Here is a 71,518-nt window from a genome sequence, read left to right as displayed (position 1 = left end):
ATCCTGAAACAACAAAGAAGTGACTTAGAGTAATGCAACAAACAGAGGAAAAAAAACTAGATTTCCAGTTGTCAAAACCTGTGTATTGAAGAAAATAGTAGCAAGATCGTTGTATTCGTTGTCTTTGCTACAAAAGAACTGAAAAAGGAACAAATATACAAAAGAATAAGTAAATACAACCAAAAGTGAATTGTCATTAAGTAGCATAAAACACATGAATACAGGACAAAGATGATTGAAATTCAGTAGAAAGATAAAAAATAAAAAAATAAAAAAAAAATAAAAAAATAAAAAAAACGAAGAAATGAAGTACAGGAAGGAAACAATATAAAACAAAACTGTTGGTCTTACATTAACATAATTCCCATACATTCCAGGAGGTCGTGGACACTCAATACCAGATGCAGGATCAGGTTCAGGGCATGGACTGCATTTTCGTAGAAGCGGCAAGCCAAATGAAATAACTGATGTTAGAACGGAGACAAGGCATGCTTCAATAATCTGCAGTACAGTGGAGGGGTAAAATGTACAGAAAATAAACAAGTGCGCAAGGAAAAAGAAGAAATAGAATAAACAATAATATAATCAAGGGTTAATAGGTCTTTACCCCCCTGTAATATAGGTCATTTTCAGTTTTTCCCCCAGTAAAATATTTTTTTTTATTTACCCCCCTGTAAAAAAAAATTGTTTTGATTTACCCCCTAAACCAATTTCTTTTTTTTTTTAAGAAATTTTCGTTTTTGTTTGGCCTATTAGAGGGGTAAATCAAAACAAAAATATTTCACAAGGGGGTAAATCAAAAAAAAATATTTTACAGGGGGAAAACCATAAATGACCTATATTACAGGGGGGTAAAGACCTATTAACCCTATAATCAACAACACTAACTTTCTTCACTTAGTTTGGTTCTTTAATCTTGTGTCTTTTTTCTTCCTTAGTTTCTTTTCCACACTGTTGATTTTTTTTTCATTTAACATAAATAGAGGCAGAAAACAATAGGATCAAAATCAACAATATACCTTGACTCGGTTCCCTTTCTTGTGAAGATGATTTCGACGCCAAGTAGTAATATAAAGTGTAAGCTGGTTAAATAAAGCTCCTGCAAATTATTAACACAAAATTAACAAATGAAAAAAAACCAACTAAAATCCATGGCACAAACTAAGTGTGAGATAAAAGACAAAATTACTACCTAATAGACCTCCAATAACCCCAATAATAGCCATTGGCAATAGCTCTGCAAACGAGTAATCCTCCTGACCACTAAAAATAAAACCAGTCAAGAGGAATAGAAGAAAACAAAAACCTTGATACTGAACTGATAGTAAAAAAGGTGATAGCTCTGATCTTAACTCTGATACATCCCATATTATGAATCCGCCTGATCCAAAATGTCCACATTTTCCACTCTTACACCACCCCATCGCAGTTCGCACCACAACAGCCACAATAGCAGAAGTGAAAAACACACGCCACATTAGTTGACTCCTCCACCTTTAAAAGCACAGTAATCATAAACATAAACAATATTGCACATACAACAGCAATAAATAAATAAAAGTTAATAGAAGTAGAACAGACACACATTCTTTACTGCACAGGCTTCTAAGCAAACAGAGTCATTTCGTCAAGAATTAAAAAATCTTACCACGATGTAACCTCTTCCAATGCAAACAATACGCCACCAACTGGAGCTCTAAATGCAGCAGCAACTCCAGCTGCACACCCACAAGTTACCTTTTCAAGACATCAATAGAATAAAAAATGAGCATTTTCTTAATCCTCGTTTAGGGTTGGAGAGGAACATTGAAAAATGTAAAAAGTACATTATTTTCCCTACTTTGGTAACCAGTAAATTAAAAGGCAGAATTGGGGTGGCTTACAAGATCACGGCGATCCCGGTCACTTTTGAATACATTAAACCACCTTGAATTTAGATGATACTTAGTGGATCCACCCTGCTCAAGACATGGATCAAATATTACTCTGTTTCTAGCATACACGCATATACAATAAAAATTACACAGTGATCAACTTAAGAAACAAATTTGGGATGATAAATGTTATCACCGCCATATCAAAAAATTGAAATTTTATAAACATACAGATGCAGACAACACAGAACTCAGTACCTCGCCTGTGCAAGTATAATTATTAAACTGGATGATGAACCTAGACATGGAAAAGGTGCATTAAATATTTAAAAATTTCTCACACAAATGAAGCATATTATGAAGAATCAAACTACTTCCGATGTGGGATAACTTGGGCTGGCCCGCTTGTTAATTTTGGGCTGGAATCAGGCCAACCATTTACTAATTTCAAGATGATATTGGGACAGTCCAGTCACTACTTGGATGAAATCAGGTCGATTCAACCACTAAATTCAGGTTGAAATCAGGCCAGGCCAGCTGGATGTGTTTATCGTTTCACGGAATAAAGGGATAGTCGATGGTAATGCACCAAATTAGCAGCAGCAACCAAGCCTTATTCTCTATAGACGATGCTCTAATTCATTATGTATAGATTTTTATCTTTAAATCTCTCAAAATGGTTTGGTGTAGTTTCTCTTGGTCTCCCTAGTCTACTTCTAACTGTGTGACTATCCTTCACTGCTAACCTCTCTTTACCGATGCTTCTATGATCTTATTCACACATATCCAAACCATCTAAAACGAGATTACCATCTTTTTCTGCAACGGAGAGTACACCGGTTTTCTCTCTAATAATTAGTCTTGATCTCATCTTATCTTGTGTAACAACTTCTCCATCATAGCACTTCCATCTCAACGAGAGTCATTGTGTTCTATGTTCTTTGATTTTCATGTCTAAGTTAGGATTTGTGTTCCTCTTACTCAATTAGAGTTCATTTACTCTATTTAATCTTACTTAGGCAACAGTAATGTGTTTCTAGGGTTTCATCTATATCTCTAACTTTCCATGTACTTCTTTTATGGGTCATGCTAACATGGGCCCTAGAGGCACAAGTTCAGGAAACTAACAACAGAAGTTTTATATTGGAAATGACGAGTTTTAAACTTTTAAAGAATTGAATGAACCACTTTCCAACGAAACATTTCTATATGTCAGCATTTTCCTTCTTCTATACACTCTCCAAGACAACATCATCCACAAAAAACGCAATCCACACACCATCCCTTAGATATACCAGTAAGCGCATCTACAACGGATCCCGTTGGTGGACATTTATAATTATAGGGAAATCTAACTCATTTTCACCTTAATTTCTCACACTACATGGTAATGCACCAAGGAAGGAAGTGCAAATACCAAGTAAAAAAAAATCATATAAATAGTCGACTCAAATATATAAGACAACTCAGATGGTAGTGATAAAGGTATTTGGACTGATTTGATTTGATTTGATATTTGTACGGTTTCAATTTCATGCATCTGTTATCTGAATAGACAACTTAAACTTACTATACATGCACTAATAATATATACCGTGTATTAAATCCTTACTTGTCCGAGCAAAGAGGCAATACAAGCACCAGTATGGACTAGAGGACCTTCTTTACCCAAAGCGAGGCCTCCCCCCACTGAACCAATGCTTCCAAATACCTGTAACACATAAGAAGATCGTGCAATTAAGAGACACACATATTCTAAAATTACACACATCCCAACCAGCTTTTAAAAATATGCAACCCATCATACCTTTCCAATCAAAGTTCTGAAAAGAAGGATGCCGTGAGTATCAACTCCTGAACACAAATGAGAATCAGCACTCTTGGTGAACATGGGACTTTTGGATAAGCTGGATCAGCATTCAACATAAACCCAGAAACACTGAAGAGTTTATCTCACCGTTTAAGTAACCCTTGATTTCAGGAATACCAGATCCAGCAGCTGCTGGTGAAAATTGTGTGATGATATATACGGAGGAATAAACTAAAACCAAGTTGATCAAAATATATACAATAAAGCCAGCGACGTATGATTTCTGGATTATACTAAATGTCACCGAGTACTTCCAACCAGCAAAATTTTCAACAGAAATATTGATGAAAACAGCAGCAAGTCCGGTACCTGTAAACAATCCAAGCAGGGACGGAACCAGAAAAAATTCGTGAGGAGGGCGGGCAGAAATAATAAGGCGTCAAAATAGAGTAATACATCATTTTGCAGCGTAATTCATTCACGGATAAAAAATAATATTAAAGTAATTCCTTAAAAAGTTAAAATTTTAACAGACAAATTTGTATCTATGTTATAATGAGTCAAAATTAACAGATGAACTAATTTATCCTTCATATAAAAATGTCAGGGACTAAATTGAGTATTATTTTTCTCAAAGACTGAGTTGAGTCACGAGGAAGTTTTGGAAGACCAAATTGAATCTTTTTAGTCTGATTTAGTATGTGTTTGGTTATCCCGTGATAAAAATTGATTTTGCGTGAATTGATTATGTAAGATTGATTCCAACTAAAAATGAATTATTGATGTAGAAATCAATTCTACACCTTTAGAATCAACTTTAGCTCCTTCAAAAAATGGAACAAAACACACACTTAAATAAAGTGAAAACAAGAAGAAGCAAGAAGTGCTCGTGATCTAGCTAGTTGGTCTTCTCTTAGTAGAATTGTAAGAAATAAAAAATTTAATATTAGTATTGCATTAATTATATAATATATACTACTATTATTTTATAAAAAAAATGTGATGCATAATCAGATAAATCTTTTATGGATTACACAATGCGTGGGGTGGCGAACACTAATTACACAAATAGGATACAATAGTATTATGCATTGTTGAGGGTGGTGACAGGCAACAGCCCATATTGCATAATCCTAGGTCCGTCCCTGAATCCAAGGGAAAATGTGTATAAACAAACAATTTTTGAATTGTAAAGAGCTACTACGGATGATGATACTGTAAAAGACACATATGATGGAAGTGTGAATCAAACTTGTGTTTCGTAAAATCAAAATCTTCAAACCAAAAACTACTACTATATTTGCAGTCATGAAAATTTAATAAAGGAAACAAGCCTCAATAGATAACTAAATAAACAATAATGCAATAAAGTAAACTAGCCTCAGGGTATGTTTTGATGAAATGTTGTAGACGGGAGAGTTTTGAAGGATAAGTCTATAATTTGGTATAAATTTAGAGATTGTAAAAAATTGAAAGAATACTGTGACAGATGATCATAAAACATTTCAATCATAGTCCACTTTTAGAAACATTTCATATTTTCCTTTATTTAGAAAAGAAAAATAAGCTCTCTCATCATCTCCCACCAAAATCCTCCATTCAATCATACCCTCAATTAATAATCAAAAGTAAGAATAGCCGCTTAAATCATTCTATGAACTCACTATTAATTCTGCTACATGTCTATATATACAAAACCGCCAACCAATATACCCAATAAGTAACGATTGAATGAGATGACACATGTCATGTCTCTTCTAGCTTAACCAAGGTCCCAGGTTGAAACTCAAACTTGGGCATACAGCTGCGTTAAAACTCTTATTTTGAGTTTATCTACGGACATAAGCATTATGAGACTGGGTTGGAAGAACTTATGAAAATAGTTTATGACATTGTTCATAAGCTATTTTCAGCTTATTTTGATAGGATCACCAATATAACTTATAAAAACTGATTATATCTTAAACAAGAATAATTTAACTATATTTTATCTTTTACTATAGAAATAGCTTATACATAAGCGCTTATAGTGATAAGCATTTGTACTGTAATTCAAAAAACTTACAAATGCCGATGAGCAATGCAAAGAACCATTTCACCACCAGCAAGTAACTCACATACAGCTTCCTTCTTCTATGCGCCTAAAAATAACAGAACAAACTCGAAGATCATTGAACAAAAATAATTACTGCGAAATTAATTAAGTAATCACTTGCTTACAAAAACAAAAACAAAATTAACCAAAAAAACTAAACCTGTTCTTCTCGATAAGCAAAATTCTCTATGACTTCATAGTCAAGACTCTCAACAGCGCTTCCATCGTTCTTCTTAAGAATCCCAACGCCGTCATCATCAAGGACGAACGGTGATTCATCGGAGTTCGGAATCCGTGACCAAGCGAGTCTCGCCGATTCGATGCCGTTTTGAATATGATTCGACAGCATCGTCGTTGGTCGATCGGATCCAAAACTCAAAATGAGAATCTCAAAAAGTGCGTTTGGATTAAGTTGTGTTTGGTAGAATTAATCGCGTTTTGTTGTTAAAAGTATCCACCACAGCTAACAGTGTCGTTCGTTCACGACTCTATTCCTCTTTTGTGATTGTGCGTTCTTCTTTATTACTCAGAAAGAAAGAAAGAAAGAAAGAATTGAGGTTCCAAACATGTATGTGCGGGTGAAGAATCGTTTTTCTTGTTGACGTGGCGCATTTAAGAGTTTCCAATCTTATGTGCTGCTGGTCTAGTGTACTGGATTATCGCTAATCTTAAAATTCAAAATGTGACTAAATGAAAATTGATTGCCTTTTGTAAATTGTTTTATTTACAGTTATCCTACTTTATAAGCTTGTTCCCTTAAAAATTTCATGCATTTCTAAAAGGACAAATTTCTTTGCTTCTTGTGTTTTTTTTTTTTTTTTTAAGGATTTACTTCTTGTGTTTTAGTTTTAAATTTAAGTTTATGCAATTTAAGCAGACAAAATATATTGGTAAGTGCATCGAGTCTTTTTTGCAGGGCACCTATGTGCTATTCAATGCCCAACTTACCTTGTTGCATCCATGGAGACCACTGAGTTAGATTTCAAGAGTACGTTGAAGGAGCTTTTAATTTTCTCATTTTTTTTTGTTAATTTTTGTTAAGATTTTTCTAAGAAGAAGCTCGTGTAATGGCTTACAATTTAACGTGTGTGTCTGGTTTTCAGTTTGTAACACATAAAAATACCTGGATGTTTAGATTGATGGGGCGGAATTTAAGGTCAGGTTTAGCAGGTTATATGATTTATCGTTGTTTAGGGGGATGTCAGTGTTTGATATGGATGAGAGATGGCTTTGATCGTTGGAATCATCTAATGTTTTCACCGTTCGTAGTGCTTATAAATTTCTCTCTTTTCAACTTCCGTTGGAATCTTCGGTGGCTGTTTCATCTTTGTGTGTCCCTTTGAAGGTTGTGCTCTTTGCTTGGCGGTTGTTCCGTAATAGGTTGTCTACTAAAGACAACATGTATCGTCGTGGGGTTATTGATCAGGCTTCCACGTTGTACGTGGTTGGGTGTGATTCTTTGGAATCATCAAATCATTTATTCTTACATTGTCATGTTTTTGGGTCCATTTGGCATTTAATCTATAGATGGCTAGGCATTTCAGCGGCTGTCTCGTTTTATGTACCGGACCATTTTAATCAATTCAGTTATAGTAGTGGTATCTCAAAGGTCTGTCGCTCTATACTACATGTCATTTGGTTTGCTACAGTTTGAGAAATATGGAAGGAAAGAAATAACAGATTGTTTAACGTTAAAGATTGTTCGGTTATTCGGGTGATAGATAAGATTAAGTTTCTTACTTTTGCTTGGTTGAAGGCAAAGTTTGCTTTTCTTCCATTCAATTATCATGGGTGGTGACTTAGTCCGTTTACCATACTGGGCATTGGCTAAAAGTTTTTCTTTTCTTGTTTTTGCTTTGTACAGGTTCTCTCTGTAAATATTGTTTGACTTTAGTGTTCTTCCCTCTGTACTAGGAATGACTCTTTTAAGTTGGTAATATATTTCATTTTAACCTCTTAAAAAAAACACATAAAAAAACATTTTCATGTTTTCTGATACGTTTTTATCTTGATTTTTAGGAGGCTCAAAATTCCAGTTTCTTCACTAAAATAATTTTTTGTTGTGATTTTCATCAAACTCCCTCTACCAAATAGACACTAGGCAGGGGTGGGTGCATACATATATGACTAACCTTCAAAATTGCGATGAAGACACCAATTTTCTTGATTTTATTATTAATGAAACAATGTAACTTTTATTTCGTCAAAAAAATCTACAGCTGAATTTTTTATAATCAATTTTGAACCACCATTATCTTCTTACTCCATCCACCTACTTTTACACAAAACAATGCCATATTAGAAGTAGGCATCCTTACACTATATGGTTTCTTCCATGAGCCTCTTGGTAGCTATTGAGGGGTGCGGTTATGATGTATAAGGAAATCCTTATACCCCCTGCATAAATCTAAAAATAGTTTTGGAATACAACTCACAAAAACCATTTCCACAGTAAAATGGTTTTGGTATATTGGGTTGGAATTTATGCAAGGTGCTGGAAACCATTAAGTACATCTAATGATTTTGGAGTACAACTCACAAAAACCATTTCTAAATTTATGCAGGATGCATAAGGATTTCCTTATGCACCATAACTGCAGCCGCTATTGAGGACCCCGTCATGAAAGGCCTGTTGGTTTTTTTGAAGGAATAAAAGACCTGTTGGTTGTCTAAGCATGAACCTAAAATTTTAACTTTAAGTATATAAAAAATTTGAATTCTAAATAGTGAAAATAATTTACTTTAAGATCATAATTTTTATTACGTTAATAAGTAATTTTTTATATTGAAATGCTCGTACAAAACAATTCTCACGAGTATTTCTAGATGTACAGTTACTAGTAGTTGTGTCTACGTCGATATGTTTTATCGTATCTTTCTCAATATATAAAATTGTTAGATCATTCAATATTTTTTGAAACATTGATGATCTCAAGTAGTTTTTCTATATTAGTGATATGTTCAGCATTATTCTCATGTTATTTGAGTTTATCACTTAAATATTTTCAATAATTCACTCCATCATTTGCTAAAAGACTCACGTGACTGCTATTTTGAGAAGTGAACAATTTACACAAATATAGGATACTTTATCCACATATTTAGAGTAAAACAACCATTTTCTTTCAAAAGTTCATCCATTACTCAACTTTCTAGAAAAATAAGAATATGAAAAATGCCTATAAAATACGTTTATAGAAAATGTGGTATTCAATTCTCAAATAGGCCTTTTTTTTCCAACTAAAATGCCTTCAGTTTTAGCAACAAGAATACCTCAATTTCTAAAATCATGGTTATCCAAAGAATGAATGAAGTGATCATTGATATCTACATCAACATTTGACGCATCATGGAGCATTATCATTGTCATTGATGAGATTGTCATCATTCGAATTTTCATTAGATTGTTCAAGATTATTTTCTTCTATGGTCAATCCATCATTATTCGAAGACTCTTTTACTCGTTTACAAACAAATTTATCTACTACTCATTTTTGTGACGGTGTTAATTCTAACGATCATTGTTCTCTTTCCTTTTTTTCTCTCCACCAGATGCATGTTTTCGCGGCAACATTATACGATCAAATAGAACAATATTGCACGAATCGTGCTCATCGTTGAAGCAACCGCTGAAAATCTTTTTCCTCTTTCTCTTTATGTTGTCGCTTCAACTTTGTCTTTCTCTCGTGTGTGCCTTTCTATTTTGTTATATGCCGCTACATTGTTCTTATTGTAAATTAGGGGTTTGAACCCCTTTGAGTAACATCACGTGATTACTTCTAAATGGGCCAACAAAGGTACTAAGCCTTTCTTTACTTAATAAATCCTTAATTTTTATTTTTATTGAAAATTTTGAATCTCAAATTTTAAACTTATTGTAGGGCCTAGGACGGCTGTCATATCTCAAGTACAATCCTTAACAAGGTAACTTCTAAAAATTATAGATCTTCTTTCATTTTCTTTCTAATTAAGGAACTTCTACGGTACACTCACAAAATGAGGTGTACCGGTACTCTTGCTTCATAATTTTATAAAATTTTTTTTTAACAAATCATAATTTTATAAGTTAACGATCATTTTTTATGTAATAAATAACTATTTGTCAATATTTATATTTTATAGAACATCATTTCATTGTTTATAAGAATCATAGTAATTTTTTTACATATCGTAAAAAATAATCAATGTTCTCAATTATGAGTGATAAAAAATTTAAAAAAATTAATTTTATTTCGTTGACACTTTTGATGAATAAGATTTAGTTATTATAATTATAAATGATAAATAAATAATATTTTTCTTCAAGAATCAACTCATTTAACTATTAATTTAAAGAGTGAGTGTACGAGTGCACTCATATATATTAGGTGTACCATAGAATTTGTCTTCTAATTATAATTTACCGTAAAAACAACATACATAGACAAATTTTTATCATTGATCAATCCGTTAAAAAAATAAATGTTTATTTTATTAGTATAATATTGTGTGTCTTAAATATTTTCTAGAATTTTTTTAAGGAAATTATATTATAATTTAATGTCCAGGCGAGGCAAATATTTGTCATTGAAGCTAGGGGTGTTCAAAACCGAACCAACCCAATAGAAAAACCGCAAACCGAACCAACCCAAACCGAAACCGCAAAAAACCGCACTTGGTTCGGATGAGTTTGGATGACTTTTAGACTAAACCGCACGGTTCGGTTCGGTTTGCGGTTTGCATCTCAGCAACCGAACCAAACCAAACCAAACCGCAAAAATACTCAATGTTATTAAACTAAGTAAGTACTGTACTAGCCCAATACCAAAGTGAACCCAAGCCCAAGCCCAACACTATCCAGCTATTATTTTGGTACTGTAATGTTATTTTAGATAAATAACTTTTATTGGTATTGCAATGCTATTTTGGAACTTCAAGTTCTTTTTTTGAATAATTAAAATTGCTTGGTACTAGTTGGCAATATTAAGTTAATGTAATTTTTTTATTTATCTCGCGATTAACCGCATCAACTGAACCAATCCAAACCGCATTGATTTGGTTTGGTTTGGTTTGGATGACTTTTTAAAAAATCAACCGAACCAAACCAAACCACATGTTTTTTTCTCTCGCGGTTTGGATGATTATTATGCTTGAAACCGAACCAAACCGCACCGCAAACACCCCTAATTGAAGCATATTATAGACGTGCTTCCATGAATCAATTAGTTAAAAGAAAAATATGTATTATATTATGTCTCTCGAGTATCATCTTGATAAGGTTTTGATTAAAATTATAAATACAATGATTATAAGTTACCATATAATCATTCCAAAAAAAAAAAAAATTACTATATAAAGTGTACACGAGACAAAAATTCACAGTCTGTTGGTTAAAAGATCGTCTTTCACGAATCAAACAGGTTAAAAAAGATATATGGATCCCTTAAAAAAAAAAAAATATATATATATATATATATATATATATATATACATTTCATTAGTAATGTGTATTTCAAATACTTTCTACATACTAAAAGTTTTGCAGCAAATACTGGACATAACAGTACAAGACAAAATAATACAACACAAGGTAGAACAGCACATGACAAAATTTTTATGGCAATGAGTAATTTTTTGTTTTATATGATTTTCGGGGGACAAAATAATATTTTGGTATTTTAGATAACTTGTACGTGAGACAAAAAGTTGTGTTGTGGTTTGGTGAGGAACAAAAATATGAATTTTTGTTTTGTCCCTTGTCTCTTGTTTGTCTTGTACCTGAAACAGTTTTACAAATCAATCATTGAACAACTAGAGTTGTTTTGTCATGTCCTTATTTTTTTTAGCAAAAACTAAGTTGACGAAAATTACAATACATTAATCATAGTTTACAATATAAACTATACATGTGACAAACATTTGATATTTATAAACGTTCTTACTTATCTTTACCTAGAAAAAAAGAGTCTTAGATTCAGTTTCATATCGATCAAACGACTAAAAAAGAAAAATTAGTCACAAAAAAAAAGTCTCAAATTCCATCGTGAGCAAATTCCTTGCAAACAAAGCATCACACCACCTTCCCACATGTAATGCCATGAACCATGCTTTGAAAGCATATGCACCGTTGAGATTGGGTCCAAATATCTGACAAGTAACCGGACACAATAACAAAACACAAATTAGAAAAAGAAAAGAACAATATGGTTTCTGCTGGAAAAAGAAGAGTACTGTAATTTTCAATAACTAAATGCCACCAAATCTATTGCTGTTCAGTAATCATTAATGACAAAAATATGCTGTGAAAGTGTTTCAGGATGTACAACTAACTACTTAGCACTAATCAATTGCAATGTTTAGCCTCTATTAATTTCTATATTAAGAAAGTATTAATAAACCCTCAAGTAAAATATGAGAATGAGACCGACACATTTTCTCACACATGTTTGGGCTTCCTTATTTTACGTATAGAGCACGTGACAGCTTTAAACTCATTCAGATAAAAAAAAACGTTTCATAAACTCCACCTATATCCCTCCCATGTGAAACTGAAAGCCCCTCAGTTTCACAAGGCATAGTACACTACATACAAAATTATTTTGCCCAAACTACTCATTTACGATCTAGTACACAAGACACATTAATAGTGTATAATATTATTGGTGAAAGTAGCATAACAAAATAAATTATTGGTAAAAGTTGTTCAGCTTTTTTATAAGGAATAATTAGCAAAAATATGATTTATGCTTTATAACGTTAAAAAAGTACACCAATTATAATAAGGGGTGCAGTCAGGAAACTGACTTTTTTGGAAAAGTTAATTTTGATCTTAATGTTTGATTCATTTTTAAATTGTTAATTACTGATTAATAATCAATAGTAATTCATCTAGTAATGCTTGCAACATCTTGGACTTACAGATACTATTTTATCGTTGGCATCTTTAACATGCAAACATAGTTGATGATATTATGTGATAGTCTTAAGTATTACACTTTGTGGAGTGTTACACTTAAAATAAGGTATGATAAAATTAGATTAAGTGTAGTCTTGTTAATCTGATGAATTGATGATATTATGATGACTGAACTTTTGATGTCACTGTACAAACAGTGGGGTGTTACTCACTAGATTTTTTATGCTATAGTGTTAACTTCATCAGAAAAGTCATTCTCATAACTTCACCATAAAATTTTTCATTTGTGTTATTATTATGTTTTATTTTTCTTTAGTAGTTGTTTGTAATAGAGTACTGGAGTTGCCTCTTAAAAAAAAATAGCGTACTGGAGTTTTTTTTTTTTTTTTTAAACAAATAGAATACTTAAGTTAGTATCCATTGATATTGCATTGAAAATTGACAAATTTTAAAAGGATTTGGGTACTTTACACCGGTGCACTCCAGTACTCAACTATGTGTTTTTAAACATAATTATGTACACCGATAACTAATAACCAATTTGATTTATTTTATATTAATAATATAATTACATATTTATGTCATTTATCACGTTGGTTATAAATTGTAGGTTTAAGTTACTTTTTTTTTTTAATCAGCAAATATTATTAAACGACATCTCTGCAAGACGTAAGGTATGGATGAAATATGATACAAATGGTGCCGCATATAGACGGTACACTATAACCACCTAAAAACACCCTTGAAGATAAACCTACCAAACCACATCACCACATCACCACTTAAAACAAACTCCAAAAAAACCAACACTGTAAATCGGTATCCACCATCGCCGATCGTCACTACTCACCCACAAAGAACACCCTCCAAATAAAACTCTCAGACCCCAACACCCAAGCTGAGCCACATTTCAAAGAGCACCTAACCGAAGGATTATGCAGCTATCACAAACCTCGCAACCTCTGAACCACAGAAAGAGTACAACACAAAGCCCAAAAACCAACTTGAGTCAAAGAGTTGACTCCCGATCTCGAATCAAAAGAGATCGGTCCACCAGACTATAGCACCAAATTAGCAGGGCACCCCTCGCCCCCGGTACACCAGAGAAAAACCAAATCAAGTCAAACAAAGATTGCAACTAGACCCTGACTCCCGATCTCGAAGCCAAATGAACCGGCCCACTAAAAACCAGCACACAATATGTAAGACGAAAGACATGGCATGCGAAGTTTGAACAACAAACATATCAAAAAGAAAAGGCTCAACATAACGTGACACACACCCTCCAAACTCCGTAAACACCTAAAACACCCGAAGAGCACAAACAAGAGCTAGTAACGACGAACATGTACATGTGTAACAAATTTTGCTTCTAAAGAAAATCACCCCGACAAACACCCACCTCCTCACTTAAAACACCAACCACCGCCACACATCATCACCCCCACCACACTAACCAACACCACGGTTTAGCAGACACAAGCGCAAGACAGCAAGGTTGAAAGTCTCCAAGAAAAGTAGCAAGCCTCCCCATAACTTTCCGAAGAAGCAACCACAAAGAATAACCCATAAACCAACAAAAGAGACAAGGACAGCGCCTCCAAACCACCTCGTCAAGAAACAAGCATTGACCTAAACACATACCAAAAGGAGATGAAACCTAACAACAGCACACGGGCAGCGACGCCGGTCTGAAGCGGAAACTCAACCTAGATCGTAAACAGGCACATGCCAGTGACAAGGAGAAGGCTTCCGGCACCGAAGTAAACAACAACCAAACAAAAAAGCGACAAGAGCCCACCAACACGACCCAAAAAAGGACCTTAAAATATCTGAAGGTACACGAACGACTACTACCGCCAACACGGTGCGTCTACACACCTAACCTTTTCAGGTAATATCTGGCGACTCGATATCACACAGATAAAACAGAGCAATTAAGGAACCACACCAAAGTTAACACCATATTGAACAAAAGAGGGAGAAAAACATCAACACTACACAAACGGCACAACAACACAAACGACACCAACAACACAACATGACCAACAACAAACCCAACCACACCACCGGCGAGGTAGAGGCACCCACGACACAACCACCACAACAGGGAAAATAACAAACACCATAGATGACTCCACACAACCCACCAACATCACACCCAGCGACAATGTTATCCCAACAAAACAAAACAACCAAAAGAAAAAGATGCAAACACGAACAAGACAAACGCAGAAGAAAAGCACTAAGAAAAGAGGCTTCGACGAGAACACCGCCGCAAGGACAGCGACGCGAGGCGATGCGATGCGGGTGGTCAACCACCGTCGCACCACCACCACCACTAACAACTACTAGTCGGACCAACACGACAGAACCACCACCAGCAGAAAATAACAAACCAGCACTGCAACACAACACACACCAACAGCCACACACAAACACAACTGGATAACACAAACCTATCAGAAGCATATCCAACAGAATAGAACAAAAAAAATCGACAAAACAACTACCCACAAGGAAGAAGCAGGAAAACATACGGCAAAAGAAAAAAGAAAGAAAAAACGCAGGAAGAGAACGACCAAATCACGACACAAACCTACCTCCGGCGAGGCACAACGACGAAACTGAGAACCAAAACTACAAACCCGACGAAGCACGAACCAAAACCGGATCTTGCAACGGTTGGAACTTGCTGACGAAGAGACGACGAACAAAGACCAGATCCGAAACAACAAGATCTGAACGAAAACGGAAAATGACGGGAAAGAAAACGTCAACGGGCTAAAAACGGAATACCGGAGGGAGGAGGAGGCGGCGGTGGTGCGGAGAAAAGATCTTGTCGCACCACCGGAGGATGGGTCTACATGGTGGCGGCTGGTTTGGAAAAGGGAAGTGAGGTCATGGTTTTTGGTTCTGTAGAGAGAGGTGAGAGAACGTTTTTTTATTATTTACTTATTTACGTGTTATTGCTTAAGTTACTCTTTGAATTTGGACGTGAAGCCATAAGACTTAACAGACAGAATAAAAACTTTGATCCTTGTGGGATTTAAGTTTAAATTGTTTGATCCTTATTGATCCATACCTGACCTAAAATTTGCAGCCTAGTAATTGAGCAAGGTGTTGTGAATTCGATGAGAAAATCATACCAATAACAGACTTGATGTGTGGAGCAAGAGATAATCAAGAAAACCAAAATAAAGTGTATGGAACAGTTATAAACACAAACAAAAGTAGAAAACAACAGAGAAAGAAAGAGAGAACACAAAATAATTTGTTGACCCAGTTCGGTCCAAATTGACCTTGTCTGGGGGAGAGAGCAGCCCTCCGTTTCACTATAATGATGAATAACTTTACAAAAGAGATATCAATGGGTTACAAGAATAAGTCTCCCGCCTAATTCTACCCAAAGTCTCAATCTCTTCCCGTAACCAAGAGACTCAATCCTAATAGTGTTTCCAAGGTGAATCAACCCTCAAACCCTAGTGTTTGTTCCAAAGATACAAACCCTAGTTTTGTTGTTGCCTTTCTAAACCCTTGTTTCATCCCCCTTTATCTCAAGGTTTACACTCATACAATGTCTATATTCATAGTAAAAGAATTCTCAATAAAACTGGAACAAATCTAGGCTTGAAATACGTTTATGTTATATTTTCTGTTGGCAAAATCGGCCATCGTGCTCACCAAATCAGCCACCGATAAATGTTGAACCTGAAGCTCAAATAAAACAGGTCAAAATCGGCCACCAATTTTCAGCTTCCAGAATTTCAATTTCTTCAATTTTGAGGCACTTTCACAACACAAGGGTTGGAGACGAAGGCGGCAGGCTGACACTTCCACAACGAAATGTAGTGTACATGTAAACACTCCGACGATAAAATTAGCGTCAAAGGTGTGAGGTATTTAGGATTATGAATCTCTCAAATTTGAGCCATGAGTTAGACTTTACAAAAGTAGGATAATGTTTTTAAGAAAAAAACTCCATGGAAAATGCTAAGCAATTCCCCTGAATACTAATTAAGGAAACAAGTATGGTAAAAACTTGATTAAAAGTCGTATAGTCAAACTCTTAAAAGTATAAAAAAGTGTTTATTTTAAAAGCAATGCTAAAGAACCCGAATGAATATGTCGTGAAAATTCAAGAATGCCTATGTGTTAGTATAGCATGTATTGGTGAACAGTCCGGATTTGGTGGAATAAAGGAGGTAGTGGTGTCAATTTTTTTTTAATCAACTAGCCACAGTTATCGGGAAAAATTCTCTATAATTTTTTCGGGAACTTTATCATTTCCGTTATTTTAATGTAAAATTTTTATTTGTTATTTTTTTAATTAGGATCTTGGACACATCAGTTAGCATAACCTCTCTAATTTAACAATTCTCTACGAGAACCACGGTATACCACTCATGATTATGAGTGAATTAGATGATCCAAATTTGATCAAAGACCTTGATACAATGTGCGTGCCTCTTCAGCAAGTCCATCCTCTGATCTGCTCCGAAGCTAAAGACTTTGAATGATCTAGTTTGTTAGTAGATTGGGCATACTATGAACAATTATGATTTGAATTCAAGTGCAAAGTTTTGTTATTATTATTAGATTAGATTAGTTTTTTTTTCCTCCTAAATATACCTCTAAATATAATTTCTTCAATTTGTATCTACATATAAGACAATTTATATCAAGAGCATTTTAATAAGATGGTAAGGACTCTGTTTCAGTTCAACGAAGGATCCTAAGTTCGAATCATCCTTTAAAATATAAAAATGTTAAAACTCTTAAGAGATAACTTTACTCTCTATTATTGTCATAGATGACTTGAGAGACTAATCTCTACACTTTAGGTAGAGAATATCTGATTCAAAATAAAATAATATTTATAACAAAATATTTTTTTTAAGGAATTTATAACAAAATATTTATCAACGTTACATTATAGAATAGACATTTATTTTGACATATTTTACACAACAAACAAGGACATTGTCCAACGTGCAGAAAACAAAATAGTCTTTCACCATGCTAGTGTCGATTTCAGTTTCACCATTGTTAAACAAATAAATCACAATTATCATATACGCCTACCATTTGATCACTCTTATAAACAAAAATCAACATTTTAGGTTTATTTAATAAATTATGTATGTGGTCTATAATAAAGATCATATACATAATTAATTGAATAAATTTAAAATTTATATTTTTGTTTATAATAGTGACCGAAAAATGTATCTATTAATTTATAGGTGAAATTTATTGATTAGATGATCAAAATTATTTTGTGTAAGATATGATTCAAAACTTATAAATGGTATTTTTTAAAAGCAATTACTATTTAAAAATACTTATAGGGTCAAAGAGTACTGATGACACAGTAACCAATTAGAAGAATCTTTTAAATACATCTCCTATTCATTTGGTCCTAAAAGCCATGAGAGTATAGCACATTATTGTGCAACCATGTATGATGTAGTAGAGAAGAAAAGAGCTGAGATGGGGAAGAAAAGAACCAAAAACAGAGCAAAATCATACACACTCCCTTCATCACCATCACATGACTCATTCTCATCATCTTCTTCCTCAGATTTTGAGTTCACAATCTCCATTTCACCTCGCAAATCCTCCAACACACTCTGTCCTGCAGATGAACTCTTCTACAAAGGCCAACTCTTACCTCTTCATCTCTCCCCTCGTATCTCCATGGTACGTACTCTCCTTCTCTCTTCCTCCTCCACCTCCTCCGCCACTTCCTCCTCCACTGCTCCCCGTGATTCCACCGGTAGCAGCGCCTCCAATGATTCCACCACTTCTTTCATCAGTGATCTTGCTCTTTTTCCTGATTCTTGTAATTCTTCTTCACGACCAAGTTCTGTAACAGAAGAAGATGAGTTAAAACGTCTTCACAATTCCTCCAACAGTACTAGATCCAATTCACAGTTGAAGAAAACAAACAAGTATTTCTCTTTGTCTAGATTCTCCTCTGTTTTTCGTAAAGAAACCGTTGCTAAAACCCAAGAAGGTGAAACTGTTGCTAATAGTATTAACAACAGTTCAGTGAAAATGAAGAGAATGAGTGTTACTGCTAAAGAGGTGATACGAAAATATTTCAAGAAAGTGAAACCATTGTACGAGAAACTTTCACAAAAACAACAAACAGTTGAGGAAGGTGCAAATAGTAATACAAATACAACAACGTTAACGGTTATGTCTTTGTTAACAAAAACAGAGAGATCTGAGAAGAAAGAGAATGTGGCGAGTACTATGTTATCTCATTCATTTTCGGGGAATTTAAGGTATTCAAGAAAGAGAAGCTGTGTTTCAAGTTGTCCTTCTTCGATGAGATCTTCACCAAGTCATTCTGGTGTTCTTTCACAAAAGGGTGTTCTTCTTCGTGGTGATCGAGATGCTTCTTCCATGGAAGAGTTGCAGAGTGCTATTCAAGGTGCTATTACTCATTGCAAAAACTCTTTGATTACGAATAAACATGGGGTTAGTAGTAATCATGAAATTAATCTCATCTAACTGTTGTAATTTGTTCAATTGGTGTTTCATTTACTCTTTAGTATAATGTAGCATCCCGTCTATGAAGCACCGACACCCACATATCAATGCCGATAATAATAATTTGAGAAAACAAAGTTACGTTATTGAATGTAATCGCATATATCTGACATGTCTTCGATGAAAGGTGTCGATGCTACAAAGACCATGCGTTAGTTTCTTAATCTATGTTTTTTGTTTTCGTTAATTAACCAACAATCATGTTAATGTTAAAAAAAAGGAGAATATTTTTCTTTTGCTTTTAAATTTTTTGTATTGTAGAATCTGACGTGGAATTGTTAGAACGTTGCATTTGCATGTGACTGAGTAGTTAGATTTGTAACGTGCTTTTGGATTTTTGCTCGGGAAAGTGGAAAAACTTTTTCTGACTGTTTTTTTATTGCATTGGAAAATTTGAAATCTTGTTGTGTCTGTGTAATAATATTTTAGAATTTAGTTTGTAATATTAAGAGTGACGTTGATGTGGTACAGTACAGTGGTGGTAGTAATTGCTCTGCAAAGCAAAATTGGCATCATATGAATTGGAATTTTCTGTTAATTATGGTTCCATTTGTAACGTTAAAGCGAGCTTCTGAAAATCTGAAGCATATAGTATCGCATAAAATAATGATAATGATATTAATGAATACAGCATTTTGATTGATTGATACTGAGTCCTTTACATACATGTATAAATGCAATAGTACAGAAAAGAACTGGATCTGATAATAGTGCATGTGCGTAGCTTGAAAGGAAAGTTCAACTCTTCTACTTCAAGTAATAGGATAACATAAGGCGTTGTATTCTAGTTAATTGAATAAATGTGCATTTATTGTTTAATCAAAGGGAAGATTCTTGTATGCTTCCTTTACGGGTCGGTAGTTTGCTTCTTTGAATTTTTTCTGAGTTTCAATACACATTACCTATGCTAACTTTCTGTGCAAAATACGAGTCATGTGTTGTTGGATCTAGAATATCTTTGTATATGCATTTTACATTATGTACACAAATTTTGACTTCAACATATTGTTTGGATTTTGGTTAGAATTACGTACGTAAATTGATTTCGATACATGATTGACGTACATATAAAAATGTGTATAATAACCAAAAACAGAAAAATACTAAAAACTGTATTTAAATGATAAGTTTGAGGTTACAAATTAATTATAGACACAATCACACAAATTTCAACTTTTTAAGTAGGTGTCCCCTGTGCGGTTTGATTCGATTTTGAAGGTAAAAGTCATTCGAACCGCAAGATAAAAAAAGCATGCGATTTAGTTCGGTTGACTTTAAAAATAACATTCAAACCAAACTAATGCGCTTTGGGTTGGATCGGTTGATACGAGTTTTTTCGAGACGATAATTTTTTTTTGTTTCCAACATTAAAATCAAGTTAAAAAGTTAAAACACAACATATTTTTCAGCAATGTTTTGAATTTCATCAAAAATTACAATTTTATTTTTATTTTACATTATTTCCAACATAGACCAAGTTAAAAACATGGACAAAACGCAATCCTATTTTTTAAGAAATGCAAAATACTAAGATTTTAAATAAAAAACATAGAAGGAATCTAACAAGAGAAAAGGTATGTAATTTTATAAAAGTTTCCATTGAGTTTCTATGTGTATATATGTTTAATTAACATTTTTCTTTTGTTGCGGTTTGGTTTGGTTTGGTTCGGTTGGTAAAATGAAAACCGCAAATCAAACCAAACCATGCGGTTGAGCAAGAAAATGATCCAATTACATCCGAATCAAATGTGATTTTTTGCGGTTTCGGTTTGGATTTAGTTTGGTTCAATTCGACTCAAGATCAATCGAATATGGAAAAATCAATTTTACCCCTCAAATATCAATTTTATCTTTTTAAAAGTGAAAACAAAAATACACTAAAATTGCTTCTGATTTTATTACATGTGCTACTTACTTACACCTATGAACAATCATTTTTCTTAAAGAAAGCCATCTTAATCTTAGGTGAGTCAATGTTCCAAACTGTTGGAGCCTTAACAAGGATAGTTTGGAAATCTTATTCGTTTTGTTGTTCTGAAACCATTAGAAGCTTAAGCTTTGAGATGAGGTTAATTAGAGTCAATGAGTAATTAAGGTAGCTAGGATCAAAGTTGTGATACTTGGCTAGGGACATATCACATGGCATGATTAATCGGCCAAATATATAGCTAGCTCAGTACGATCTCTTCACGTCTCTAACAATCACTTCCTATTATTATGTACTTAATAATTCAGTCACCAAAATCCTAGTGGACACCATTCATTCATTTGGCTATAGTTTGAATTTCTATAATCACCATTCATTTGAATTCATAGAATCACAAATATCACACGTATATTCCAATGGATTGAATCTCGCAATAGAGTAATTTTAGATTCCTCATTTTTATCACCGACGTCATCTTCACATCCTAAAAAAGGTAAATTGGCCAAAAAAGAACCGTGGCCTACTGAGTGTGACATTGCATGCTGCTGCTTATCAAATTTCATCTGACCTCGTCATTATTATGTGATAGAGACGAAAAACAAAAATAAAATTATTCAAATGTAAATTATTGGGATGGAAATAAAAAGGAAACCTTTATTTTTGTTAGAACAATCGCTATGTTCTATGCGCAGCGGAAAGTGCTTATAAATATAAGTTGTTTAAAAGTAAGATGAAAATAACAGAGAAATTGTGATAAATTAATAATTGTTATTATTTACAACACATGAGTGAGTATATATACAACTGAACATTGTAACAAACTAACTACCCTGTTAACACGCTAACCAAGATTGGTTACTAAACTCTACTTCTGAAGACATCAAAAGCTGCACAAGCTGCACTTCAAAAGCAGCACTTCAGAAGCTCATGTTCGAAGCTGCACTTCAGATTCTGAACAACAGTTATTGATTAATATTCCAATAATTTTTAGTTTCAACTTTAGCTTCTGCATGTATAAGTGTACTCCCTCGGGCAATTATTATGAGAAAAAAAAAAAGCTGTTTTTATGATGATTAAAAAATGCAGTGAAAAAAAAAATATAGTAGAATATTTGTAAAAGAAAGATGTATTGATTATTCTTTAATATCGATATATAATTACAATGATTATTTGAAAAAAGAAACTATCATTTAAAAAAAAACTTATAGTTAAAGCACAAATTGTAGAGTTTTGCATAAATTATTATAGGTTTTAACCCCTATTTTAGAATATTAATAAAAATATCATTTTTTCTAGACAAAAAAAAAACATCATTTTTTTTTTTTGTGGCGACTGGGGTTTGAACATCAAATCTTACATATATTATACATTGTCCATATCAACTGAGTTAAGTTCACGAGGACAATAAAAACATCATTAACTGAATGGAAACAATTTTGACTACATGAAGTTACCAACAATTCAATTTTTTTTTAAGGGATAAAAAATACTTTTGATAAATTATTGTTTAATACGAACTGATTCAAACCAACTTGGGTTGGCCTAGTGGTATGTGTTTGGGACTCAAAAGTGTGCTCCTCTTTAAGGTTTCAAGTTCGATTTCCTCTAACCATTACATCTCCAATTGATATCTCACAACCTTGTTTCACCCTTTTTATACCCTTCATCCTTCACATGATTACATAAACATGTACATGTATTTGTGAAGTATCTCATACATATCGCGTAAAATATATTTTAAAAGTAAAATAAACATTTGAAAGCTTTAGGATACGTATTTACATGGTTCAAAAAACCAAACTCGTATGTCACCATTGATATTATTTTACAATTTAATTCAAGTGGATATAATTCCATCCTTAAAATTAGAAGCTAAAAGTTTTATCATTGAATTCACACCTCATGGATGAAAGCATAGACAGCATGAACAAAAAATAAGCTTGTAAAAGGGAAATTGTGTAACTGCAAGAACAAGAGCCGGAGGATCGATGAAAGACAATACCATGCAGCCGTCTAATTCATAGTTTTCATCCCCAAACTTAATTATAAAATTACTATTAAAACTAATTAATTACTCATTGATTTCTCATCAAAAAATACAATCACTACTAAACATACATACATACATACTGACAGCTATTCCTATAAATATTATGCAAAATGAGCTACCTTCTAAACATACTGTCCTCCTAATAATTCATTTTCAAGCTCATTTGTGAATTGAAGAAGTCATCATGGCATGTGGCTTAAGGTGTACCAAAGGGCTAAAAATCTGTTGTGGTGTCACAACCATTTTTCTAATTGTAGTATTAGTGATACTATTAATCTTATTCCTCACTGATTTCAAGCAAAAGGACCCCACAATTACATTACAATCAGTTAAGTTTGGAAGGTTTCATCTTGATATTCTCCCAATTTTGGATCTAAATTTATCATTAGCTATATTGGTCACGGTTGATAATCCTAATCATGGAAGCTTTACATACCAAAACAGCAGTGCTTATCTTAATTACCGTGGTAATCTTTTGGCTACAGCTCCATTACATGAAGACACAATTCCAGCTCTTAAATCACATAACATAAGCACAATTTTGAATGTTTATGTAGATGTTACAGAAGTTCCGGATTTACTTGGTGATTATTTAGGTGGTGTTATAAATTTTACCTCAACAACTACTTTAGTAGGTAAAGTCAAGATATTTAATTTCATAAAGATCAAAGCCACAACTTACTCCACTTGTGATATTTTTGTATACATACATGGCCAAATTGCCAATTCAACCTGCGACAATAAAATCAAATTCTGAATATTGTTTCTATTGTTGGAACCTCACTATTACTATTATTGTTAGTTATTATTATTCCGATTCAAAAAAAAAAAAAAAAAATTATTGTTATTCATTCATTTGTACTGCGGATAAAGTTTCTGACTAGTAATTGATTTAACTCACTGAAATGGAAGCTTGTTTGTTGCTTATATATTTTCTGATCTGCATCAAATTGAATTTTTGCACAGTTTAATATGTTATTTTGAACGCCTTACCCATCTTAATATTTTAGGAAAAGACTAGTTTTGTTTTGATTATAACAAATGATTGTCGTTTTGGTTATAACTCGAACTCATATTCTTAAAAGCAAATGAGAACTAGTTGATGAAAGGGATGACAACAACTCCTGCTGACCCCGCAGAAACCAGGATCACCATAAATTGAATTCACATTATAAATATTTTTATTTTTATAACGTACCGTCTTTATCAAAATATATCTTCTGATATTTAAGCTGAAATATCAATCATAATATAATAGTCGTGGCCCCATGGGGCCTTGTTGATCATTGTTCTATATAATGTAGAAGAGAAGAGACCATGAGGTAGCAACCGGTGTACAAGGGTACAGTGGACAGCGGGTATAGTTTAAGTCACTATTTGATCGAATAGAAAGTGTACCGTTTTCATAGAATCCATATCCTTTTATAAGATAGTTGAGAAGGAATGCTAGTGTGTATTGACGGCACAACACTTTCGCATCTCCTGTGTATTTGAGCATGTGCCATTTAATTTGGGAAAGGAGAGTTCTTTTCCACTATGGAAAAGTTGATTATGTCCATTAGATTAAATGAGGAACATATTCCTATCATACTCTCTCAATCACTAAATTATTTTTTTATACTATCTTTCACACTCTCTCTTTCATGTCCCCACACACCCATACCACCACCACTAAATCACAAATTCAACAACCACTTTGACCACCACACACCATCACTGCACCACCACACACCACCATGGTTGCTGCTGAAAAACTTGTTAGCGTACAATTTTTAAAATAGGAAGACCAAAACATCATTTTCTTTTTAAATAGAAAGACCAAAAACGCATTTAAATCTTACTTTTTTTAACATTTTTTCTTTTCTTTTCTTTTTTATGCTTCCAGGAACCCATTTGTTTTTTTATAAAAAAAAACAGAAGAAAAATAATATAATTCAAAATTATATAATACAATCATTTTACCTGGAGAGAAACAGATTAATTGGATAAAAAAAAACACAATCACAAACAGGTATAGTTTATGCGATGGTGGTTGGAATTCGAACAACAAGATAATTATGCATCCCTCTAAAATAAACTATGAACAAAATAATATTGCATCCCTCTAAAAAAATATAATATTGCATCGTTAGGTTAATTTAGATTCTTTATAGGAAAATTTGTAGGTACCCTTGAGTTTTGATTAAAATGATGGTGCCATTTAATTTGGGAAAGGAGAGTTCTTTCCGGCAGCAACCATGGTGGTGTGTGGTGGTGCAGTGGTGGTGTGTGGTGGTCAAAGTGGTTGTTGAATTTGTGATTTAGTGGTGGTGGTATGGGTGTGTGGGGACATGAAAGAGAGAGTGTGAAAGATAGTATAAAAAAATAATCTAGTGGTTGAGAGAATATGATAGGAATATATTCCTCATTTAATCTAATGGACATGATCAACTTTCCCATGGTGGGAAAAACTCTCCTTTCCCAAATTAAATGGCACCATTTGAGCATGAGCCCAATCCGGATGAAGTTAGTTCATTTCAAACTTCTCACAGTCAACGGTAATCAAATGTTGTTGCAAATTTTTGTTTGACTTCCTGACGACATTTAACTGTCGTTGGAAAATTAAACAAAAATTTGCAATGACAGTTAACTAACATTGGTAAGCGAATTCCCTAAAAAAAACATTGGTAAGCGAATGACAATTATCAAAGGAGTGTAAGAGTCTGTCGAAGCAAAGAAAAAAAAAGTTAATTTTAAAACATTTGTTTAACACGTGTCTGACACTGAAACACGTCTAATGTCAAAGTGTATGTGCCTCGTAGCATATTGGACATTGGGCTTGCTAAGAATTTATGGACTTTGTCTGTGTAGGGCCCAACCATTTCATTGAGTTCGACATATCATACCCAATTTCTAGAAAACAATTTGACAATTGCTTTTCTCATATCTATTGTTTCATAGAAACATATGGAAAAAAACACTCTAATGGTAGTTAACTACCGTTGGCTTATAATTAGAAAATCAATTGTAGTTAATCACCACTGAATTTTTTGGTCATTTCCATATATTTATAGGAAACAATTGATGTAAAAATAGAAGTGTCAATCAATATTTATTTTTTAATTTGCATTTATTGAAGGAATATTTTCCTTATTAATTTTTGGAAATGTTCTTGTGACTGGCTATGTCGCAAGATAAATTCATACACAATTAGGTGTTTTTCGTTGTTCTTATATTTTTTTTTGGTTAAGTAGTTTAGTAGTTAGAATTCACTTTTAAAGTAAATAAATTGGATGTTTGCGGTTCAAACCCCAACCCTACATATAATAATGCATTTTTCATATCAACAAAGCTATGCTGACGGGAACAATTTTTCCAATTGATTCATTGTGCTAGCAATTTATTTTTTGAACCAATTCATACATAACTTTACTTTAATTTAAACTAATGGATGGTGAAATCAATCATTCAACTTAGTATGCCATTGTAGTAGATAATGGGTTCAAACAAGGTTTAATTATATTTTTGTGCTCTTATTCTATAAAATTTGAGAGAAAAAAAAACCCTTTTTTAAGGTTGAAGTTTTTAATCTCTCTATTTGACATTTGTTGTACTTATGGTCAGAACACATGCTTTTCACTTTAAAAATGGTAAATTTAGATACAAAAAGTGGAAATTTATCAACCAAGTGTTGAATTTAAGGACAAAATATCATTTTAGGATTGAAATTATTATTTTTTGGCACCAAAAATCAGTATTTTTAAAGCAAAAAAGATAGTTTAAGACCAAAATTACCACAAATATATAAAAAAAGAACCATATGTTCAATTTGAAAAAAGTAAAATATTTTTGCAAATTTTAAAAAATAGGAATAGAAAGTGTAATTAAACATAAAAAAAAATAATTTTTTGTAAAGTACTCCCATTCGGAGACTATTCACAGCTTGAAACTATTTAATGTGGCCGTTTCTGAAGCCGACACCTTTCCCTCCCATTCAGAGACAAAAGTAAAAAGAAAAACAAATAAAAATAGTGTGTAATTTCTAAACTACCCCTCCGATCTGGTATGCTTATTGCTCATTCATCATCATCTATCTATGTTCAACTTGAAATCCGAAATCCATTTTGTATCACGCTCTTCTCCCTCTCACACCTATCTAACTCTTATCTATCTCACACAGAGAGAGAGAGAGAGAAAGAGAGGGAGAGGAACCTTCTAGACTCTTTCTTCTTATTCTTCTTAACCGTTGATGGAGCTTCTACCATCATCAGAGAAGAAAGGCCAGAAAAGAAAACTGGAACAACAAGAAGAACAATTCCAACAAGTCACACAGATCTCCCTTCCTCTCACCGGAGACGCTCTCGACGCCGTTCTCTCCGACGTCGATCAACACGTTTCAATTCTCCTTTCATCTTTCTCATCCAACGAATTCGATAGAGCTTCCGCTAAACGCGCCACTCACGCTCTCGCCGATCTTGCCAAAAACGGTATCCATCATCTTTTTAACCAACATTTTTTATTTTATTTTTTTTGAATTAAATGATGTTGTTGCAATTGTAGAGGAAATTGTGAATGTCATTGTTGAAGGAGGTGCTGTTCCGGCTTTGATTAAGCATCTTCAACCACCGACTCAAAATGATTCTGTTCAAAAGCCGTTGCCGTTTGAACATGAGGTTGAGAAAGGGAGTGCTTTCGCGCTTGGACTTCTTGCTGTCAAGGTAATTTCACTTCTTACTTATGTCATCGATTTCAAGTTGAGTCGTTGAAATGGAGAACAACTTCAAGAGTTTTATTGGATAGCTGTAAGACCGACTATGTTGTATGGAACATAGTGTTAGTGATGAAGAACTGACATGTGAATGAAATGTGTAGCGGAGATGAGGATGTGTGGTAAGACTAGATGAGATAGAATTAGAAATGACAATATTAGAGAGAGAGAGTTAGGGTGACAGACAACTATAGTAGAAAAGATAGTGGAAAATAAGATTTATTGGTTTGGGCATAGAGAGAAGATCTTTAGATTTTGTAGTACAAAAAGTAAATCAAATGGAGGATAATTCAGATGAGAACTTATAAAAACTACAAGAAAAGCTTTTGAGAAAGATTTAAAGCTTAATTAGTTGTATCAAAATATGGTTTATGATAGAACATTATGTTGTAGTTTGATCCATGTAGCCAACCCCACTTAGCGGGATAAGACTTTGTTTTTGTTGTTGTTGTTGTATTCTGCACACTCATATTAAGATTAAGTGTCTACCACCAAATTAGTCCCTGACTTTGTAGGGCGCTCTCAAATAGGTTTCTGACGTTCTGAATATTTCAAAAAGGTTCTTGATTTTGTCAATTTTTCCTCATATTAGTCCTTCAATGAATATGCTAGGGACTACATTGATAGTAGGTGGAAAACTTAGGGATCAAATTGATAGTAAATTATTAAAATATAAGGACTTAATTGATAATAAGTGGTTAAATATAAGGATCAACTTGACAATTTAATAGAGTCAGAGACCTTTTTGAAATAGTCATAATTTCAGGGACCTATTTCAGACTGTCATACAAAGTCAAAGATGAATTTGGCTACTCTAAGATTATAGTTCTTTGATAGCTATTTGTATTCTATCATGTTTTCTAATTTGAAATGCGGGTTATTCCTTTATTATATTATTAGATTATTCAGGTTAAGGGGGCTAACTTTCACCCCACATTTTCTTTTTTAAAAACTACACAATGTTCAAGAAGTACACTTTTGTATGGCACAAAATTTGTATTTGTTTCGGATGTACTCGTCATGTTGAGATGGAGAAACTTTCTCCCATTTTAGAATTGGTACAGGGAAGCTTACAAGATAATGTTTGAGGGTCTAATATGTAGAATGATTCCTTGGTCATTCCCTAACTAACTATTTTGTTTGAAATGCTTTCTACAGCCAGAACATCAACAGCTCATTGTAGACAGTGGTGCCTTGAAGCATCTTGTTGATCTTTTGAAGAGACATAAGAATGGACTAACATCACGTGCCATTAATAGTCTCATTCGGAGGGCTGCAGATGCGATCACGAATCTTGCTCACGAGAACAGCAGTATTAAAACCCGTGTCAGGTTTGCTTCTTCAAGGACTACCATACTAATGAAATTTACTTTTAAATGAATGATTCTGTTTAATATGTTGATCTCAATGTGTAGGACGGAAGGTGGGATTCCACCATTAGTTCATTTGCTTGAATTTGCGGATACAAAAGTGCAAAGAGCAGCTGCTGGTGCTTTACGAACCCTGGCTTTTAAAAATGATGAAAACAAGAATCAGGTAAGTGGCCTTTTATTGAAAGATGGGGGTTTAGATAAATTTTAATGATATATGAGTATATGAGTAAGTTACATAGCATCGTCATGACGTGTCAGATTGTTGAATGCAACGCTCTTCCAACTCTGATTTTGATGCTTCGGTCAGAAGATGCTGCTATTCATTATGAAGCGGTACTACTAGTTTAGCCTTAATTATAGGTTCTTAATTTGCAATACTGTTGAGTTTGGTCTTTACACTTCTTACTGGGCACATTTCATGAATTTTATCTTATTACAGGTTGGTGTGATCGGAAATCTGGTCCACTCATCCCCCAATATAAAGAAAGATGTTATTCTTGCTGGAGCCTTGCAACCTGTTATTGGATTACTTAGGTAATATTCTCAATTTGAACCCATGAAAAGTACAATGCTCCCTTTAAGCCTTTACCCCCTTCTGCAACCCTACCCTCGACTTGTATTGATATTATGATGTGATTATAAAATTACAATATGTCCAAAGCTCCTTTTTTGATGGCAATAATCTTCCAAGATCAAAATATACAGCTGAGAAGGATATCTTATTAATCTATTCTAATGAGGATCCATGTAACAGCTCCTGTTGCTCTGAAAGCCAGAGGGAAGCAGCATTGTTACTTGGACAGTTTGCAGCGACTGATTCAGACTGCAAGGTAAATATAGACTTTAGTTTTCTAACTAAAAATATACACCTAAGTTTGGTTTTAGAGCAATTGTTCAATAATTCCAACTTCAAATGTTGAATTCTGCATTACTTTTTTTTGGATAGTTAGGTTTTAACTACTGTTTGATGCTGTTAGGATATAGAGTATAGGATAATTGGAGTAGTTAAGAGTTGGTTTGTAGAAGTTAGTTAGTAAGTTGATGTGCTCTTCAGGTGGCTGTTAAGTATTGTTATTTTGGTTTTTCTTAGGAAGTCTTTAAATAGCCCTCAATCGGCAGAGGGGAAAGATAGCTTTTGGAATAATTGAGTTTTGGGACTGGTTGTTCCAGTACGAAAGAAGAGCGCTCCTTTGTAAACCTTTTGTATCTTCTCTTTCAATCTCTCTAAAGAAATAATAAATTCTTCATTTGCTTACAATCTTTATTAATTTGAATCTGTTTTTACACCATTATTCTAGGAATTATTTCTTGCTCAAAGAAAGGATCCTAGCAGATGCTCTGTCTCCAGAATTTAATTCTTATGATCTGTTGATCTTGGTTTTTGTAGGTTCACATTGTACAGAGAGGTGCTGTACGACCTTTGATAGAGATGCTTCAGTCTTCAGATGTTCAGCTCAAAGAAATGTCTGCTTTTGCATTGGGGAGATTGGCACAGGTTATTTGTTTCTTTTGTCTTTTTTCATGTTATTGTACCTGTATGTGCAACTTGAGAGGGTAGTTTCATCACTATATTCATGAAAACCATGGTAGTCAAATCGGGATACGTATCTAGTATCATAAGATACATTTAGCAAAAAAAATATGAGTTAAAATATCATATATAAACTCCAAAATACTTCAAATATCATAATAAAAACTTCAAGATACTTCAAAACTCAAGTCATAAACAAAAATAAATAACATAAAACATCCTTAAACATCTTTTTACTTCATCAGGAACAGAAGAGCAAGGAATAACATTCTTATTTGTCCCAGCAAGATGATTTTTCATCCTTGAAGTACAAGGAATAGCACAGTCTCTCTTCTTTTTTGTCTGCCCCATTAGTGAATAGTTTAAGAACAATAGAATGGAATAGGGTAACAGAGCAGAGGAACAGAGAAAGATGGCAGAAAATAAAGAGATAGAGAAACGAGATATACAGAAACATAGTGGATAATGGGAAGTTGTAAACAGAGAAATAAATCATTGAGTCGTGGGATATTGGAAAGGTTACAAGTTACAGTTTAAGTCTGAAAGGTTATAGTAAAGAATTGAATCGTGGGGTATTGAAAAGTATTGGATACGTTGCAAATTATGGGAAAGGTAACAATTTAATTCCCTTCATAACCTATAAAACTACTTTATTGAAAAAAAAGAATAAGAAGCGGCGCTGGTAAACAGAAAAATAGGAGGAACTACTACACTGGTTTGGGATACAGAGTAAGATACATATCAGTGAAGGGTGTTTTCGTATCGTATCGTAGGATACAAGGTTTTTGGGATACAGAGTGAGATATGTATTGGTGAATGGTCTTCTTGTTTGGTATCGCGAAATGTATCGTAGGATACTTACTACACTGATGGAAATTACCGCGATACATAGAGATACGTATCGGTGAATGGTGTTTTTGTATCGTATCACAATACATATCTTATGTATTGTAGGATACTTACTACCCTGATGGAAACTATCAGTTGTTATTTTATTATGTTGTTTTTGAAGCTGATGAAACCTTCAAAGCATTAAATTCAGTGAGCTTAGATTTGAGCAAGGAAGTGTCTTACTAATATTATATTGTAGCCTTTTAGATTCAAGTTTTATGCACTATTTCCATTTGTAAGCTGAACTACAGAATCCTTTTAACATCATAACCATTTCCTTTGGCCTGAAGTTATTAAATTTTATGTCAGGACACACATAACCAAGCTGGTATTGCACACTCTGGCGGATTAGTGCCACTACTGAAGCTTCTTGACTCAAAAAATGGGTCTTTGCAACATAATGCTGCTTTTGCTCTTTATGGCCTTGCAGAGAATGAGGTAAGATACACTATAAGAACTCTACCACTAAAGATCTTTTGTCTTAATTGTTTAGAAAATTTATTACTGAAAACCAAAGTTAATTTATGTGTTTTACTTTGTGCCGTAGGATAATGTGCCCGACTTTATTAGGATAGGTGGAATTAAGAGATTTCAGGATGGAGAGTTTATAATCCAAGTAAGTTTATCTCTTTAATACCTAGGTAGTAACTCTGGTTTCAGAGTTTCCGCCTTAAACCCTTTTGTTGCCTATATCAATGGGAATTAAATGATATTGGTGATTGCATGCAAATTTTATCTTCATGAACTTGAAACATTAGGCTTTCTGACACCCACTGATCTTTAAGGAAATGCTGTTGTTTTCTATTGTAGGCAACTAAGGATTGTGTTGCTAAGACATTGAAAAGACTAGAAGAGAAGATTAATGGTCGTGTAAGCACAATATCACATTAACTTGTTACTTTACCGAGTTTACTCATCATACTGTAATTAACATGGAAATGACATGGATGCTATTACTTTATCAGTTATAAGTTTAATTAGTTCTATACGACAATAAACCACCAAACCTTATTCTATAAGTTCCAAGTTTCATATTATGATCAAATTTGTAATCTATTAATATTCTCTTTGTAGGTGCTGAACCATTTGTTATATCTTATGAGAGTTTCTGAAAAGGCATTCCAAAGACGAGTTGCTTTGGCTCTTGCTCATCTTTGTTCTGCAGATGACCAGAAAAAAATATTTATTGACCACAATGGTATGCATATCCCTAGTCAACCCTTTTGCATTAGTGTCATGTCTCTTGTTTCTTGTCTATAAAATCCTTTTTATGGATATTTTGTTGCTTATTTTATTCTGTTTGAAGTCGAGCATCTGTTCATGCAGGGCTGGAGTTGCTTATTGGACTTCTTGGCTCATCTTGCCCTAAGCAGCAACTTGATGGTGCTGTGGCTTTATTCAAGTTGGCCAACAAAGCTATGACTCTGTCTCCTGTAGATGCTGCTCCTCCATCCCCAACACCTCAGGTTAGCTTATAATTAATTTGCTTCTTCTTCTTCAGGGTTTATAATCTCACTGCTTTACTTCAGGGTTTATAATTTTCATTCCACTATTTTCATAATCACAGGATCTCAATGCTTTACTTACATGGTGTTTTTTGGTCAAAATTTTATTTCGTTTATTTTTCTCGATGGTGTGGGAAAACTTTGTTTCTTCTGATTTTGGTTTTACCCTTATTGTTCTCATAGGAACTTTGTGCAATCACATGCTTAAGATGTGTTAGCTGTGAGATCTTTACCTATTTGAATCTTGTCATTGATTAAATTTTTGGGAAATGCTGAAGAGTGCCCTTAAAGCATTGGTTAAGAGGACAAAAATAGAATTGTTGTATTGGAAAATGGTGAAAAGTAATGAATTTAACCTTTTAAAAGTTAAAAAATTGTTGAATCCATTGTAAACCTGCTAATTTTGGTTTCCTTAACAACTGCTAGCATAACCCTAATTTTTTTTTATGCTGGCAACAATCTGACCTCACCCTATTTGCGCATATTCTGTGTTTGCCATGTTTTGAACTTATGATATCTCTTGGCATTTGAAGTTGAAATGAATATCTAGTAGTGTTGTCAAATAGCAGCCATGGAAGATTGTGGTGGTGGTTTTATTTTTTACAACCACAATGGCCAATTTGTGAAGGGTGGCAGCGCTGTAGTGTTGTATAGTTTGGCTTTCCACCATGGTCTGCCATCCACAGTCGATAAAACTGTTATCTAAAAGTGACGGTGTCGAGTTATGAATATATGCTACATTTAATTAATTGGCATCTGATGTCTAGTTTCATCCTTTCTCCTTACTTTCCGCCACGTCTAAATGATTCTGGATAAGTTGCTTTTAATGTTGGAATATTTATCATCCTAGACTATCCTTGCAGGTCTATTTGGGGGAGCAGTATGTAAACAATGCTACCCTGTCCGACGTTACATTTTTGGTTGAAGGTTGATACTTTCTATCCATATCGTTTAATTCTCATGAATGTTTCTTGAAAAATAACTTACCTGAAATGTAGTGTCATAGCTTCAGTTGACATTTGTATATAACTAGGTATCTCTATACTTTGCTGCAGGTAAACGGTTTCATGCTCATAGAATCTGTCTACTTGCATCTTCAGATGCATTTCGTGCGATGTTTGATGGTGGTTATAGGGTGGGTATATTTCCTCTCTCTCCTCCCTTGATTCTTGTTACTGTTGATTATCTACCAAAAAGGAAACTCCTTTATTGATTTCTCTCTACGAGAAACATATTTATCACCTACTATTTTGGTTTTAATGCTTTCTCTTCCATGCGAAAACTTTTGTCGGATATTTCAGATTTGGCTTTTGAATTGAATGGTGAATTTTAAATTTAGCAATAAAAGTTTCTGTTGAAATTTTAATACAAAGCTAAAATCCATGTCCTTGATTGATATACAATTCTTTTATTCTATTACAGGAGAAGGATGCAAGGGACATTGAGATTCCAAATATTAGATGGCAGGTCTTTGAGCTTATGATGAGGTCTAACCATATGCCTTATGGAAGTTTGTAATGATTTGAGGACAACTTAAATCTCACTGTTTACTCTTTGTCCAGATTTATCTATACTGGATCAGTTGATGTCACTCTTGAAATTGCTCAAGATCTCCTCCGAGCAGCTGATCAATATCTCTTGGAAGGGCTTAAGAGACTATGTGAATACACGATTGCACAGGTTAGCTAAGTGAATTGGTTTTGCTAGAGTATTGTTTCGTGAACTAATATTAGAATCAAAAGTGAAGTCCTCATTACTTGAGTTTTTGCCACAGCATGTATCACTCGAGAATGTGTCAAGTATGTATGAACTTTCAGAAGCCTTCAATGCTACATCATTGAGACACACGTGCATCCTTTTTATCTTGGGGCACTTCGATAAATTAAGTGAAACGCCAGGGTATCTATCTGAATTCCTCAATCTTATGCTTCTTGCTTTTTGTAGAATTCTCTTTTCCCTTGGAATGTGTAAAAGACACTTTTTTATAAATTTATCAGGCAATCTAAATTAATTATGTATCTACGATTATATATATTTTTGAAACAAAATATCTAAGAATCTTGAATAAGCTATAGGTTTTAACAGTCTTTATTATTGTTGTAGTTTTGTCAAATATGTTGACCTAAAATGAATCCATATATTGAAAGTTTCTGGCGAACAGTTACATTCTTTTAGAGGTCTAAAAGAAAATTATACAGGTGTTATACATATTAATTAACAAGGAGTAGGTCTTTACAATCATGCACCATTTCACCTTTTGAGTAAAGGTTTCTCAGATAGATACAAAATGAGGACAAGTGAATGGTTTTCTCAACATTTGAAGAAAATAGGTTTGGGGACGGTTCCTTTATCCATCTTGCTTGGTTTTATTTTACCAATATGATAAACTGCGGTCTTATACGTTACACCGTCGTATAGTTAGATACAGACACCAACCTTCGCTTTGAAATAAGCTGAATAAGTAAGTCTTAGTTGGTCAGTTTTTTTCTCTCTCATGTGTGAAGAGTTTTATTGTCAGTTAAAGCATTTGTTGGGGGCATGGTTGCTTCCATATACTTCATTCATGAATATGATAATTGAAGTTCACGTTTAATATTACATTGGTTCTTAAATTTCTAAATTCTGCTTGTGCCAAATGTTTGCAGGAACTCTGATTTAATTCAGCGTACAATACCAGATATCCGCAATTACTTTGTTAATGCTCTTACAAAGGGGAACTCCAACATCCAGGCGTAGCATGTGCCATTCTTACTTCTAACAGATTGCAATGTACATAATATGCAGATGTTATTTATTGAAGTGTGAGGTCTTCTGGATTCAGAACAACATGGTTTTGAAGAAATGTCCAACACCAAGTGGTGTATGTTCTTTTTTGATGATGTGTCTCTCTCATCTGATTTTAATGTCGATGTCATAGATGTAGCACACATGACCTTCACGAACATTGTTTTTTTTCCTCCTGCAAGATTGTGATGGTTATGAATTAATTGTTCTCTATCTCAATCGATTTTCCTTTACAATTGTTGAGTTTATGATTATGTTACAGGTTACCCAATCATTTCATGTATATATGACAATTAGTCGTTTGCAAGAAAGTTGCGTTGATGGTCTGGTTATGTAGTCTTTTAGTTGTTTTCTGACATAAAAAGGTGTTGTTAACTAATGTTACAAATACATCTTTTATGTATGCATGAGCTTATAATTTTGTGAACAACCATTTGTAACAATCATAAATTTACAAGGAAAAATAGGCATTAACACGGAAACTAATGCAATAGAGAAAGTAAAAACATAATCATACTTCATACTTACTATAAACACTAATTAGGTCAAGCTATAACTTAACCCTAATCCTAATCCCACTTTCCCTCCCAAATCCTCAAGGTCTTTGAGATCACTTAATTGTTTAAATTGCATTTTCTCTTCTATTAGTCCTTATGTTCCTGGCTGGTCTGCTGTTCTGTTCTGAGTTTGTGGGAGGGTTGCGGTCCCGTCTAGCATTTGCTGGTGGCTTTGAGGCTTCCTTTGGCGATTGCAGCTTCTGTGTGCTTGGAGTTTTTGTGTTTTCTATTGTTTTTTTTTGGCGTTTTAGCCTTGCTGCTGTCATGTTTTAGTGGTGCTGACAGTTTGGGGCTTTTTTTTGCTTGCTAGGAATTATCAGGGATTATGCCCATATGCATTTGTATTTTGTACTTTGTTCTATTTGCAAGCTGAGTATTTCTCTTACTAGCTTTGATTAATAAAATTTTGCCGTGATATACTCAAAGATGTCTAAGTAAATGAAGTGGAGGAGAATTCAAAACAAGATATAACAAGAGTTGTATAAATTGCAAAGATGAGGTTTAAAAAAACAATGCTTTTATAAGATGAATTTAATCTTTCTTTTTATTTATGTGATAATTTTTTAATGTCCGAGTAATACAAAGATATTTGGTCTTCCATTCTTGCTCACCATGTCAGCTTCTATCTTGCAAATTTCATAGCAATTGGTTTATATTGTTAACTACTATCTTATTATTGGGATGCAGGTTAAGTTGTACATGCTTTCTCTTATCACGGTGTCAAACTTTTAAGAGAATCTCTGACATTGTTATCATATTTTGCTATTGGAATACAACATAAAGATGTCATAAATGAAAATTTATGATTTGTAATTTAAAACAGAAAATTTTAACCGGCTATATTAACTAAGTTAAGCCAATGAAAGTTGGCTCATTTAATAAGTAATTGGCGTAAGGCTTGAATCAAGTTTCAAAGGAGTCAATTTTTGTTTGTTTTATTTGCAATGACTATTGACAAGAGTTACTTTAAGAGATGGGTTGAATACCTAAAAAAATAAAATGGGTTAAAGATACCGATAATCGGTGATGAATGTGAAATTACTAATGTCACTTCAAAATGTCGTTAATAGAGTATTTCGTAATGTATGATAATTAATGTAAAATGTACTAATGTCACTTCAAAATGATATGACTAATGTAATACATTTTTATCATGTGACTATTTCACATTCGAACACGTGCATTTATATCAATGTCGTTTTTTATTATGATATCTTATTCGAACACGTTTTAGTAGGTAGGACCCGTGCAAATGATTTTACAAATCATTTCTTTACTTTTGTTTATTAAGTCTAAAGTATTAAGTCATTACGGAAAGTTTTGTTTTCTTTGATCAAATTTGGTCAGGTTTTATTTTTTTTCAAACAGTTTTTTTTCCTTCATAATTTGGTGTACATGTTTGGTTCGAATATTGAATTGGTGTCGATGCATCGATTATTTTCCGCACCACTACATGACAGCGTTGAACGGTGCAATTTCATCAATACATGGATCAAAATAAAACCTGAAAAGAATGAATCGATCTCCTAGAAAAGAATAAAATGATATTCAAAATTAAAATTTTAAAATTTGAAATATAAAAATCAATGGCGTTGGTATCTGTGGAAAAAAACATCAATGGTGTTGGTAGACGAAGGTGTGTGTGGCATTGCCACGAAATGCAAAGAGGTTGAAAGGGATGAATGAACTGATGCTATGCAATGCTCCTGATTTAACAACATTTAGGAATTATCAGTAATTAACCAAGAAATATTTATTACAAATACAATACCAGATTTTATTTATTATTACAAAGGAGAATGATGACATGAAAGTTTCTTCTTTCACTGACGAAGAAAATCAACCAAAACTTTAATGAATCTTTTAGATTGGTCAGTTTCAAGATCATACATGTAATAAACATGATCCTCATCTTTCTCTTCAAAGAATTCCACTTCCCCTTTCCATCCACTCTTCTTCACAGCCTCAAAATATCTTTCTGATCTGTCCCTAAAGAGAAGTTGATCCTTTCCAGCAGCAGTAATAAGCATCCTGGAACAACCAAGTGTAGCCAAACTAGGTGCCCCAGAAGCCAATGGATTGATCATAGGGTTATCTAACCCACCAGGAGCAGAAGGGTATGCAAACTTCCAAATCCTAGACTGTAAAGTCTCCTCAAACCCTATAACAGGTTCTTCCCCTATTGGTTTTGCACCCCAAAAGTAAGGGTGGTTAAGATAAGCACCAAATACTTTAACACCACCAGGTAAATCCTCGACACCAGCACGCATAGCAACGTTGTGACAAAGATTACCACCACTACTATCACCACCAATGAAAACTCTATTGAAATTACCATGATTGATTATCCAAGGGTCACTGTTTATGGGATTTTGAGTTGCATGAGAAGCAACCCAATAGAGACCATCCCAACAATCATTATAACCTGCAGGAAGATAATGCTCTGGAGCATTTCTATGTTCTATGGAAGCAATCAAAATATTTGCTTGAGAAGCTAAGAGGTTACAATATGCATGGTGGATGGATGAATATGCTGATTCAAAGCTGAATGCACCACCATAAAAATAAACCAAGATGGAGAGTTTTTGGTTTTGATCATTGGTTTGTGTTAGTTTTGGAAGGTAAAGTCTAGCAGTGAGGTAAGGGTCATTGGAAAAGACAATGTCTTTGGATGAGACACCAGTTTTAGGGTCCTCTTGTTGTGGAGGAACAATTGGAAAGTTTCTTAGACGATCTATGGTGCCATCATTATAGACAACCAAATGAGGGAGCAAGTTGTGAACAATTACCTTGTTACTATTGCTTTCTGTGTTGGAAGCCATTTTGATCAAGCATGCAATGTTGAAGATGGATGAATGAGTTCACAACACCTTGTGCAATTTATATATGTGTCAATTATATTTTTAGATAAGCATGAATCATTAATTTAGTTTGACCAACGTCTTTTTAGGATTTATTTTATCAGCTTAAAATATATGTGGACTATCTTTTTAGCATAAGCATGAATTTAGATAAGAATGAATTTCCTTTTTTAAAAAAATAAGCATGAATTGAGACAACGTTTGGACCAACATTATTTAGGTAAAAAACTTTCAAGGATTTTTTTTTTTGGAAAATAGGCAAAAATGATAATAGTCTTTAAAAACTCACGTATATAAGTGGAGGAACAATTATGTGACCAATAGTCTTTAAAAAAAAAAGATAAGGATGAATTTATACCATGTATGTGACCAACATTGTCTAAAAATTCACAAAGTTAACAATTTCAACATTTTTATTAGTTGATCTTATATTTTCGGATATATGATATTTTAACTATATGGAACTAAATAAAATATTGTTCTTTATTGAAAATATGTCAAATATAAAACATAAAATAAATTTACAATGCATTTCAGCTACAAATATGTTATTTGGACAAACAATTTCCATTGTATATAAACCATTTCAGCTACAGTTATGAAGAAAAAAATTAAAACTTGAAAATCTAGTAAATATACGGGGGTTGTAATCAAATCAATGTCAAAAATTATATTTATTTTACTATATACATTTAAAAATTATCTATACTATCAAAATATACAATAAAGGGAAATGCTTAATTGTACGGATATATATTTATACGAAATTTCACGGATATATTAAAATTTACTGTAGCACACACCGCTTCTCCTTTCCTAAAATGAAATTTCATCCCCATGTGGCTCACATCTGCACCTCTAAATTTTCACCACTGCACGTATTTTTTGCGATGTGGCCTTGGCAATTTTTGACTTGGAGAAAAAACAATTTTCTAAATTGTTTATGGTGACTTTGGGATCGAGGATAACTATCACCGATTCATATTTCTTTGTAACTTTGAAAATTATTATGATCCTTTTGTCCCATGCTTCTAATACAATCCAATTCGAGTTGGGATCACACTTCAGAAATTAAGAGAGAAAGCTAGAGATAAAAGAAAGAAAATTCATTATATTTTTCATTAATTCTCATAATAAGGCATACAATGATTATATAAACTTGTGCATACTCATAATAAGATAAGTGTACCCTAACCTACTCAATATTATCCCCTAACAATATATCTTATGGATCCTTCTAGATTAAGGTGAGTCATAATAACATCTAGAATTAGCCGAGTCACTATATTAATGCTCCTTATTCTAAATATCCTATCAGTTTCCCCTTGGTTTTACCAAATGTGTAAAGCTTATCCCCTCACATTAATTTGAAAGAGAGATAAATGTATAAGTGAGAGTATTTTTTTGGGTTACATTGAGTGGAAGTATAAATGTATAACTAAAGAAGAATGGATTTATCCAGAAGTCCTAGTTCAACTGGCAAAATGCCGAAATTGTTAGGTCGGATGTCATGATCGGGGTTCGAACCCCGATACCTCCACGTGTGTGTGTGAGTTTATAATGACTTTGCCATTTCGTCTATCTACCAAAAAAAAAAAAAAAGAATGGATTTTTTTTTGTATGAAATTAAAAAAGGGATGCATTTTCTCTTAGGGTCCGTTTGGTTCGAGAATTAGGAGGGGAGGGATTTTTACGGAGGGGAGTGGAGGGGAGATATTTTTAATTAAAAGTGTGTTTGGTTCACAAGGGGAGGGGAGGGATTTTAACAGTATTTTACCGTTTTACCCTTAAACTTAATTAAATAAAAGAAACTGTTTGTTTTTACGATTTCAGAAACTGACAAAGACAAGCACACATCTAAGCCGCTATTTTATCTTAAATTGGCTCATGTATTTTGCTCCAAGCATATAGATTAATGTACAGAAAAATAAAGCCAAGATTTTACACAACAAGACATGTAGGATCGGTGAATTAACAGTGAAAAAAAACACTACTAGGTTGTGATTATCCTATTTTAGCTAGAAGTGAAGATTTGCATTTTATATAAGCTGTATCTGATACTCCAACAACAATAAGTATCAATAAAAATAATGCACAGCTTTGAGGATGGATAATGTAGTGTGCCAACAGGAACAAGTTCAATAGCCAGCATCAGCCTTTAAAAAAATAAAATAAATGGCCTGCATGTTTGAGAGAGGTTTTAAGTGGGAACATGTGAAATGTAAACATGTCCTGAGTTTTTACTGTTCGTTTGCCTGTAGGCTGTAGCTATTTTATGCAAAATTTTATTTGTATATTTCTGTTCTCATGGTAAATTATTTTATTTTTTTAAAACTATGTGCGTTTTTAGTGAATTTCATTTTCAATTTGATTCAATGATTACGAGTTATATTCAGCTAATCCGATAATAGTAAGGTTGTGTAGTGAAAAAAAATTCTGGTCAAGATTTTACACAACAAGACATGGATAGGTGAATTAACTGTGAAAAAAAAACAAGCAACAACAAGTATAATAAGCTGAATTAAAATAAAATAATAATAATAATAATAAAACTTCAACGATTTCATCAAAAAAAAAAGACTTCAACGATTTTAAAAGTGAAAAAAAAACAATACTCTCAAATGAATGGATCAATACCATAAGAAAAAACACACTATGAAACAAACAAGCCACCGTAAGGATAAAGCAACAATTTAAACAATAAAGTTCCAACAACGATAACGATTAAACAAGGATAATAAAGTAGCGAATCAATAACGATGTAATTAATAATACTACGATATAGACAATGAGATGATGAAATTACTCACAATTCACTTTGGAGGAAGCCTCAAGCAGTCGTTGACAACAACAAAGTAGTAGTAAGAGCGGTTTGTACATCTAACAAATAAGAGTGGTAGATTATATAATAATAAAAATTGTTACAAGGAAAATATAACAAAATAATAATAATAATTGTTACAAGAATAAGATAACCTAATAATAATAATAAGATTGTTACAAAAATAATATAATCTAATAATAATAAAAGTTGTTACAAGGTTAATATTGAGATTTGAAATTAATTTAAGGATAATTATGGCAATGCAATAAAATTTTAAAGAGATTTGCTCTCCTCCCCTTCCCTTCCCTTCTAAAAATTGAACCAAACACTTCAAATTAAAAATCTCCCCTCCCCTCCAAAACTCTCGAACCAAACGGACCCTTAAGGGCGCATTCGTGAAAATTCGTACGCACAAGTCCCGTACTGTTTAGCACTTAAAACTTCTCTAGAAAAACACAAATACAATAAAACTATTGTACCAAAAAAAATACTATAAAAATATAGACCAAATGCTTCTCATATATATATTGTTTTTGGTAAAATTCTACTAACTACTATTTACACACTTCCTTAAAAAAAAAATATTTACACAATATAGTCACGTGATAACCCATCTTACAATCAAAGACACGTTTAATTCGGATGCCTATCACACTAATTTTTTAATTTCAAAATCCATATTAATATGTAGTAAACAATAAAAAAAAGTAAGGTTATTATTTTTATTTTTTTGAAAGAAGAAAGGAAGTTTATTATTGTTTACTACATATTGTATATCAGGGATATATTGTCTCGATATTTTTGGATTTTTTTTTAAGGAGTCTCAAATAATAAACTTCCTTTCTTCTTTCAAAAAAATAAAAATAATAACCTTACTTTTTTTTTGTTTGACCAACTTCTTTTTTTAGGATTTGTTTGATCAACTTTTTCTTTTGACTGGTTTGTTTGATCAACTTTTTTTGACTGGATTGTTTGATCAACTTAAAAGGCAGTTTATTGTGAACTTTTAATTTACTCAACTATCATAAAAAAATATTTAATGCTTTCATGTGTTTTCTTAAAAAAAACTACAATTGTGTTATTTGGACAAACAATTTTCTGGCACCTCAATATTGTACCCTTTGAAAATGGACATCAATCACAAGGAGAGTAAAAAACAACCCAAAAAAGAGAAAACACAATTTAAAACTCGAAATCAGTATAAATATACATATACATACTGTGTTTGTATCGAAATCTATATAAAAAAATATTAAAAATCATTTTATTCCACGAGCTTATCTCAGTAGATAGGAACAATGCTTAATATATGCAGGAGTTGGGGTTCGAAGACCGGATAATCAACTTCTCCATATTTAAAATGTGTAAACTCTATCCACTAAACTAGATAGAAAAAAAGTAATTTTGAGATTGAAAAATTCGTCATATGATAGTTGAAATTTCCGTCCCAAAATATTTTTAGAACGGAGTTTGCAAAAATACATTCCATCTTAATTAAATCGCTTGTCAAAAAAAACTTAGGACGAAATATTTAACTTTGTCGCAATTTTAGGACGGAATATGGGACAGAAAATAAATAATTTCATTGGTAGAATTCTTATATCGGCCGTTACAAACTTTGTGATTGATTCAAAATTCCGTCTTAATTTGATGTTTTTGTTGTAGTTGCAGCTACAATACAAATATAGACGGAATACGTGTCCAAATAAGATTGTTAATTTTTGGTAAAATTATCCACATAAAATTACTATTTTTCATGTAGAAATTCTCGAAATAAAATTCTACTTAACAACTTTTTTATGGAAAGGAATGCTGCTAGCTATTTACACCCAACTTACAATCAAATACACTTTTAATCGGATGCAAATCACACTATTTTTGTTTTTACATTCAAAACTCATTGATTCAAATAATTTCATGTATATATAATAAACAACAACAACAATAATAATCGGCGTCTGTTTGACTTGGTAGAAAACAAGTTGCTGTCAATGGCTGCGATGTGTGGTTTGGGTTGGGAGAAGGGATGGAGTACGTACGTGACAGTGGCAGCATATGTTATGGCTAGGGGTGTTCGCGGTGCGGTTTGGTTCGGTTTCAAGCATAATAATCATCCAAACCGCGAGAGAGAAAAACATACGGTTTGGTTTGGTTCGGTTGATTTTTAAAAAGTCATCCAAACCAAACCAATGCGGTTTGGATTGGTTCAGTTGATGCAGTAAATCGCGAGATAAATAAAAAAATTACATTAACTCTAATATTGCCAACTAGTACCAAGCAATTTTAATTATTCAAAAAAAAAACTTGAAGTTCCAAAATAGCATTACAATACCAATAAAAGTTATTTATCTAAAATAACATTACAGTACCAAAATAATATTTAAGAATTAAAAAAGAACAACTTGAAGTTCCAAAGTAACACATTATCATGACTCCAAAATAATAACAACTTGATAGTCATATCTAAAGTTAAAAAACAAAAATCATAAACATTGCCTCAATATAAATCATGATTTAGTGAATAAAAATCATGATTCTAAATTCGGCAAACTATCAATATAAATATTGCCTCTTTGCATAAATGTAAAATTTTTCTTGCAAGGATGATCACGAATCTATAGAAAATTCTAGACTAAGAAATGAATAACAATCATTCATATAATAAACAGCTGTATGTAGAAAATTCTAAACTCCAAAATGAATGGCACTCATGAATGGCAGTAAAAAATGAATATTGTGTAGTTTCTGCTGGATAGTGTTGGGCTTGGGCTTGGGTTCACTTTGGTATTGGGCTAGTACAGTACTTACTTAGTTTAATAACATTGAGTATTTTTGCGGTTTGGTTTGGTTTGGTTCGGTTGCTGAGATGCAAACCGCAAACCGAACCGAACCGCGCGGTTCAGTCTAAAAGTCATCCGAACTCATCCGAACCAAGTGCGGTTTTTTGCGGTTTCAGTTTGGGTTGGTTCGGTTTGCGGTTTTTCTATTGGATTGGTTCGGTTTTGAACACCCCTAGTTGTGGCAGTAGGATTGTACTTCACAATGCTGTTATGCAACTTGTGTGGCTCTCATGTGTTTGGGTTATGTGAAATGAGAGAAATAACAGTTTATTCAGGTACCGTTTGGCCCGGCTTTTTTTCAGCTTTTCTACGTTTTTAAGGAGAAGCTAGGCCAAACACAATATCAATAAAGTACCTTCGAAAAAAAGTACTTTTTTTAGAATGCATAAAATTGAATGGAATGAACTTTAACCAAAAGTTGTTGAATGCTACTTCAAAAAACTATTTCTCCCCAATTTATTTCACAAGCATCTCTCTTCAACTCCCGCCGGCAACCTTTTGTTTTATTTTTTCAATATGCTTTTTTCTTCCATTTTATTTTATTTTATTTTTTTTAACCGGTCCATTTAATTTTTTAATGAGGTTCCATTAAATTTTATTATCTATTTTTTTAAGGAATTTTATAATCTCTTTATCACTTATATATTAATTTCAATATCTTTTGATTATCACAACCTCGCAAATATTTGTATTCACGCTGTCAATGAATGACACCGAATATTTTTATTCCCTTTCTTCAACCACGGAAATACACACACATGTTAGCGTTTAGAGTAATACTTTATGTTCCTTTTTCTGTTTTTTTTTTGTTATGCTAATGCGTATAATTTTTGTTAGTGTTGTGTAATGCGTATAATTATTTTTATAAAATTTTGATTTTAATTAAAAGTACAAGTGTAGTTGCCTAAAAAAATTATACTTATATATAATTTACACATTTGTATTGTAACAAACTATGCATATCTTTTTCTTATTAAAAAAACTAAACATATCTTTCTCAATGACACCAGCAATGTAACAAATATAATATTATATAATATAAATTCTTATCTTTTTGACCAACACTAAAAATATGGTATTCTTATAACAAAATTTGTTATAGAGTATAATTGGAAAAGATATTGTACAAATTTGTATTCATGTTACACAAAATAAACGTCATTGAGTAAATATAGTATTGGTAAAAATATATCTTTTATATTTTAAACATTTTTTCCCTTCAAAAAATATTTTAGACATTTTTTTATTTATTATGTTAATTCATAATGAATTCAAAGTTTTTTTATTTATTTATAGACAATGCATAAATATATGCAAGGTCCCGGATTCGAACCCATACACCACCAAAAAATAATAAATTCAAAGTTTTGTATAATATTTTGCCGAACAGCTTTTAACTCAAAAATAACTTTAGAACTAAAAAAAAAATAAAGAAACCAAACAACTTTAGTCTTTTTCTTAAAGAGCTTTATTTTAAATTTGTTTTAAAGTAGCTTTTAGACCGAAAAAAGCCTGGCCAAACGGTACCTAAAAATAAGGAAAAAAATGTTTGTCAGATGCTAATCAAAGTTAAACTTCACTCTTTTTGGTGGATGAAGGCAGTTCATGTCAATTTTAACTTAAGTTTTCATATTTGGTGGTCGAACCCATTTGCATGTTTGGGTGTCGGCTACTCCTCTGATTGTATTTTTTTATTTGTGGTTACCTTTCCTATATTGTAAACTTTCGAGGTCTTTTTGGCACTCCTCCTTATACTAAGATGATCATCTTTTGGCGTTAATATATATCCCATTTTTGTTTGTTCAAAAATAATAATAATAATAATAGTAGTAGTAGTAATAATAATAGGCAATTTCTATGGCACACTCGATAATTTTGAGTGTACCGGTACACCCGTGTATTTAAATGAATAGTTTAATGTTATTTTCTTTAGAAAAAAATATTTTCTATCATTTATAATTATATTTTATTTTTCAAAAGTGTCGGCAAAGCAAAATTCAATTTTTTTTACTCATAATAGTGTATATTGATTATTTTTTTCAATAAAATGTTAAAAAAATTTAGTATAATTCTTATAAAAAATGAAATGATATTTTTTCTTATGAGATAATATTTTCTAAGATATAAAAGTCGATAAATATCTCTTTATCACATTAAAATTATCGTTAACTTATAGATTTATGAATTAGATGTACTGGTACACCTTAATTGAAGGTTGTACCGTAGAAACTTCCATAATAATAATAGTAATAGTAATAATAATAATAATAACATCATCGAAATATAAATCATTGAAACATTCCAATGTCACGTTTACGAAGGTGATGTGTTTGGATTGTTTGAAGATGTTGTTGGGTTCAACAAATGAGACTCCACAATGTCACGTTTCAATATAACTCTCAATTTTTATTTTTTTTTGAAACAATAACTCTCAAATCTTTGTTGACGCTGTTAATGTGCGGCGAGAAGAACATAGGAGAGTATTTAACAAATGAAATAAGTTGAGTTGGACTTGTTTAAAAAAAAGAAATAGAAATAGTAGAGGAATATAAAATTAGAAGAACATAGGAGAAAATATGTTAGAAGAACCATCTTTTAAGGATTATGATTATTCCATTTGATCACTATTTCAAGGTGTACTTACAATTCTCACATAAAGTGACATTTTTCTTTCTTTCTTAAATTTGGTATCTGACTCAAGGATCACTAATATGAAATTGACATCGGAGATTCAAACCTGAGAGGAAAACACTCTAAGGTCTTGAGTTAACACCATCAGACCAATCTAAGTGACATTTTTTTAACATTAAAATTTATTAATTACCAAGTATTTGTTCAAGAAGAACAGAGACACGCAAGATAAAAACGACATAGTAAAATGACACGTAAGACGTAGACAACATGATAAAAGGTGCTATATGTGTGAAACACCCAAAAGAAAACCCTAACACCAATTAATAAAACCCAATGACACATTTGAATAAATAAAATAAAACAAACATAAACAAAAGAGAAACAAACAATAGCATGACATATCCTTATTCAACCCATACAATTTCTTAAATCTTTCACTGGTGAAGAAAATCAGCCACAACTTTGATGAGTTTTTTGCCCTTATCAGATTCAGGATGGACCATATAATAACAATGATCTTCATCTTCTTCTTCAAAAAATTCAACTTCCCCATTCCAATGACTCCTTTTCACAGCTTCATAATACAAAACAGCTCTGTCCCTAAAACGATCCTTACCAGCAACAGTAACAAGCATTTTAGAACAACCAAGTAAAGCCAAATTAGGTGACATTGGACCCAATGGATTCACATTTGGATCATCTATCCCAAAAGGAGCACGAGGGTACACAAATTTCCAAAGCAAAGTAGCAAATTCATTTACCTTCTCAAATTTCTCAACCTTTTCAAACCCTAATGGTTTTGAACCCCAAAAAAATGTATGGTTCATATAAGCACCAAATATTTTAACACCATTAGGTATTCTTGTAACACCAGCACGCATAGCAATGTTGTGAACAATATTTGCACCACTGCTATCACCACCAATAAAAACTTTGTTGAAATCACCATGATTAATGATCCAAGGGTCACTATTTTCTGGAACATTTTCAATGGTAGTGTTATGAGAAGCAACCCAATTGAGACCATCCCAACAATCATTATATTGCGTTGGAAGAAAATGTTCTGGAGCTTTTCTATATTCAATAGAAAAAATTAGAACATTTCCTTGAGAAGCAATAATGTTACAATATTTGTGATGATGTGATGCAAAAGTTGATTCACAACAAAATGCACCACCATGAAAGTAGACTAAGATAGGTATTTTTTGGTTTTGATCGGTTAGTTTTGGTAGGTAAAGTCTAGCAAAGAGTGAAGGTTCATTGGAAAAGAGAATGTCTTTTGATGAGACATTTGTTTCAAGGTCTTGTGGTGAAGGTGTAACCTTAGGCATGTCATTGAGACGTTCTATGGTTCCATCATTGTACACATGAATGAAATCAGGAACTAGTGAAACTATCTCTTTCTTTGGTGTAGAAGACATTTTCAAACATGCAAATCAATTAGAAGGAGTAATAGTTTCATGGAGCAAGAAGTTCTCTCTTATGTTCCAGTATTTATTTATTTCTTTTTTATTACACACGTACGTTATTTAGGAAATTGATTATGCATGATATTTTAATTAAAATATTTGATTGTTTAATCTTATTTATGGACACAATTCAATAATTTATTTTATTTTTACAAAGAATCGGATTTCTTATATTATTACAAAAGATATTGTTATCTTTTCGCTGGCCTACTACCAACCAAGTAAAAGTAAAATGATATAAATGGTAAAAAATTAATTTTGTTGTTGCTTTAACTTTAATCACAATTTTTCTTTGATTTTCTGTTGTTGTTGTTGTATCATCTTTAATCACAATCTTTGATTGTTTTTCTGTTGTTTATGTTGTTGTTGCTTAAAACAGTAAAACCTAAACACATACACGTAACACCGATACAATTTTTTTTTTAGTAAAAGACATAATCACAATTGTTAGCGGTGTCGTGGTGTCGGTACACAACATGTGTCGGATCACAAATGTCGTTCGTTGTTGTTGCTTAAAACAGTAAAACCTAAACACATACACATAACACCGATACATTTTTTTTGAGTAAATGACATAATCACAATTGTTAGCGGTGTCGGTACACGACATGTGTCGGATCACAAGTGTCGTTCATTGTTGTTGCTTAAAACAGTAAAACCTAAACACATACACGTAACACCGATACAATTTTTTTGAGTAAACGACATAATCACAATTGTTAGCGGTGTCGTGGTGTCGGTACACGACATGTGTCAGATCACAAATGTTGTTCGTTGTTGTTGCTTAAAACAGTAAAACCTAAACACATACACATAACACCGATACAATATTTTTGAGTAAATGACATAATCACAATTGTTAGCGGTGTCGTGGTGTCGGTACACGACATGTGTCGGATCACAAGTGTCGTTCATTGTTGTTGCTTAAAACAGTAAAACCTAAAACATTTCAATGTAATAACATTTGTAGTAAATGACATTATTTGAAACGTTTATTTATGTTCAATATTTATGGCATCGAAGCTTTTTTGTTATAATTAATTATAAATGTCCTGTGCAGATGCTAAGCGTCTGGTTGGTATGCGATTCTCTGATTCTTTCGTAAAAAAATATATTTTCCATTGGCCATTTGAGATTGTTCCTGAAGATGATAAGGCCATGATTGCGGTGAACTATATGGGGGAAATGAAGAAATTATATCCCGAAGAAATCTCTGCCATGGTTATCACAAGGATGAAAGATACCGCTGCTGCTATGACTTATGGTCTGAAACACAAATTTATCTCGGTGAAAAATGTTCTGGTTGTCGACCTAGGCGGTGGGACACTTGACGTTTCCCTCGTTTCTATGGATGTCAATTCTTTTACTGTGAAATCCACTTATGGCAATCAACATCTTGGCGGTCAAGATTTTACCAACACAATGGTGAATCACTTAATCAAAGAATTAAGGAACAAGAACATAAAGTGTGATCTTAATGTAAGTCTCAAGGTTATCAGGAGGGTGAAAACAGTCTGCGAAGAGGCCAAAATAATTCTTTCAACAGCTGAGAAAGCTGAGATTCATCTTGACACTTTATGCAATGGTATCTGTGAGAGTTAACTTAAAATCAGGTTCTGCAGAAATCGTGGTATGATGGCTAGGCAACGTTGTGACGTCCTATTTTATTATTTATTTATTTTATTGAGTTTAGATGTCTTTTTATAATTTAGTCGATTTATTTTGATGAGTGATATTTTGTTATGTTATATGTTGGTATTTATTAGTAAAATATATATGTTATTTGGTGTAGAAATATATTTGTTATTTGGTGTAGAAATATATTTGTTATAGAAATATTATATATATATATATATAGAATATTGAGATGTGATGGGCAGATTTGGAATAAGGGAGAATATGTTAGACTTATAAAAAGAGAGGTTAGGAATAGAGAAACAGAATACGTGAAAACAGTTTTTGGGAGAAAAGGAAGAAACCAAGAGAAGAGAAGAGTCGGAGAAGAGAAAGCGGTAGAACCTTGCGATCATCTAACCTAAGGTAAGGGGGGACTAGCTTTCTCTAATAAGGGGTTGTATAATTCTGAAAAAGGTTTAACCTTGTAGTTGTTGTTAGTTTTGATGTTATAGAAATTTGGGTTAGATTTCATTCATAATCTTTTGTATAATCTCTTTTTCTACTTCTACCCATAAGTGCCTATTTGTATAAAGTGATTATTGTGGATTTAATTGGTGAGATTTGTGCTTATGTTTTGATGCAATGTTTGGATATGTGAATTTGATGTTAATTAAGTTGTTGATGATGAATTTATATGCTCAAGTTATGTATATATGTATACTTGTGTTTTTGCTCAAAATTGATGAAGTATAATGTTGTTGATGAATTAACTTCTGATTGTTGTTGTTTTTGTTATGAGATATTGTTTTTGATGATTGAAACCTTGGGTAATCTTAACCATAGAGCTTGAAGTGAACTTTTGTTGTTCTTGAGAACTTTTATGAAAAATGCGTCAAATGGTGATTTTTGTTGAAATGATGTTTTGGTTCAAGTTTGATATGGTTTTGAGTCTCTTTTGATGTATATAAATGTTGATGAATATGATGTTGTATGTTGTTGTTCATGATTGATGAAGTATTATATGAAGGTATATGTTGATAAATATGATGTTACATGATGTTGTTTATAATTGATGAATTATGGTATTATGATGCAAAGTCGTTGTTACTGTTGTTGTGTTAATATCGTTAAGCTGCAAGTTGTCTAAGTTGTTGAAGTTGTCTAATGACAAGTTTTTCCGCTGCGATGTAATTTGAATTATTGATGAAAAATGTTTAAATAAATAGTAATTCTACTCTATTTATCTTTTAAAGTAGTGTGACATCCTGTTTAAGTTGATTACTCTGATTATTATGTAAAAATTTTCAAGTTAGGAAAACGGGGTGTTACAAACGTGGCACGATTGGAGGTTTCAGTTTGAGGCAAGTCACTGGAAAAATCGTGGCACGATGAGGTCGCATTGTGGCACGACGTTATTCGCTGCCAGCGCACCATCGTGCCACGATTTTTCCAGTGACTTGCCTCAAACTGAAACCTCCAATCGTGCCACGTTGCCTAGCCATCGTGCCACGATTTCTGCAGAACCTGATTTTAAGTTAACTCTCACAATTCTCCACCTTGACTTCAAATCAGGGATGATGCCAATTTAACATCAACCACCATTGCTGCTCTTTCCATTGCTTCCCACTACACCAAGTAGCTCCACAAGTTTACACCTTAACCCCTTCAACCATCGGAATGTCTTCCGCCTTCTCGAAGGTCCTTGCAGTCCAACTACACTAGGAATTTTAGGTAGTTCCACAAGCATTCACCTTAACCTCTTCAGCCATCGGAACGTCTTCCGTCTTCTCGAAGAGTCCTTGTAGTCCAACTACACTAGGAGTTTTAGGTAGTTCCACAAACATTCACCATAACATCTTCAACACAGGACATCTCCCGCTTCCTTGAAGGTCTCCTTGCATCCAATCACCCTTGGCCTTTTTTTTAGGGTAATCCCGCAAGCCGTGCTATACATTCTTCAACCTCCGAAATGCCTTCCGTCTTCATGAAGAAATCCCTTGCTCATCATAGAGCAAAGCACCCAAGGTCCTTCATAGTCGTACCATTACCAGTGTGTTCAACTCCACCTCACGCTGAGCGTACTCTACCTAAACTAGAAAATGCGTACATCCCACTATGTCTTCAATCTTGAAACTCCATCTCAACAGGTAGATCATGAGTATTGTTGCCTCCGCCTCTCCAGACTGATCATGATTATTCTTACGACCGCCTCTCTAGGCTGATGGTGAGTGTTTAACGTCTCTCCAGACGACCACCGCTCCACTAGGCATCACTCCCAAGGTGAGACACATCACCTTCTTCATCCTCCAAACAACACCACACCATCAGAGCACCCGCATCCCCAAGACGCGCCTCAATATTCTCCAAATCACCAATGATTTTGTTGAACTCTACAAGTAGGTCCATGATGGCCTTTGACTTTACCATCTTGAATGAGTAAAGTTGTTGCTTTAGGACTTGCCGATGAGCCAAAGACTTTGTCATATACAAATATTCGAACTTTGACCACATCGATGTCGCGGTTGGTTCCTTTGCTACTTCTCTCAAAACTTTATCCCCGAGGCACAAGACAATGGCACTCCTGACCTTGTCCACCATCTCGGTCTTCTCCGCTCGTGACATGGTGATCGGTAACAAACCTTCACCCTTCAACAAAACTAGGGTTTGTATAGAGTTTGTCTATTTGGAACAAACACTAGGGTTTGAGGGTTGATTCACCTTGAGAAACACTATTAGGATCGAGTCTCTTGGTTACGGGAAGAGGCTGGGACTTTGGGTAGAATTAGGCGGGAGACTTATTCTTGTAACCCATTGATATCTCTTTTGTAACGTTACTCATCATATAGTGAAACGGATGGCTGCTCTCCCCAGACTAGGTCAATTTGGACCGAACTGGGTCAACAAATTCTTTTGTGTTCTCTCTTCTTTTCTCTTGCTGTTTTCTACTTTTGGCTTATGTTTATTATTGTTCCGTACACTTTGTTTTGGTTGCCTGATTATTCCTTGCTCCACACATCAAATTTGTTATTGGTGTGATTTTCATCGAATTCGCAACAGTATTGATTTACAAACTTCCATCTCCCGTGATCAGTTTGAAAGGATTAATTCTGTCCACTTCGCTGACTGTATGAAAACTATTGAGAAATGTTTGACCTATGCCAAGACAAATATCAAGGAGGTCGACGACATTGTACTTGTTGGTGGGTCAACCAGGATCCCAAAGATTGAATCACTTTTGACGAAATTATTTAAAGGCAAGCAGATTTTGAAGACCATTTACCCCGATGTGGCCGTAGCACATGGTGCTGTATACTATGCTGCAGTATTAAATGGTGATCAGAATGTTCCAACTGCGTATTTGAATGAGGTAACCTCGCTCAACCTTGGTTATAATACTTTCATAAAAGACGAAAACAGTGGAAGGTTAATGAAAGACATGATGGCTGTTGTGGGATGGCTGTTGTGGTTCCTAGGTGCAGTCCTCTTCCTATCTCCAAGGAAGCGAAGAATATCACAACGGTTCAAGATAATCAAAATGAAATGTGTTTGTTGATCTATGAAGGAGATGAACAAAGTGTTAACAGAAACACTAAACTAGGAGAATTAGAACTCCTTGGCATTCCTCCTGCTAAATGTGGTGTTCCCACTATCACTCTTGGCTTCGATATAAGTTCAGATGGTGCCTTAACTATTTCTGCAACAGAGAGCTCTTCTGGAACAAGCAACAAAATTACCATTGAAAATTTCAAGGGAAGATTTTCTGAAGAGGAGATCGAGAAGATGATTAACCAAGCTGCTAAGTACAAATCTGATGATGAGAAACACCAGAAGAATAAGGAGGCAGCAAATGAGCTTATTGAATATGCCACTGCCATGAAGCAAACAATTAATCCTGAGCTGTCAGTTAATGCAAAGGAAGAAATTGAAAGTGAGATCAATTTGGCTGTTGAATGCATGCCTAGAGAATTGCCACTTTGAAGATATTGAAGATATTGAGCTCAAGAGAAAGGAGCTGGACTAAATGTATCAGAGTCATGTTGTCATGGGTGAGGATGGACCTACTATTGGCAGTGAAATTGTTGGTGAGCTGGAGACTGAGTGATTTGGCATAACTCTGTTCATGGGAGTTGGTGGTGATTGAATACTTTTATCTTAGTGTACTTTTAGTGGAAGATGATCTAGTATAAAAGACTTAACAATGCAGTCCTTAGGGTACTTTTATGCATTTTGTTTTTGATATATTTTGTTTTAGTCGGTGCAAGTGTTTAGATTTTTTGTGGATTAAACTGATGCGTTGGTGTGATGCAGATCAAGAAATTCATAGAACCTATTAATTGCACCACCCCTAGTATTCATAGGCTCAAGGTCACTTACATCATCCCTTACCTCATTGAAAAAAAACTTGAGTTTCTCATTTGAGAGTTAGAGAGTGGATTCTCTCTTGGTTTCTGAGCCATGGTGTGTATGTAATTTGATCAGCGAAAGCTTGCTCAAAGATCAGAAAGAGTAAATTCTGTGGATCTCCATCCAACAGAACCCTGGTAATACTTTGCAATCAATGAAAGAGTTGTAGAAAATTTCAAGTTTCAGCTCATTTGAGCATATACTAAGTTTGAGTTCAATTATTGCATTCATGGATTTTCTTTCACACACTCCATTTATACTACAGAAATGGGTTGTGTGGACACTTGAGAAAATATGATAGGAAAACTAACTACTTACTAACATGAAGGCTTTATACAATTACACCATATTCAGCCGTGGAGTCCCAACATTGAAAGAAACCAAAAAATGGTGAGTCTCAGTGTTGGCAGAAAACTAAAAATGATACGATGTCGATAACATACCTATTGAGTGCTGTGCAAAACAATTTATGGGCAAAGAAAGAGCGATCAAAGCGGAAGGAAGTTTAGGCGACGATAGAACCGACCAATCAGGCATTTGGGATGACAATAAATGGAAATGAATAGGAAACCAAAGCTACCAGAAAAACTTTCATCACTGGCCCTACTTGAATATCTGAATCCCAAGATAAACTATCATCACTTAAATCACATAATGAATGATAATGCCACCAGAAAAAAGAGACCATCACTGGTCATACTTGAATATCTATTTCTTTTCCTTTCCCTCATCACGGGCATTTTCTTAGTTATTAATTGATTTGTCTTTGATAAATGGAACCTCCTCTCTTTAATATATTCCATTCTAGAAGAGTGAGATTGAACAACAATTGACATGATGCTACATCAAGTTTATCATTGAACAAGCTTTAAATCTTTAAAATATATGTATATCATAAATATTGCAATGATTTTCAAGGTAACGAATATGGTAAACCATTACTCTAATTGTAATTAACGTAAAATAAATTTCACTTTCTACAACTGTTATAAAAAAAAGTAGAAACAATTGTAAGAACTGGATTTGTACAAGTCCATAGAAAAAAACTTGGTTGAAATCAAAATAACAAATTTGTCCACCAGGCTCCAATGATATCCTTTGCTGAGGTACAAATTTTCACACACATAATATATATGGAAGACACAAATTTTGGTAAAGAAAAAATGAATATCAAATTATTATATATAAAGGTCTTACAGTTTTGAGTAAATGTGATATTTGTTTGTATTTGATTGGACGTAAAGTATCAAACTCAAAACCCAATTTCTCATGCTCCGTGCCTATTCTGCAACGACACATACATAAATTTGACATTAAATAATTAGTCACACCAACAAGTTTTAAAAAGGGATGGTAGTAGTCATTTTAATCACCGAATATATAACGAGTAGTCACAATAGTTCGTCAATGCATCAAAATTCTTTTTCTTCTTCTTTTGGTACATAAAAGAGGGCCAAACCCCAATGCATCGAAATTCTAATATAGTCCTTAATAATACAATTTTATAGTCAAAATAGACACTGATGTAAAAATTATTCCTAAATGCTCACATTAAATCTTATCATTTCGATGTGAATTTGGTTTACCTAAAATACTTTTATCTTTGATACATTTTGTTTTTTCAAGCTCAACAGTGGTTGTGGTATATGAACTAGTAAAAGAAGCTCTCTAGTGGGAAAATTAGTACTCATTTTGGAGATTATTGTTTTTTTCTTAAATTGCTTAGCATTTATCACATTGACTTGGTCAGTTTCCATTTTTGTCATGATATTCTATATGTGTGCTTCTTAGCTTCTGCCGTCGATCATAAATCTGGATTCGTTTAATTCTATTTTACTCATAAACTAAACAGAGTGGAAGTGTTTAGATTTCTGATTGATTGTTGATTTAATTGATGTGTTGTTTTGGAATTTGATTCTGAGGTTTATTTTGTGTTTTAGACTTTAGTTAGTGTAGTGAGATTTTTTTTGTATGAATAAGATTTATTAGCAACTAAGCAGAGTGCAGGAAATTTTTTGAAGTAAAATAAATAAATAAATGCATGGTCCTTTTATCACATACAGCCAAATGAATATAGAATATTGAATTAATTAGAGTCCTTGTTTGTACGGCTTGAAATATGTATTTATTCTTATATTAGATGTCCTTTATCATTTCAATTACTTGAGAAATTTATTTGTAAACTTTTTTTTTTAATTTTTTTTTTTGTCATTGATTGAACTTCTTTGCTTAGCATTTTATGAATTTTTCACTATTTTTTGTTTCTCAAAATTTTCAGTGAAGATTATTTTTTTTTCACTGATGTCATCTTTACAAAAGAAAACTATATTAATTTAATTTAAAAGAATGTCCATATTTTATGATAAAGACAATAAAAAACCTCAAATATTGACTGTTACAGTTCCACTTGAGTATTGTCAATATTGATCTTCACATTCTTCACCAACCATTTAGATGGAACCTTATCTAATAATCTTATCTTTGACTATATTAGTACATACCCTCCTTCCCATGTTTCTCACTCACTTTGTTTATTCCACCAAAATGTCAATGAATTCTTGTTCCAACACCAACAAAGAGATAGAAAAAGAGCTTCTACCCCTTATCCGTGTCTACAAAGATGGCACCATAGAACGTCTAATGAGTTCTTCAATAGTCCCACCTTCCCTTCAAGACCCTCAAACCGGTGTCTCATCCAAAGATATCGTTATCTCCAACAATAACCCTTCCCTTTCCGCTCGCATTTTCCTTCCAAAATCTCACCACAATCATAAATTTCCCATCTTACTCTATTTTCATGCTGGTGCTTTTTGTGTTGAATCCCCTTTCTCCTTTTTCTGCCACCGATATCTCAACCTCTTGGTTTCTGAATCAAATATAATAGCTGTTTCTATAGATTACAGACTTCTTCCACAACATCCTCTTCCTGCAGCGTATGAAGATGGTTGGACTTCTCTCCAATGGGTTGCTTCTCACACAAGCAATGACCCCAACAGTAGCATAGAAAAAGAACAATGGTTACAAGATTATGGTGATTTCAACAAAGTTTACATAGGTGGTGATGTCAACGGTGCTAACCTTGCTCATAACTTAGCTATGCGTGCTGGAACTGAAACATTACCAAACAATCTTAAAATATTGGGAGCATTACTATGTTGTCCTTTTTTCTGGGGTTCAAAGCCAATTGGGTCAGAACCTGTGGAGGAACATGAGAATAGCCTTGCTATTAAAGTGTGGAACTTTGTGTACCCTAATGCAAAGGGTGGGATTGATAACCCTATGGTTAATCCTTGTGCTATTGGTGCACCTAGTTTGGCTACACTTGGATGTTCTAAAATACTACTAACTATTACTGACAAGGATGAGTTTAGAGACAGAGATGTTTTGTACTATGAGTCTGTTAAAGAAAGTGGGTGGCAAGGTCAACTTGAACTGTTTGAAGCTGGAGATGAGGAACATGGTTTTCAGATCTTCAAACCTGAAACTGATGGGGCTAAACAATTTATCAAACGCTTAGCTTCTTTTCTTGTTTGATTAACCCTTTTCAATAAATGTTAAAGAAAAATGTATTGGTCCGTAAGTGAGGGAAAAAAAATCCATAGTTGTTTATGAAATATTGTTGAGCTTATTAAATGATTGATCAAACTCATTTCTTTAGTTGACAAACAAGTTCAACACGAGGTCGGGAAATAAACAATTTCTTTTGTAATCTTGGCCCCATTTATCAAATTGAGTTTACTTTGAATCGTTTTGGTGTTTATTTTGTTGAGAAGTGCGTTCACCAACATCTATCATTCACTGACTCCACTTGCTTAACAATCTAGCGTATGCATAGAATTACTTGGGGAAATAGACTTCATAAAATGATCGATTTTACATTAATTACGATAAAATTACAACAGCCAGAAGGAACTTTGTAGTATCTTCATTTTTTTTTATAGAAGAATCTACTAATAACTCTTGACAAACTCCAAGAGTTAAAAGCAGAATTTGGTTCAAATATTTGGGGAAAATTTCTGGCACCATTGATTAATTTGAAACTCATAAGTTTTAGCTTGCTCTTCTTCCATTTGAACTCTGCCCTTTGGTATCAGATAATGAACCCTGGCTAGGATAGCTTGATCTCTTTTTTCTAATAGTATTCCAAGAAAACACATGCTCGTTCAAACCACTTACACCGGTATCCTTGATTTCATGTTTATGGGAACTTACTTCTTCATGCTTGAACCTCTTAGAGGCAGGGGTCCCATAAAAAGTGTCTTCATTTGATCTTTCATTTGCCATGGTGTTGCTTAACTCTAACAACCTTTCTTCTGCCCCGGTGTCATCACTTGTTTGTGCATGGCTGTCAATAGGGAGGCGGATTTTTCTTTTTCCTTTAGCTGAAGAATTAGATACATCATGTCCGCTTTCCACAGCCTTCATCCATTGTAGATCGCTTAACGTATCTGCATATACCACTTCTTTTCTTGGCCGCTTTCCAGTAACAGCACTGCTGTCAAAAGCTTTGGCCTTTTCATCCTTATTTAGTGCAGAGTATACCCAATCTGGCAGTTCGTTCTCGTCCATGAGACGAGATCTGTAGTTCTCCTTTTGCCTTCTATCTTCGTCCATTCTCTCGAACAGCCAAAATTCCTCATCCGATCGGGCTGCAAGGCGGTTAATTTCTCTCTCACTTGGCACATCTGTTCCAAGTGAGCTGCTACCTCTACGCATAATCTCCTCCAACATTTCTCTTCTGTCCTGGGCTGCACAAATTGAAATACCATATATTAACGTTTAAATAGTTAATTTTTAGCAAGATCTAGGAAGTGAAACACGGAAGATTGATATGGCGGCAGGGTATGTTCAAAGTTGAACGCAAACATCTTTGCTAATGCTCAAAATCAGGTAGGGGGTAAAATGCAATTAAGAATGCAATATTCATCTTTCACCAACTAATTATTTGAACATCACTCAAATGAGAAGATGAGATGAAAACACAAGTAAACGTTCCAATAAAGAATGTCTCGTCAAGTAGTTGAGCTGAGACATCTGAAAGAGTTTGAGAAGGGCCAGGATTCAAACTTTGATTATTAACATACTAACAACTAACATATTGCTTATAAAAACAATATTGACGTGCATCGGATGATATTTTCAAATAATAAAATATAGGATTATGTGCATAAAAACAAGCTGGGTTCAGTATATAAGGACATAAATTTCATGACTATGGGTCAGTATCAAGCATCAAAAGGCCTGAAATTACACTGGAGATATGACTTATGTAATCTGTTTATGGCCCTAGTAGCAGTTTGGCTCATGACACATTCTGTAAGTCAGAGAAGAGCTGTTTGACAAAGTTTATACATGGAATATGCAGCAATTTACAAGCATAATGCTGGCTCTAGGTCTGAAGTAGTGAATAAACGAAAACTTATCTCCTTTTTAATATGCAAAGAAACAATTTCCCCCACCATCCAAAAACTGAAAACATTTACATATTTTCTGGGCATTGCAAAAGTACGCAAAACAAACCTGTTGACGTTGTATTGAAAAGACCAGCCTGGATGACTTTGGCATCAATTCCCATCTTTTGTTTAGCACGTTCCAATATCACCTCTTCAATGGATCCTACACTAACTAACACAAAAACTCTAACTTCCTTTTTTTGCCCAATGCGATGGGCTCGATCCTCAGCTTGTTGATCCATTTGAGGGTTCCAATCACTGTCAAAGATTATAACAGTATCTGCTGTTTGCAAGTTCAAACCAAGACCTCCGGCACGAGTGCTCAAAAGAAACATAAAATATGGCGAGTCAGGAGCATTGAATTTCTTTAGAAGGGAACCTCTTTCCTCGGTTTTTGTTGAGCCATCAAGTCTAAGAAATTTATAATCATGAAGTTGAAGATAAACCTCAAGAATGTCCATGAGGCGAGTCATTTGTGAAAAAAGGAGGACTCTATGACCAGCTCTACGGAGTTTTGGAAGCAAGCGGTCAAGAAGTTCAAATTTCCCTGATGCTCTGACGATCTCCTCCCTACGATATATATCATAGTTTCCCACAAAGAGGTAGGGATGGTTACAGCACTTCCTGAGTTGCATTGTCAAGTTCTGTAGACTTTTTGATTTTCCAGAACCTACAGATTTTTCTCTATTTAGTTAAGAGTTTGTAACTGAAGTTGTCAAGAAATCAGGTAAGCATATAAGGATGTATAAACCAACATTACAGAGACAGATATTTTGGGATGGTTATAATACCAATGAAAACTAGTTCTTTGGATGAAAGGAAGACAAAATTAGAAATTACATTTTTATTGAACAAAGAATCTTATTTAACTAAATTATCATAATGTTACAACTAGTAAAATGTTGGAAAACACCAGGAAAAAAATTCTCTCTTTACGAAAGAGAGAAGGAAATCTGTTCCAAACATAGAACATATCAATAACAAGTTAATATCCAACTGAATGGGAAAAAAAGATTTTGATTTGCTTTCTAAAGATGGGCAGAACTGATATATTTCTATACAGCTACAATGAAGTTTGACTTTTGAGAGCCAAAACCAAATAGAATGGGGTTGGATGGGAATAAACAAATAACCTTTGGCAGAAGCAGGCCAATATTCAAATAAAAAAGTACTCAGGTTAAGCATATATTTTTGTGAGTTGAACTTTAAGAGAAGAGTATGTAAAGGGATAACTGGAAGGTAATTGAGACAAACCATAGTCTAACCCAACTCTGCCCACGTCGGTCACTTGTTGATAATATACTTTCTGCCAGGCTGACATGTCACATTTGAGTATGACCTGAGATTTACCAGGAAGAAACTTTTCTACCTCAGCCTTTTTCCTTCGTAGTATGAAGGGCCTTATTACCTAAAAGAGGGAATGGTTTATTATATTAGAATGACATTGATAAGAGAAGGAGAATAAAAAATAAGATAGAAACTCACCTGATGCAGACGGCGAATAATCAATAATTGTTCTTCATCTGTTAAGGACACATCAACTCGATCTGCAAAGGGAGCATTAAACCAGTCCTCGAAATTTTGAACTGAATTGAAAATGTTTGGGAGGAGAAAATTGAGCAGGGACCACAATTCCTGCAGGCTGTTCTGAATTGGGGTACCGGTCAACAGAAGTCTTCGTTCAATGTGATAGCTGCAAAATAATTGAATTGGAGAATTTGTAAATTTTGTTTTGCAAAATTCTAATGCAGTTAGATTAATGGATGTTAGTATAATCTAATGAAAATTATAAGAAATTCAACAATAGATATTGCTGGATGTAAACAGCTTTAGAAGGTGATGAGCAGACCCAAAAAATGCTTCCAAGTAAAATTCTAATAAGGTTATTTAAGAACACTTGGGCTCTGTTTGGTAAAAACAGCGGATAGCTTATAAGCTAGCTGATAGCTGATGACTAATAGCTTATAGCGGATAGCTGATAGCTTATAGCTGACGACTTATAGCTGATAAGCTAGTTGAAGTGTTTGTAAAATTAGCGGTTTAACTGACTTATAAATGTAAAATGACATAAAAGGACATTCTTATTTCATATTAAAATTTATATTCATTAATATTTAAGTATTTATAATTTATTAATTTAATATATTTTTTATGCATTATCTTTAGAAAAATATAGAGAGTATCTACTGAGAAAACAAAATATAAAGAGTAAAAGATTTGGACGTAACAAAAAAAAAAAAAGTATGGAAATAAAATATAACGAGTTTAGTGAATTTAAGTGTAGTAAAAAATGTGAATTTTAGTGAATTTGTATTAAAAAATGTGATTATTGTAACTAGTGTTTTAAATTATTTAGACAAAAAAATACAGACGTGAAATGATATATGAAAAACATTTTAAGGCTAACACCTTTAATAAAAATAATGTAAGCCTAACCAAAAGAATTTAAACGTCACTAATTTTTTTTTCCCTTTTTATGAAAAATTATAACGTAATTCATGAATTTTTTTATTCAAACGGAAGGCAATGATCATTTTTATTTATGAAAAAAATATATATATTATGATGTAGGTATATTGCAGTTGCATAAAAACATAATAGTATCTATTATTACAACAAAGGAAGGCAATGGATATTTATAAGGTGATTATATCTATTAGTTAAATTATAAAGGATAAAAATGGATTTTAGATAAAATATTAAGGGTAAAAATGGAAGAAATTTTGATAAGCTATAAGCTCAAACGCTACTTGGAATAGCTTCTGAAAAATAGCTTATAAGCTCGTGAAATAAGCTATAAGCTCATGGTGAAAAAGCATTACCAAACAGAGCTTTTTTTGTCAGACGAGCTTATAAGCTATAAGCTCATTGAGGTGTCTTACCAAACAGACCCTTACGTTTTGACTAACCAATTTATCTAAAAACATACGCAGGTTGAATAACCATCCTATATGCCATGGTCTCATAATTAGTTTTGGGGTTGGTTGAGGTTGCAGTGAGCCTAAACAACCCATGCTCCTTTAACAGAGATGAGTTTAGGGTATTAGACCAAACTTCAGTACATGATATACAATGTATTGTGGGGCAATGGAGGAAGGTAGTGAGCTAGGTCTCAGGGGGTCTGAAAAGAAGGTCCAGGAAGAAAGAGATAGTCCAGAGAGAGAGAGAGGCTGAGAGAGAAATGATTGTGAAACAGAGAAGATGGAGGGTGGCATAAATGTCAAATAAATGACAGGAGGAAAGAAAAAATTCGGGTGGCCCCACCCCAATTTTTATCACTCTCCATTATCTTTCCTCCTTCAATATACCCAAACAAAAACATCAGTATAACACCAATACTAACAAACATAATAAAATCACCATAACACTAATACTGGCCGTACCTGTTGTCCAGGGTTCTTGCTAGAGCACACTCATGATTCTTCAATCGATGGCCTTCATCAACAATCAAGTATTTCCAATGGATTTTCTTCAGAAATGCTTTATCTCTCATTATAAGATCATAGTGTGTTAAAAGAACATTAAACTTCCCCTCCCCTGAAATTTCTTCCTTTATTGCTTTCCTCTCATCCATTCGTCCATCATATAAAACAGCTGTAATGCTGAATCATAACGAAAATGCACAAGTGATTAAGAAAGTGAATATGATGCGCAGAATCCATTACCTTCTCCCAAACAGGAGAACAGATTAGGAAATTACTATTCTATATCTAACTTCGACATACCTAGGAGCCCATGTTGCGAACTCGTTGACCCAATTTGGCAGAACAGCCTTTGGAGCCACAATCAAAAAAGGGCCAGTCACACCCTTGTATTCCATAAGATGTGCTATCAACGAAATGGTTTGTATTGTCTTTCCAAGCCCCATTTCATCAGCCAAAATTCCATTTAAGTTGTTATTAAACAAAGAAAGCATCCACTGGAGCCCTTCTATCTGGTATGGTCTTAATTCTCCACCTTGAAGCATAGATGGTTGCTCAGTTACCTATATACAATTACAATGTACTACAAGTTAGTTTGAATTACAACGAGCTACCCTAAACCCTATGCTAGTTAGAATTCCAATATATGAAAAAATTATAATAGTATAAAAAAGTATTCACAGATACCTACCTTTTCTTGAATGGAATGTATGGTTGAATTGTATTGCCGCTGACCTTCAAGTAAATCACTACTGTCATCATTATGATCAGAATCCATCAAATCCTCATCTTCCTCAAGAGGTGATTCCTTAGATATTCCATTCTTCAAAGCATCTGAATCTTCCAAGGGTTCAATACCATTTGATTGTTTGGAGTCTCTTTGACGTTGAACCGCTGCTCCCAAATTTACAAGCAGTTTATTTGTTTCTTCAAGAAGCAACGTTAATCTTTCATTCTTACTCTCTTTCACCATTCTCATGTAAGCTTCCTGATCATCAGCTTTTAAAGCTTGGAATCTCAGCTTCTCAGCCCGAGTTGCACGTTGTCTTTGCCTTCCATGCCATGCCTGCAATATTATTTATGAGGAATTTGTAATCCATATTAAGCCAAAGTTACTTAAACGATCTTTTGACCCAAAAAGAGGGGAAAATCTGACATAAAAAACAACTTAGAAATTTTCACGTTAACCCAAGAGAGACAGACAGTAACAAATTCAAACATTTTTATCATATTAACATATTTTGAAAATAAACAAAGTTCTTGTTCTTGCATATCCAGTATCATGGAAAACAAATGCCAACTCTGAACACGTTCCTGCCAATACATATAATTATCATAAGAGTAGCTCACAAGTACTTTGTAATAGGCCAAAAAGTTGTATACCAACTGTACATTTTAGTTTCCCATAAAAACATACATGTTTTGTAACAAATGAAAGATAGTGGAAGAAATAGCGGACCTGAACAGCATCATTCCTCTGTTTTCTCCTCTTCAAAGAACCTTGGATTTGTAACTGGAACTCACGGACAGCATTCAGTATTTCAGCAAAAAATCTTCTTGTTCTGGTCTCTATCTGACCTTTTGCTTGCTCTTCTATTCTAGATAGTCTCTGCAATTGAAGTTCTACATGAGATATGCATTACAAATAAATTTCATTTCACTCTCATTTACTCCTTGGATCAATGAAGCGGAGCCTCATCATCAATATATGCAAATTATAACCAATAATATCCATAATATGAAAAACTGGATTTAAACCAAGTGGGGGAGAGGGGCACCAATCAGTGAAATAGAAAATCACCTCCGCATCCCGTTTCTTCCTTATTTGATCATCAGCATCCATGGCAAATGGATCTCCAATTCCATAAGGAGGACGCCGCAACCGCATCATGCCCCAGTCAAACAATTGCTTGTCGGGATATGCACAGTTAACATTAAGCCAATATTCAGAGCTCACTTCCGTTCGAACCTTCCCCTGTAACTCCGCTAGCTGCAAGAAAAAAAGTCCTTGCCGACAAGGACACGTTTCTTGTCATTTATCGGTTTTAATTGACATGCAAGCAGGCAGATATGGAAATAAAAATAATAGTTTCATCAAGGGAAATCGTTCTTCACGATATACGAAAAGCAATAAAGGAAATGATATTCATCCGCATACGACAAGCATGGGAAAATTAAATGCGTTACATAAAAAAAATAAAAAAATAAACTGATAACCAATTTAGCACATGTTTGGTAGACCATTTGTCAACTCCCACCACACGAAGTCATAGAATTTCAAAGCAAAAACGTAAAAGCTACAAATTATGCAGCTTCAAAGTTAACGTGCGTTAACAATTCATCCACCGCCAAAACAAACACATACTTAGCAAATATACACACCACTCACAAGACAGAAAACAATGAACAAAGATTCAAGAATCAATTTCACCTTTAGTCCATAAAGCTCGAGCAAGCACTTCGTCTGTAGGTTGTCCCCCCAGTTCCAACGCAATCCTATTCAAAAACAATAATCAACAACACTACTAAGAATCATTTCCAATCAATTAATAATAAAAAAACAATCTCTAGAGACACGTGTCCGTCAGACACATGTCCGTGCATGTGATTACATTCAATTATGTCATTTTCTTAAATTACCATCAGTATCGACGTACCAGTGTCATATGTGTCAGTGCTCCATAGATTATCATATAGAAATGCAAAACACACAACACAAGGAAGTAATAAAAAAAAGCAAAACTAAATTACCTTCAAGCTGCGTTAATCGATTCTGAAACCGAGCTTGAGTACGAACTTTCATAGCATTATTCAATTTCGAACTAGACGAACAATTAGGTCGTTGTTTGGAAATTGCATCTTGAAGCTCAGTCAGTAAACTATCATCATCTTGCTAAACAACAACGAAAACAAAAATGTATGAGAAAATAGTGAATAAGAGAAGCAAATTAAGAGAATTAAGCAGGTGAAGAAAAAAGTGATTGATTATACCTCAGCGTTGAGAGAGAGAGGTTTGGAGTCAGATCCGTAACAGATAGAAGAAACGGTGTTGAAGAGTTCAGGAGGAAGAGGTAAGTCTCGAGAAACGAGGTTTAGTGCACCGATAAGTGCTTGCTCCATCGCCGTTTCTGCTTCTGCTTCTGCTTCTACTGGCGTGGCGCGAGAGAGCGTTGTTTATTATTTATTGCATGCAAATGTTTTTGAATTAAGCTTTGTAAGCGCGTTTGAGTGAGTGAGTTGCGACTCGTAATTGACAGTGCCAAACTATAACCCTCTCTCTCCCTTCGCTGCTTTCTCTCTTGTGAAGCCTTTGTTCTCTTTTATTTTGTGTGTATAGGTTAATGTTAGCCAAACACGCCCTTCTAGTATATCACTTTAAAGACGTTAATACCCTTAGTTTTTGCAACAATTCTGATACACGATATAGTCATTTTGGTCACTGAATGACCATGAGTTTATCAAAACTCTAAACTAATTCATTAGTTATAGATTAAAAAAATAATTTTGATATTCAATAATTTAGATATTATTTTTTAGAGAATTTATAAATAAAAAAATCATAATTCATTTTGTGTTTTTTTTATCATAATAAAATCAATTTTTTTAAAGAAAAAATAATTTTACTTTTCATGGGTAGAACTAAATGAATGTGAGTTTTTTCTTTTATTACAAAACTCCTCCCCCTTTTGACTGATTTTCTCTCTCCTAGAACAACAATTTTTTTGAAAAGCTACGATTAACAATTGAAAGTGTTTGCTAATTATTTTTCTAAAGTAATAATTATTTTTGAGATTTAAAACTAAAACATAACAAACACCCTATATTTGACCTTGTAAAAAAAAACCTAGATTTGACAAAATTTCATTTGTTAATTAATAATATTTGGTTAATATCATTTTAGTTCTTGAAATTTTAAGGTTTAGCTATCTAGTCTATCAAAATTGTGGTAGTTATTTACGAAATCCAAAAAAAATATTAAGTTTTGGATGTTAAATGAGGAAGAGACGGTGATTTGATTATTATTAAGATTATCTAGTTCATGTTTTTTTTTTTGAGCAAATCTAGTTCATGTTGTATCATTATTCATTTGACAGTAGAATTATGTCATTTATCTTGGTTTACATATACAACTTTTTTTTTTTTTTTAAAGATTTACACATACAACTTAAGATGTTAAATATATATATATCTTAGTTACACGAATACTATTATTGAATCAAATTATGCGGTGGCTCTTGGTTTAATAATGTCGGAATGTCCAACTCTTTCATACTTATTCTATTAATTACTTAGATTTTTTCAATCTTCATTAGGGTAACCAATATGCATATTAACCATATACATGATGAGAAAAACACAAGAAGGGGGATTGAATTGTGTTAGTTTTAGTTATCGTTTTCTCCTAAGCTGAAAACACTGATTAGAAATAGATGAAGTTCTACTTTTGAAGTGATGTTTAGGACTAAAATGCAACGGATAAAACGGAGAGAGAGAAGAAAGACACAAAACAATTATACAAGTTCCTTCTACAAACCGGAAGTAGTCATGTCCCCCTTGCACTTCCAAGGAGAGTTCACTAAAATGTAATATCTGATTACAACTGCTCACTACTAAAACTAGCAAGAGGCTTCAAATTACTCAAGCATAACTGCAAGAGATTTCTTATGCTCCTGAACACAATCAAGAGACTTCTCATGCTCAAGCACAACTGCAAGAGACTTCTATTCAAACAGAATTACAAAGAAAATTGTTTGAGCTTGAACATTTGATATACAATCAGTGGTGTTCACAATACAAATCAGATACAGACTCTTATGACTATAGAATTTCTAAGATATGAACTTTGATAAAAAATTCTAAGTGAACTTTTCATGCAGAACAATTTCAGCAGAGTTTTGGCGCTTTTAAATTGTTGTAGAGTCTTGTCATTCTCTAAGTCTTCACTCTTTTATATAGAGGTGTGAAAGAGACGTTGTGAATTGCTAGCACATCAAAATAGAGTCATTTGAAGCTTTGATCAATCACCAATGATCTTTTGCCTAATATGGTTTGTCCTATAAATGATCAATTTCAAATCCATTCCAAGTATGAAGGAACATTGTTGCAAGCATAGCTGTTATCCTTGTCCTGTAGCAGAGACACAAGAGTAGTGGAGATAGTGGTTGTACACTTCGTACAATTGTACTTTGTCAACGCTCTTCAAAAAACAAGCATCCAATGCCTTCAACTTTATTTGAATTAGCCGTTGTTTCACTCTCCTGATCTTCTGTAATGCTAGGTGTGATTAAATCCATTGAACAACCTTTGAAGCTTTAAGTCTCTCATCTTCTGATGAACTGCAATTTCTGGTGATCTTCAGCATCTCATGAGGTGCTTCTGATGAACTTGCTTCTGATGACGTCATCACTTCAGAAGCACTTGACTTCAGGATCACTTTTCTTCAGACGCTTCAAGCTTCCTTTTTGTCGATTCCATAGCTCTCAATTTGTTCTTTCAAAACCTACAAATATACTTAACCTTGTATATGGTCCTGCACACTTGAACAAATATTAGCATATCCAATTGACAATTTTTAATACCTTATTATTATCAAAACTCTCAAAGGGTAATGTTAAACCCATTTTATTCCAACATATATGGTGTCCTTCCATGGATCTTATCAACTCCTAGACTTTCTACCGCTATTTGTTGCATCACATTCGCCTTGTTTTTGCTTGTAGTTTTTGTTCGTCTCAAATTGTAATCTAGTTTTTGTGTATGTCATTTTCCTTCTTCATTAAAAAAGAAGTAAGTAAGCCTTTCAATATATAGTCATTTTTTTTATGAATATATATTGTCATTTTTAAAAGAGATATTTTGGTCAAAAGGTAAAATTGACTGACATTTTTCAATTTAAGAAAATAAATTGCTACTTGACAAATTTTAAAAACTAATTTGGTCGATCATTATAATTTTGATGATCAAAATAGTGTTTTTAATAGGTTAATACATGCTTTGGTCCTTAAACTTATTTTTAGATTTCAATTTGGTCCCCTAACTTTAAACTGTCTCAATTTGGTCCCCTAAGTATACCTCTGTTTACCGAAGTGGTCCTTTCTGTTAATATTTTTCAAAAAACATTAACTTTGTCCATGTAGCCAACATGGACAAAGTTAACGTTTTTTTACAAAAACTAACAGAAAGGACCACTTAGATAAACGAAAGTATACTTAGGGGATCAAATTGAGACACTTTAAAGCTAGGGGACCGAATTGAAATTCAAAAATAAGTTAAGGGACCAAAGTATGTATTAAACCTTTTTAATATCTATGTTTTATTTTGGTAAAGCAAAACTTATTCCTAATCTATAATTTACTATATCTCTAATAACAATAAAAAAGAATCTACCAAAAAAAAAAACAATAAAAAAGAAAAAAAAATCAAGGTCAGTAAATTATAGTTTTATTTTGGTAAAGTAAAACTTATTATTAATTTATAATTTACTATATCTCTTTTTTTTTTATAAGGTCAGAGCAGAATGACATCAAGAAAAAGAATAGGCGATATCTCACCTATACTCTAATCTTGTGTCACATGCTCATATATATTATTAAAAAAAGAAAAAGTATAGGAAAAAAAAAACCTGGGGGGCATAGACCTAACCCAGTAAAAAAAGACGTGCAAGCCAACCTAAACGGGCATTACAAACATGTTAAGAACATACACTCGATTCAACCCTAGTTAAGACTAACAAACGATGTTTGTGAGCACCAATTGGGCTTATAAGTTGGTGAATGAACCCGCTGTCAACACAGAAAGGATCACGTGCCATCAGCTCCCTGCACCATCAGCAACAAGCATTACCGACTCTTTCGAGTCCAAAAGAGTCTGAATTAACCTCTGTCGAGTCGACTTATCATCAGACCAAAATTCTTGAGAGTGGGGAGTGGATTCGACCGCCAACACGGTAGTTAACGAATCCACATCACCGACCATTTGTTGTGATAATCCACAACAAATTCATAGCCATTTCTGGCCTAACAGTCCAAGTTCAATCACTACGGATTGAACCGGATTCAATAACGAGTACAACCACCAAAAACACTGTTGTTGTGTCTGTCGACGAACCATACTAAGAAAACTGCAGACCTCAACAGGTCTGGAAGAATCAGAATTTGACAGGCGGAGCATCAACACAACAACGAGTTCCCGGCGGCAAGAAAACCAAAACGAATCGCACTGATAAGGAAAACAGTGGGACGACCGCCGCCACAGACGACGAAAATTGACCCATTTCATAACGGCAAACAACAACCCACATCTGAACCAAAAGGTTGTTGTCAAACACAAGTAGAACGATGGCGGCGCAAGAAACTCATTCCGGCGACAACGTCGATCTCAAATCGCCCCATCTA

General features: G+C 33.5%; 8 protein-coding genes and 1 pseudogene across 10 annotated transcripts in view; 5 read left to right on the top strand and 4 right to left on the bottom strand.

The window, feature by feature from the left end:
• The window catches only part of LOC11437915 (chloride channel protein CLC-d), an 11,521-nt gene extending 5,124 nt beyond the window's left edge, over positions 1 to 6,397 (bottom strand). The window contains exons 1-13 of one of the 2 annotated variants that reach the window (XM_003610644.4): positions 5,940 to 6,397; positions 5,750 to 5,825; positions 3,832 to 4,053; positions 3,682 to 3,728; positions 3,487 to 3,585; positions 1,884 to 1,958; positions 1,649 to 1,737; positions 1,354 to 1,494; positions 1,193 to 1,263; positions 1,020 to 1,099; positions 352 to 501; positions 79 to 138; positions 1 to 3 (exon numbers count right to left, since the gene is read on the bottom strand). The exon at positions 1 to 3 is cut by the window's left edge and continues 72 nt beyond it. In XM_003610644.4, the coding sequence (XP_003610692.1) occupies positions 1 to 3; positions 79 to 138; positions 352 to 501; positions 1,020 to 1,099; positions 1,193 to 1,263; positions 1,354 to 1,494; positions 1,649 to 1,737; positions 1,884 to 1,958; positions 3,487 to 3,585; positions 3,682 to 3,728; positions 3,832 to 4,053; positions 5,750 to 5,825; positions 5,940 to 6,128 (1,302 nt within the window). In that variant the 5' untranslated portion in view covers positions 6,129 to 6,397. The remainder of the gene's footprint in view (positions 4 to 78; positions 139 to 351; positions 502 to 1,019; positions 1,100 to 1,192; positions 1,264 to 1,353; positions 1,495 to 1,648; positions 1,738 to 1,883; positions 1,959 to 3,486; positions 3,586 to 3,681; positions 3,729 to 3,831; positions 4,054 to 5,749; positions 5,826 to 5,939) is intronic. The other variant, XM_003610646.4, reaches the window with a different exon arrangement.
• An 11,659-nt stretch (positions 6,398 to 18,056) lies between these two features.
• On the top strand, positions 18,057 to 19,703 carry LOC11439098 (probable membrane-associated kinase regulator 1). Its single transcript, XM_003610641.4, has one exon. It carries the CDS (start codon positions 18,135 to 18,137, stop codon positions 19,194 to 19,196), a length of 1,062 nt encoding a protein of 353 aa, XP_003610689.1. The 5' UTR covers positions 18,057 to 18,134; the 3' UTR covers positions 19,197 to 19,703.
• A 7,579-nt stretch (positions 19,704 to 27,282) lies between these two features.
• On the top strand, positions 27,283 to 36,375 carry LOC11439596 (ARM REPEAT PROTEIN INTERACTING WITH ABF2). 2 transcript variants are annotated; one of them, XM_003610639.4, is made up of 19 exons: positions 27,283 to 27,678; positions 27,752 to 27,909; positions 29,118 to 29,290; positions 29,375 to 29,495; positions 29,591 to 29,665; positions 29,772 to 29,866; positions 30,087 to 30,162; positions 30,720 to 30,827; positions 32,064 to 32,192; positions 32,302 to 32,370; positions 32,565 to 32,624; positions 32,829 to 32,952; positions 33,081 to 33,220; positions 34,123 to 34,186; positions 34,315 to 34,394; positions 34,682 to 34,746; positions 34,822 to 34,939; positions 35,034 to 35,158; positions 35,905 to 36,375. In XM_003610639.4, exons 1-19 carry the CDS (start codon positions 27,441 to 27,443, stop codon positions 35,993 to 35,995), a joined length of 2,109 nt encoding a protein of 702 aa, XP_003610687.1. In that variant the 5' UTR covers positions 27,283 to 27,440; the 3' UTR covers positions 35,996 to 36,375. The 2 variants fall into 2 exon arrangements, with proteins under 2 accessions (XP_003610687.1, XP_039690189.1); XM_039834255.1 differs by lacking the exon at positions 29,591 to 29,665.
• Positions 36,376 to 38,352: 1,977 nt separating this feature from the next.
• Positions 38,353 to 39,441, bottom strand: LOC11439595 (2-hydroxyisoflavanone dehydratase). Its single transcript, XM_003610637.3, has one exon. It carries the CDS (start codon positions 39,420 to 39,422, stop codon positions 38,424 to 38,426), a length of 999 nt encoding a protein of 332 aa, XP_003610685.1. The 5' UTR covers positions 39,423 to 39,441; the 3' UTR covers positions 38,353 to 38,423.
• An 8,752-nt stretch (positions 39,442 to 48,193) lies between these two features.
• LOC11435815 (2-hydroxyisoflavanone dehydratase-like) lies at positions 48,194 to 48,798 on the bottom strand (annotated as a pseudogene).
• Positions 48,799 to 50,275: 1,477 nt separating this feature from the next.
• On the top strand, positions 50,276 to 50,830 carry LOC11442719 (putative heat shock 70 kDa protein 7). Its single transcript, XM_003610634.1, has one exon. The coding sequence runs from the start codon at positions 50,276 to 50,278 to the stop codon at positions 50,828 to 50,830; it is 555 nt and encodes a 184-aa protein (XP_003610682.1).
• Positions 50,831 to 52,814: 1,984 nt separating this feature from the next.
• LOC11435814 (heat shock cognate 70 kDa protein 2) lies at positions 52,815 to 54,823 on the top strand. Its single transcript, XM_024784093.1, has 3 exons — positions 52,815 to 52,870; positions 53,903 to 54,212; positions 54,263 to 54,823. The coding sequence occupies exons 1-3, from the start codon at positions 52,815 to 52,817 to the stop codon at positions 54,821 to 54,823; spliced, it is 927 nt and encodes a 308-aa protein (XP_024639861.1).
• A 2,911-nt stretch (positions 54,824 to 57,734) lies between these two features.
• On the top strand, positions 57,735 to 59,009 carry LOC11437326 (2-hydroxyisoflavanone dehydratase). Its single transcript, XM_003610631.4, has one exon. The coding sequence runs from the start codon at positions 57,761 to 57,763 to the stop codon at positions 58,781 to 58,783; it is 1,023 nt and encodes a 340-aa protein (XP_003610679.2). The 5' UTR covers positions 57,735 to 57,760; the 3' UTR covers positions 58,784 to 59,009.
• A 95-nt stretch (positions 59,010 to 59,104) lies between these two features.
• Positions 59,105 to 67,456, bottom strand: LOC11444205 (probable ATP-dependent DNA helicase CHR12). Its single transcript, XM_003610630.4, has 12 exons — positions 67,116 to 67,456; positions 66,876 to 67,017; positions 66,556 to 66,620; positions 65,926 to 66,114; positions 65,584 to 65,733; positions 64,816 to 65,190; positions 64,428 to 64,687; positions 64,086 to 64,304; positions 62,188 to 62,395; positions 61,957 to 62,110; positions 60,770 to 61,372; positions 59,105 to 59,997 (listed from the first exon to the last, which is right to left on the bottom strand). The coding sequence occupies exons 1-12, from the start codon at positions 67,242 to 67,244 to the stop codon at positions 59,300 to 59,302; spliced, it is 3,192 nt and encodes a 1,063-aa protein (XP_003610678.1). The 5' UTR covers positions 67,245 to 67,456; the 3' UTR covers positions 59,105 to 59,299.
• Between the last annotated feature and the right edge of the window lie 4,062 nt (positions 67,457 to 71,518).

Source organism: Medicago truncatula, chromosome 5, assembly GCF_003473485.1.
Source record: "Medicago truncatula cultivar Jemalong A17 chromosome 5, MtrunA17r5.0-ANR, whole genome shotgun sequence".
Taxonomy (NCBI): Eukaryota; Viridiplantae; Streptophyta; class Magnoliopsida; order Fabales; family Fabaceae; genus Medicago; species Medicago truncatula.
This window is presented reverse-complemented; position numbering and strand designations above follow the sequence as displayed.

Coding starts and splice junctions, on each gene's coding strand:
- LOC11439098 (XM_003610641.4), top strand. CDS start 18,135: ATGTATGATGTAGTAGAGAAGAAAAGAGCTGAGATGGGGAAGAAAAGA.
- LOC11439596 (XM_003610639.4), top strand. CDS start 27,441: ATGGAGCTTCTACCATCATCAGAGAAGAAAGGCCAGAAAAGAAAACTG. Junction 32,371..32,564: donor ATGGAGAGTTTATAATCCAA/GTAAGTTTATCT, acceptor TTTCTATTGTAG/GCAACTAAGGATTGTGTTGC. Junction 32,625..32,828: donor AAGAGAAGATTAATGGTCGT/GTAAGCACAATA, acceptor TTCTCTTTGTAG/GTGCTGAACCATTTGTTATA.
- LOC11439595 (XM_003610637.3), bottom strand. CDS start 39,422: ATGGCTTCCAACACAGAAAGCAATAGTAACAAGGTAATTGTTCACAAC.
- LOC11442719 (XM_003610634.1), top strand. CDS start 50,276: ATGTCCTGTGCAGATGCTAAGCGTCTGGTTGGTATGCGATTCTCTGAT.
- LOC11435814 (XM_024784093.1), top strand. CDS start 52,815: ATGCCTTCCGTCTTCATGAAGAAATCCCTTGCTCATCATAGAGCAAAG. Junction 52,871..53,902: donor CATAGAGCAAAGCACCCAAG/GTCCTTCATAGT, acceptor AATTCGCAACAG/TATTGATTTACAAACTTCCA. Junction 54,213..54,262: donor CAACTGCGTATTTGAATGAG/GTAACCTCGCTC, acceptor AGACGAAAACAG/TGGAAGGTTAATGAAAGACA.
- LOC11437326 (XM_003610631.4), top strand. CDS start 57,761: ATGTTTCTCACTCACTTTGTTTATTCCACCAAAATGTCAATGAATTCT.
- LOC11444205 (XM_003610630.4), bottom strand. CDS start 67,244: ATGGAGCAAGCACTTATCGGTGCACTAAACCTCGTTTCTCGAGACTTA. Junction 65,191..65,583: donor AGAGGAATGATGCTGTTCAG/GTCCGCTATTTC, acceptor ATAATATTGCAG/GCATGGCATGGAAGGCAAAG. Junction 61,373..61,956: donor CAGAGTTGGGTTAGACTATG/GTTTGTCTCAAT, acceptor AAAAATCTGTAG/GTTCTGGAAAATCAAAAAGT.